Source organism: Micropterus salmoides, unplaced genomic scaffold, assembly GCF_014851395.1.
Source record: "Micropterus salmoides isolate LMB-PRFRI ecotype aquatic unplaced genomic scaffold, ASM1485139v1 Ms_hic_scaffold_6, whole genome shotgun sequence".
In the NCBI taxonomy this organism is placed as follows: Eukaryota; Metazoa; Chordata; class Actinopteri; order Centrarchiformes; family Centrarchidae; genus Micropterus; species Micropterus salmoides.
Window position 1 is genome coordinate 31,259,843 of NW_024044348.1, and position 72,089 is coordinate 31,331,931.

The window sequence follows — 72,089 nt, forward strand, 5'->3', positions numbered from 1 at the left end:
AGTGGAGTATATGACGATGATGTGAAGCCCCAAATTAGTTTTATGCGTGCCCGAATTCTTTCAAAGTGACTTAAGTAAAGGAAAATTGACATTTCAAGTTACTTAATACTACCACAAGCCATTAAGTAAAGCTCCACAAACTCTACATTTGCACATTTGTCGGGAAACGCAAACATTCAATGATACGCTTATATACTGCATCCCTTTTTGTGTGAAGAGCAGATGTGTGGTGTGGATTTAGGTAGACCGTGCAGCCGCTGGCAGTCCTTTAGGGTTTGGGCTATCACACGTCAGTGTTAACAGTTTAGCTTCAGTGCCAGGTAGAGAATGAATGACACGGGGCAGGGTGGCACATCCTTGGAGATGTTTGTCAGGAGATGTCCCTCCCTTCTGCATGTTTACACTCACAGGGGCCACACTTGGCTGTTAGCGGGGGAGAAAACTGCCGTCTTGTGAGAGCCAAGACTCTTACTGTGAATATTAAAGAGAGACAGAAAGCGGGGGGAGAAAACCAGCTATCTGGACAAAACAAAGCTGGGTTTGGAGAGCCCGGAGCACATAATAAGCACGACTCTTTCACTGCACACCCAGGGCTCTCTGGAAAAGTGGGGAGGCCGCTGAATGGGAGAGGAAGTAATAAAAAAAAGCAAACTTCTTTGAAAAGAGTCTGGTGTGTGTGTGTGTGTGTGTGTGTGTGTGTGTGTGTGTGTGTGTGTGTGTGTGTGTGTTTGTGTGTATGTGGGTCCATATGCATGCATGTGAGTATTCTTGTGCAGCTGTCTGCCTTACTGATGAGTATGTATAGCCATACCTGTAGCAGAGCTTTTTCTGGACATGAGCTACAACCTGGATTTTTGACGCTAGGATCACAGAGAGACAGAAATATTAAATACTGTAACATCATCAAAGACAGTGGGTGCATCACTGGGGCCTTGTGAAAAGGTAAGACGATCTATGCCGTGTCCCCTCGCCAGACATTTTGATGGGAGTTTAAAAAGCAGCAAGCGAGCCAGACAAGACGAGCCAGGAGGTAGGAGGCGAAGTAAAAGGGCAGTGGAGTTTGATGAGAGACTGCCATTCTGTCTGACTTGCAGCCTTAATGAACTCAGAGAGAGAGAGACAGTTTGGTTTGACCATGCGCACACACACACAACTTCTCTTATTATGGTTGATGCTATTATCTGTAACTGTTATATATTGATAAATGACTTTTTAAAAGTTAAATAACTGCTCTGATGTCACTGCAATGTGGCAGTAAAAAAGTTGAATTTGGTTAAAAGGTGAGAGGGTGCAAGAGAGGAGGAGATGTAGACAACAGTGGGGAGGGAGGGAGTTGTGAAGAGGAAAGGAGGTAGTAGAGAGACAAGGAACGAAAGAAGCAAATTGGGGAAGTGGTGGCAGTGCTGGAACTTCAGTGAGTTTACCCCCCAAGGTAGTCTTTTCGCTAGCCATCAGGGACCTGACTTCTCTGACGTCCCGTATCCGACTAGACTTCTACAAGTGGGTTAAATAAAGAATGACAAGCCCCACCTCACCCCCCTCCTTTCTCCTCCAGGCAGGTTTCACCCCTCTTCTCCTCTCCAGTGCAGACATGATGTGTGCAGCGACACAGCTTTAACCAAATAACATCCCCTCCACTCTCTTTGCTGAAAGCTCTGCCAAATTTTTGCAGCACTACAGAAATCTTCATCCTCCATGTTTTCTCCCGTGGCCACCGGGGAGCCAAATAACACACTTTACAAAAACAGACACGCACACGGAGACTCCCTCTGACACATACACACTTTTAGCGCTCTCTCTCGTGTGGTCACAGGGAGCTAAAGAACACACATGCAAACACATGAGAGGACCTCACATGAGCCTACAACACTGTTCTTTCCAACAGATTGCTGACTTTTAACCACTGAAACCTCAGTGCAGTCTAATGTGTGTTTGTGCTTGTTTTAAAGAGCAATTAAGTATAGAAAGGCGTAGTTTTTAGCACTGTTGTCTTTGTTGAGAATATAGAGGAGCATAAAGGAAGCAGAGGGAAAACTGAAGTAGCCATTTGATGAATTGCACGCCATCGGCTGGGCCCTAAAATGGCACTATGAACAACACGGTGCGCCAAACTGAATTGCTTTGCTTTCTGATCATCTTCAAATATAGAAATCATTTAAGGAAGAAGAGGATAGGAAAGGAAGAAAGAAAAAGACGAAGAGGTGGAAGTGTGAATTCTTCATGAAGTTACTTACAAAATAAAGAAAACTATATGTTAAAGGGACATGTGTAATATAATTTAATCAATTGAAATACAAAGCAACAACCTAGGGAGTGACAAGTTTCTGAAGCGCAGTCACCACCAGCACAGGTGCCAGACGGTGAGTCTGGGAGTGTCACGGAGGCTCCACCCGGCCTCCACTACCATTCCTTCCCTCCAGCTCCAGGCTGGTCAGGGACAAAGCTGGAGATCGATAGCTTGCGTTTGCCCGTAGCAGCCCCATTTCTCAGCCAGGACACTGATGCTAACTATCAATAGTAATAAGGGGCTGTCTGAGACATGGTTAACTGCTGGCCAACCAACACAGCTGTCTGGCGGCAGTTGATAAACATCTTGTGCCCAGAGTCACTGCAAATAAACCACATGATATGTTTCAACTTTGTGGGTGTATTTACTGTAAGAACATGTGTGTGGGTTTTTTTTTTTCTTTTACATGCCGTATCTACTCACTCGGCGGTTACCTGCACGGTGCTTTTTGTTGTGTAGTTACACTACTCACCCGGCTTGCTTTGTGGCTGAGACACAGACATCACATATGTATATCCTGTATGTTCGGTGTTTACGAGCGAGTGAAGTAATGTAGGGATAATTCAATGTGTAATTTTTTGTTTTGCTTCCAGGTTCTTAAAAATACATAAACACTCAGCTTTCGGGGGGTGATGTCTGTGATTTCTTCAAGATGTTGGGAGTGTTTGGTTCCTCTGTAACCTCCAGTCTTAGTGATGTGTGTCAGTATAATCCAGCGCTATTCTGTGAAACATCTAACGAGCTAAGCATCTCTCTTCATCCAAATATCATTCGTCAATGTCATATGAAAGCAGAATGTGTTTTTCAAGAATACGAAGGAGCTAAAATGGGAGTCTTGGTGGTCGTCCAGTGCCATGGTGTTTCTCGTTAATGCAACTCAAGCGAGCATGTTTAATCAGATACAATCAAGTAAATTTGTATCATAACAATTGGAGGATTTAATGATTGCATCTCTGCAAATGTATCTATTCAGAAAAAAAAGCCAGCTGCAGGATAATGAGAAACAGACATAAAGTCTTGTTAATAGAACGTACATTATAAATATAACATATATACATACATAGAATTTCCTTATTTTACTATTTCAAATTACTGATATATCTATAAAAAATATTTTAGAAATAATTGTCTAGTTTCAGATTTAAGGTATGTAAGTACAGTATGGATTTGTTTTTGTGTTTCACACTAGCAAAAGGCTAATTGATAGTTTTTTTTTTAAATAAATCAGCACAAAAGTGTGCTAGTGTTTGCAAACTATATAAGAGGGTATGACAGAATTTCTGTGTGAGAGCACACCGCCTGTGGTATCTGGTTTCAGGACAGGACACTGCTGGAAGCCTTGCCTCTCTCACTAATAACTATAAGGACGAGACTCCTAGTCAGGTATCCTTTGGCACACATCTCTTAACACTTGTACCTGGGCAACTACAGCTGATACACACACACAGTCTCACAGAGTGTGCGGGAGTGTGAGTGTGTCACGGATGTCTGTACCAGTGGCACATGTAAACTCACACACACTGGGGACTCAGTGTGTGATGGGCCAGTGACCTCTGGCACCTCTGTGATACTCTTGAACGTTTGCTTGTTTTCCCTCAAACAAGACAGGAATGAAAGGGGGGCGCCTGCAACTGCAGCTGAGATAATGTAAAAACAAACACGGCCCATTGATATTGGGTGATGCTGCAGGAAGTTGTCAGGGGGCACAATGGGGGGAGACAATCTGTGGGACAAGTGGTGGCAGGGCTGCTCGAGGACAATAGAAAGGGTTTGATCTCTTAATTAATGGAGGCTGTTCTCTACTGCTGCAGGTACTGAATTTTAATGCAGGCAATTTTTCAAAGTGGTTTCGTTAGTGGCAAAACAGAGCTCTAAATGCTGCATTCTGATCATCTGTAATTTCAGTTCATACCAGAAATATTGAAAGTTTCCATTGCAATCCAAACATTGTTTTACAAACTTAAGTTAATTTGATCATTTAAAAGGTATTCCTATAAAAACATACGTTATAAATATGTATAAAGAGTGGAATAAATTACTAGAAATTTGTTGAAAGTAATTTTGACATTTTAAATAATGTATAAAATATTACTTTTTCCATTTCCTCCATTGTTGCAGTTACACTTTGAACAAAGCTGTGCAGCGCCATTAAGAGCCATACAGTGACAGTGTGTGTGACTTGATACAAGGAAAATGTGGACCTATTTCTTTATTTCTTTGAGCATGAGGCCAGCTTACAACAATCCCTTTAATCAAGCTCCTAATCCTTTTGCAAGACGTCAGCATGCCATGAATAAGGCCATGCACTTCTTGATATTTGTATTGGGAATGATCATGGTCAGAGGCTTTACTGTTAATCAAAAATAAGGCTCAGCATGGCAAGAATATACTTTTAGTCTGCTATGAAAATTATTTTACATGTATTTAATAAGTCCCGAATAAAGGCTGTCTGTATCAGCTGACATAAGTTTTTGTGTATTAACATAGAAGGCCCCTCTTAATTCTATAGCCATAACTTGGAATTAGTACTTTTTAATCAAAGGGCCTTACATATTTAACTGATTGGATGAAAATCAGATCAAATAATTATGGTATAATAATGAAACAACAGTCTTACCAATTAGTCCTCCACTTGTGCTAACATTCTGGAGTCTTGAGACTATGCACCCTTGCAAACCCCAAAACCCTTATAAGTTTTGCCCATTTTCTGGTCTTGCCACTCTCATTTTCGCACGCACATACACACACACGCACACACAGAGACACACAAGCACACACACACGTGCAGCTGACCTAGATGAAGGCCTGATCCAGCTAGTTGTAATTCTTTAGGCATCGCATCGAGCAGGGAGCAGGGCCGTGAATAGAAACCCACCACGTGTTGAATGCGGTGTCACACAGAAGAAGGGGGCTTTCTAGTTAGAAATACACAGGCTGAGGATCACTAACAACTAGGGTTTGGGAGATTCCCCGCCTTAACTATCACATTATGCGGTCAAACGCCCAGTGTTTCTGAGCTATATGATCAATCATGGGATGTCAGTGATAATAGTGAATGATGGCACTGGGCTGGACCTTTTGTGATATGCTGCGCACAGCATTGATCGCGGGTAACAGACAAATGCACACTTTTTATGCGCGGAAGGTTTCTGTCATTTTCCCCTGCAACAAAGTCACTCATTTCATGTTGACAGATTGTAACTGGTATAATATTTGGACTAGATGTGTGGCTATTTTATTATTTTTTGATTAATTATAGACAAAAAATATATATATATGAAATCCTAATGTCCATTTTTAAATATCTATTATTAGTATGATAGCCTCCTTTTATTAAAATCATGTAGTGAGAATATCCCCCCCCCCCCCCCCCCACCACCACTTTCCTCTTTCAAAGCTGTCCAAATGTACAATTAATTATGTGCTGGATATTATAATATTTTATAATCGACAAGTAATCAGACAATTGCAAAAAAAAAAAAAATAATAATAATAATATGAAGTCAAAGTTGAAAACTTTTCCAGGCGCTGACACTGAGATATATCTGGTGGGTCCCCAAACTGTGTCCGTCTGTGTCATTCAGCCCATGATTGTTAACACTGTATCCTCACCGTCCCGAGTGAATCCCATTTAAAATGTCTCCCGCTCGGCTGGGCTGCAAATCACCCTGTTTACAATCTCACACCAACACTCACATCAATTAACTGGCCATTGATTTTCCCGCCCGGGACATTACAATATTGCAGACCCCTTTTTTCCTCTCCCAGCAATTTCAAGTTTGGTGCACATAATTGCATGGGCTTTTTAACGGCACATATACATTTCCCCTATTAATGATCATTTGCTGTTTGAATTTGTTAGTCACAGTCTACATATAGATTTGGTCCCATTGTCTGATAGACAGTTCAGACATCTATCAATACCACAATAATGTGTACAATTTAAAATGATATACATTCTTTAAATATTTGGCATAACGCATTGATAAAGCAGATCACTGGAGCCATCAGAAGTATTTGATTTTCCCCCTTGCTCTTTCCCTTTTTTTTCATGAATAAGTAAATAGTAAGGCTTGTCGAAACTAAAAGATAGCTGACACAAGAGAGGACCAGATCCATCTAGCCTGCAGCCGCTCTTTAAATATTCAGTGAAAAATAATGGCATCCGAGGCATCACCTATAGTAACATTATTATCTTCATTTCTCAAAATCAGCTCGACTGAGAGCTTCGTTTATCTTTTTCACGTAATAAATCTACTCGCCTCAGCATTCACATGAAGCTCCTATGGGACCTCTTGCCCTCTTAAAACATCCCCACTGAAGACGCACTCCTGTTAGTGCATTATTTAGGGCGATAATAATAATAACAAATAATAATAGTAGTTATAATAATCATGTGCAGTGTGTGAGTGGTCCATAACTTATTTACAGGGTTGATTAAGATGTTATTTTCTTGTCAGTTACCAGATGTATTATTTTGCTCAGTTATCGTTTGTAAAAATGAAAAGGCAAAAGTCAAAACGTCCCGCTTTTGAGAGGTCATTCATATTGCTTTTACTGTACAAACAACCCACTGGATGGTGAAGATGCAAAGACAAAAAAAGTTTGTCTCTAAGAGTTAAATGGATGGCGTGAAATGCAGATGAGCCCACATGGCGTGAGTGTGAAACAGACATTCGCTAAAAAAAAATAAAAATAAACAAAGGTTTGGGGCAGAAATTAAAAGCTTTATTTATCCCCATTCAGATGAACAGACTTGTCTCCGATGTCTTTACCACTGATCATCCCGGTGCGCACAAAGCGTTTGGATCTGCTGTGCGCAGAAAGAGAGAGAGAGAGAGAGGGTGAGAAGGAGGGAGGGAGGAGGTGGAGGTGAATGGCAGCATGACTGAATAGCCTGCTGACCAATCAGATCATCGATGGGCCGGGCTCCACATTTGTCCCAGTGCTGCACGGGCCCTCAAAGTTTGTTTATTCGCGGAATGCAGTGTGTGATGAAAACGTGTTACTAAGTAACCCCTCTTTCGACTAATAATAATCAAATGATACTGATTGGGACGTCGGAACACACTGTGGACTTTTGGGAACCCGTACCGGTGCCATTTACGCACGGAACATGCTCGCGCGACACTGCGTTTTAGCGCACCGGGAGCCTCGACTGAAACTCTTCAGAGAGTAGGTGCCCGTGTACAACACAACAAAAGCTGAATTACAGCGATCTTAATGCAAGAGCGGAGGACGGACTACCGGGCTGAAGAGAGAAGAAAGTTAGTAGGAGATCGCGGAGGTTTGAGTTGCAAGCCTCCAACCAGTCCACATCTACAGGAGGGGGGAAAACGCAAAGAAAAACTGTGATCGCTGCTTGATCAATGTGGAAGATTGAAAGATACTGTCGCAGGCATTGACTCGAGACGCTGACATTCCCCTGTAGTAGTCAAGATAAGATTTGACTTGGCTAACAGAAGGGGTTAAACCGTATCTAAAGGGAGTTTGGAAAACCCAGCCTTTCTTCCCCATACGGATCAACTCATTGGGTGGGAGCAGAGAGAGAGACAAGAGTCCCCAGCAAATCAGGAGCTAATTGATTAAAGAGACTTCATTTGAATAGGAGGGGGGCTGGCGAGGTGCCAATCGCCTTTCAAAGAAGCCCCCCCCGTATGATTAATCGCAGAGCATTATTGATAATCATAACGGGGCACATGCGCGGTGGATGGGCTCGATTTACGTAATTTTTGAGAAGGTTTTGTAGTCATTTTTTTATTCTTTGCCTGCTGATGTGCCAGCCAGCATGTCGCGGAGGAAACAAGCGAAGCCGCAACACTTCCAATCCGACCCTCATCTGCCCTTATCGGAGCACAATGGTGAGTCCAAGTATCCTATCGCTCCTTTTATCCAAGCACCATGAGTATGTCACTTTTTTGGTGTGTTTTATCGTGTCTGTGGCCACATCTGACGGTTAAAGTTCATACTTTGAATTGGACTTTATAGCCTACTACTGTTTATTTTTTTTTGTTGGTGTTTATTTCTTTGCAAATCCGGCGTCTTGGTGATGGAGGTCTGTAACACTTTTCAGAAAACTTAATGCTAAGGATTTACATTTACTCATTTAACTTTAATTTACTTTAATTCACTTTATTCCAGTTGAAACGGGAATTTAGAACTGATTTTATTTTATTTTTTAACACCAAATACTCCATTATCGGTCTAACTGTAAACTTGACTATAAAAGATAAATAAGTTCAAGATAATAACGATTTCTCTTCAGGCTTACGCTGCGTCTGTGTGTGTTTAAAAGTTTCACAACTTTGTCCTCCCCACTTCAGCTTTAAATCATGTTTTTAATCCAACGTTGATCCTCTCCTGTAATGAGAAGCCTGCTTAGTTTTCGGTCCTCTCCGAGGCTTCCCTGTGTTCAGCGGTCGGTCTCGCCGCATCGATGGACCACCCTGTCGCTCCTGCCGGGACTCCAACTTTTCCTGGGTCCCGGAATCAGAAATTCCCCCGTTCGTGTGTATCAGTCCTGCGCTGTAGACTCGTGCAGTGTGTTCCCTCTTTAATGAAAATCTGATTCATTTAGTCATTGTTTGTTTTCCACACTAGCCTGCCTTATTGCTAAAAGCTGGATGAAATTTAGCGCAGATGAGCACACATCCCTCCCAGATCCCGAAAATATACTCATCATTTACACTTTTTGTTCAAACAGCAGCACAGAGAACTGAAGTTTTACTGACACACTCGATTTCTTTTCTTGCAAAATCATTTATAGTTTTCTCAACCAAAACATTAATAAATAGGCTTGTTCGTTTTTACTTTTGAGAAGTTAAGGCAGAGGATCTTCGGCCTGCTGTGAAAAATATATAGCCTAACTGTGATGAGTCTTTGTTCGTAAAGTGAAATACACTCTTTTAACGGTTCCGTTGCGCCTTATATGTGAAATCAGTGTTCACGAAGTGGCTCTCAGAACTGGAAATTCAGGACTGTGTGCTGGAGCTCAGAGTTTCAGAGGCCAGCAATACCCAGTCAAGCTGCAATTCATTGTGAATTGTTACATTTTTGTTGAAAAGAGAATATAAAATTGAACTTAAACAAAACGATGGCATAAGATTGAAGGATGTGATTAATAACCGTTGAATTGCGTAACAGGACGTTGCATTGTAACGTGTGTTTTTGTGACCGACATGTTGACTTTTCTATCAAAGGGCTCATTACCAGAAAATATGTTATAGAAAATAACAGTGATTTATATTTTGTCTTGTATTTCTGTAAGCTGAAATTTTCTAAATTTAAATACAAGCTTGTCTTTGGTCTGTCATGCAGCAGAATTTTGCTGCACAACATTTATAATTGTCATTATTTAAATTTGTACTAAAAAAAATAAGGCAGTCCCTTAAAAACCATACCAGTACAATGAGAACGAATTTTTGGCCTTGCCTAGACCTATTGGAAATGGCCTATAAAATTGATTATGTGCAATGTAAATATTCTCAAAGTCACATTGTGTTTAGTACTGCCTGAAAAGCATGTGCAGGTAATTTGAAAGAAACACTTGCTTCTTTCAGGAGAAAGCCATGCATAGTAAAAGGTATTTGCAGCCCATTTCACATGATTTTTAGGAACTTGATGATTAATGCAAAACCTAGTTAATTCCTGAGTCCTGTTTTTTTCCAGCATTTTCCATTAAATCTAATTAACTTAATGAAGAGTTACTTTTGTCACAGACTCTGGCAGGCTGCAGAAAACAACATTTCTCAATTATGTCCAATACTATGCCACATGATAAAAAATGTTGCAAGTGTCTCCTGTGTGTAATTATAAGGGCATGGACATGTTGTCTTTAGGTTTAGGGTATTAAGGTAAGACAGTACGCGTAGCAAGTGTGCTGTGTGTTTTCTGGAGAGTTTCGTAGCCGGAAGTGAAAACAGACAGTCATTGTATTTGAATATCGGTGATGCTGGGGGCCATAGTTACTGGGAGGTCAGAGTGGGAGCCACAGAGGGTGGGATGTTGAGCTGTTTTAACCTTTGCCAGTGTCCCTCTGTATGGAGGTGATGAGAGTTCAGGGCCCAGTGTGTTCCTCTCTACCTCGCCATTGACCCTGCTGATCGGAGCTGCAGGCAGCCCAGCAAGGCCTCAGCTTTTTATTTAAGTGTGTGTGCGTGTGTGAGGCCTTATCAATGTTGTGGCCATCCCCTTTCGCCCTATCAGAGTGGCCCCCCCTAGACGGGAGATTGGCAGGGCAGCCCCCTTTGCACTGTTGTTCCGTGCAAACAGAGAGTGCCGTTGCCTGTCATTTTGCCAGTGTTTATGTGGTGTGAGTCTAGGTGTAGCCTGAAGGACTTGCTTTGCCTTTTTCCCTCCCCCTGAGCTTTAAGCATGTCACCGGGGCAGAGCTTGTTAGATTTGAGTCTTGTCCTGGACCACGGCAGCTTTAGTGGAACCCCATCTAGTGTTCAGTGAGATGAGTCCTGAGGGCTGGAGACGATGAGAGCAGAACCCTCCTGAAGTTACAAGTGTCAAGAGGCTCACAGAGGCCCCCTGCGAAAAAATAATGTAGGACTTCACAAAGCTCGCCGTCAACTTTTTCGACTAATCCTTGCTTTCTTGTCTCTCATATTCAGACTTTTGTCAATCTCTTAGAAGCTCTGTCTTCTGCTCTTTGTCGCTCCTGACGCCCTTTAGCCCTGCGCACTGCTTACATTGTGCTTTTGATAGAGATTCCATGGAAGTTTTTCAGACTCCATCTTTATATTAGGTTGACTTTATCTTAATTTTAATTCTAAGTTAATCCATGCTATTTTGAGAATTAAGCCTAATGCCAGCATCTGCGCTGTTTGCTATACTAGTCTCATGTGGACAGTGGATTTGTAGTCATGCATTGATTCAGTTTTGATTTGATCTTTCTCTGTTGTCAAGTAAAGTAAAACATACTAGTACTGCACAGTCTAAAGAGAAAATCTGTAGCGGCGTTAAAAATTGAAGTTACTGATGAAAAATGATTCTTATGTTTTGCAGTTTTAAGGACATTATTATTGTTTTCTTCTCTCACATTAAACTTCAGATAAGAGTTAGAGAAGAGGAGACTGACCACTGCAGCATTTCACAATGTTGATGAAAATATTTTGCTCCAGTGCCTTAATTAGTAAAATACAAATGCACAAATAATTTTGGGACTAAATGTCATCTCTTTCTGTTTTTTTTCTTGTTTGTTTTTTTTTGCAATTATGTATTTTAGTGATAGTTTTATTATTGTATTTTTTGCATTTGCATGTTAAAAATGAAGTAAAAATTGAAAATCGTTTGATTTGTAGGATATTTTTAAAAATGTGCGTTACTTAAAATATTATCATATTTGCTTTGGGATTGTTTTAAAGAAACACTCTGAAGTACGTGTATGAGTGAAATACTTAATTTAATTTCAGTGTACAACATTGTTTCTGAAATAGTAAATGCATCGTTTGTAGCGCATTATTTTTCTTATGTGAGCATGCACACACATGTACATGCACAACACACACACACACACACACACACACACACACACACACACACATATTTTAGTTATTTATTAGGCATATTCCAGAAGTTGTTTTTCTTTTGTATGGATCTTTTCATCCCACTCAGTGTCATATGATTAGATATTTTTTGCAATAATATGTGTACAGTCAGCCTTGAGAACAGAGAAAAGGTTCATTTAATCCTCACTTTTCTCACACTATGAATGAAACACATTTTTTCAAAATTAGCGCTTGGAGTGTAGGTAGGCGGGTGGGTGGAAGGGGGGATTTAACATGAAAAGTTATCATTAAAGTTGAGTCTTCCCTGTTTGCATGGTTTGGTGGTGTGAGGGCCAGGGTTTACTGTCATGGCAACTTTGCGTTATCTGATGTCTCTGAGCAGAGAAACATTGAGGGAGATAATCCCTGAATTAAACAGGATCTGCTTTGAGTCGACTGAGATGAGCAGGGCCAGGCTGTGCCGACGATCCCCGCCGCTCCCATGCTGCGCGAACAATGGGAAGGCATCCTGTCTCTCTGTGGGGCAGAGCTGCACTTCTCTGGGTTTCATTTGCAAATGAATTCTTGGGCCTGATGAAAGTGTTGAGGGGCCAGAGCCACAGTGAAAGGGATTCATAGAGAAATGCAATTTGTAAATCAACTTGTATGTTAAACAGCAAGATTTTAGTGTGACAAAGAGGGAAAAGAATAAGGAAAGTCTGGAGCACAGCAGTGGCTCTGGGGGCAGGGTGTCGTCTTGCCTTTTCACTCCCTGACTTGTCCTGTTTATCAAAATAGAAAATAAACAACTTGTTTGTGTGCGCATTTGAAAGGTGGTCATTACTTTTGAAGTTTCATCTCAGTGACAACAGAAGTTGCTGTGTTTGAATTGCATTTCTGTGAGCTGGTATGTCCAGTTTCTCAGTTTTGGCAAGTTTGTGATGCATGCATTCTTATGTACTGCCCTGCTATTAAGTTTCGACCAAGTCATTTATTTAAACAAAACAAACAAAGGTTTTTCCATTGCTTTTTTTTCCAGAAGAATTTACAGTGCCTGTAGTGCCTTTTCTGTGGTTGCTAATGTGTGGGGTCAACGTTTATTCACGATTATGGAACAAAAGTCTGGTGACTTTTTAAAATGTAATGTATTGAATGGCAGACATTTTAGCCATGACAAATAATTTCATATCATACATATTAAATAAGTCACTATTTACTTTCTAATTCTTTTCTCTTTTGTTTTGCTTTGAGCTTGTATGTGCACGCATCAGCCTGGATGTCACAGGTTCTGTTGTTCATGTCTCTCTGTGACTGCAGCCTGAGTGGATACAAATTAGTTTAGTGACATAGATAACCTGTCTAAGATGTCCATAGTTGGCTGAAAATGAGCAAAGTTGACAGCAAATTGAAAGTCTAATAAGTCCTTCAAATGCTTGATTTGCAGCAAGTGGACAAGTAGACTTTGAAGGGCATGGAATATAGGAAATCAATGCCTTTCTATGAAATTTCATTAAGACCCAATGTCCTCACTTCACTCTATTCTATATTTTGATGGATTATCTGGAGAAAATGATTACCTTTGTTTGGGTTGATGAAACCCAGATGTACATCTTCAAAGATCACTTTTAAGCAATATTTGAGTAGTTCCCATTGATTTTGTATCCCCTCTTATCATGTTTCAGAGGCCACTGCATTGAATAAGGCCTTTTCTCATTTCTGTTGGCTTATTGTTGCCTTTCGATCGTTGTTTTTGTGAACACATCAAGGGGATAAGTGTAAAACTGATTAACTTAAGATTAACAACAATGGAATTTGAGGAGATAAAGCTGCTTCTTCAGCTGCAAAACATTTCTAATCACTAATCCTCTGTTTCCTCTTTTTCAGGGGACACAGAACTTTGCTCAGAGGACCCCCCCTGCAAGGAGTCAGACGCCCATGTCTGTAGCAGATGTTGCGCAGAGTTCTTTGAACTATCAAATCTTGAGGAGCACCAGAAGAATTGCACTAAGAATCAGTTAGTTCTGATAGTGAATGAAAATCCTGCCTCCCCCACCGGAACTTTCTCCCCTGGGTCTCCTCCCAATAATCTCGATGACCAGATGAATGACACAGCTATTAACACTGATCAAACAGAGTGCAGTGACCTTTTGGAGCCTAACACTCTTGAAAAAGACGAATCCATGGACGTGGATGTTTCCGGAATGAGCAGTGGTCATGAAGAAGAAGGCAGTCATACAGAGAGTGGGAGCCCTATCAACACAATCAGCAGTCATGGCAGCAGGGGAACTTCTGGACCTGCAGTAGGTACTTCTGCCATCTCTGCCCCCTGCCACAGCTCAGTAACCTGACTGAACTGGGGAACTTCTCCATGATCAACAGCAATGTCATAATTGAAAATCTGCAGAGCACCAAAGTGGCTGTAGCCCAATTCTCCCAAGAGGCCCGTTCATCCGGGGGTCCCAGGGTGGCAGTGCCAGCCCTAATGGAGCAGCTCCTAGCCCTACAACAGCAACAGATCCACCAGCTGCAGCTTATCGAGCAGATCCGTCATCAGATACTGCTTCTGGCCTCACAGTCCCCAGAAATGCAGGTGCCCCCAACTCCTGCTCCAGGCACAATGGGGCCTGCTGCCAGCCCACTGACCACACTCAGCTCACATCTCTCCCAACAGCTGGCTGCAGCCGCAGGCCTAGCGCAGAACCTGGCTAGTCAGTCAGCCAGTATTAGCAGCCTAAAGCAGCTGGCTGCAGCGGCACAGCTACCTCAGTCCAACCCAAGCAGCAGTGAGACATCTCAGAGCATTAGCACACTGGGGCCATCAACAGCCAATGCCCAGTCCTCTGACAAGAGGCAGAGTCATATGAGTAGCCTCCACTCTCAGCTCAGCAACTCCTCAGTAGCTAAGTCATCCACGCCAGCATTTGGAATGCGTAGCTTGTTAAACTCTGCAGTGAATCCCCTTCTACCTCAGCCCCCACCTGGAAATCCCATGTTCTCCAGCTCTCTGCCCAGTGTTGGCACCACCGTAGAGGACCTCAACTCCTTAGCAGCTTTGGCCCAGCGGACGAAAGGCAAGCCACCAAATGTCACTTCATTTGAACACAAGAGCAGCTCTGACGAAGCTTTCTTCAAGCATAAGTGTAGATTTTGTGGCAAGGTGTTTGGGAGTGACAGTGCCTTGCAAATCCACCTGCGCTCTCACACTGGTGAGAGACCATACAAGTGTAATATCTGTGGCAACCGCTTCTCCACCCGTGGTAACCTGAAGGTGCATTTCCAGCGCCACAAAGAAAAATACCCACACATTCAGATGAACCCCTACCCTGTTCCTGAGCATTTAGATAACATACCAACAAGCACTGGCATTCCATATGGCATGTCTATGCCCCCTGAGAAACCTGTCACCAGCTGGTTAGACAGCAAACCAGTTTTGCCCACTCTGACTTCCTCAGTCGGCATGCTGCTGCCACCAACCATGCCGAGCCTGCCACATTTCATCAAAAAGGAAGATCATTCGATAGCCATAACTAGCCCTTCTGTTACTGCAAAGGGTGACTCGGGTGCTGCTGAGCCTTTAGCTAAAAGTAATGATGGAGTGTCTGAAGAGGGTGAAGGTGCAACTCTTCCTACCTCAAATGGGAAAACTGAAGATGGCAGCCACTCGTCAGGCTTCATGACAAATGTGAGCTCTGCTTCAGAGAGCACTGCCGACTACACAACGTCTAACAGCCCACCCATGATGACCAACCCACTCATGCCTCTTATGTCTGATCAGTTCAAGGCTAAGTTTCCCTTTGGAGGCATCCTGGATCCTCTCCAGGGGTCAGAGACATCCAAGCTACAGCAGCTTGTGGAGAACATTGACAGGAAGGTGACAGACCCAAACGAATGTGTCATCTGCCACCGGGTGCTGAGCTGCCAAAGTGCTCTGAAAATGCACTATCGCACTCACACTGGGGAAAGGCCCTTTAAGTGTAAAGTTTGTGGTAGGGCATTTACTACCAAGGGAAATCTTAAGACCCACTACAGTGTCCATAGGGCCATGCCTCCTCTTAGAGTCCAACACTCCTGCCCTATTTGTCAGAAGAAGTTCACAAATGCTGTGGTTCTACAGCAACACATTCGAATGCACATGGGTGGGCAGATCCCCAACACCCCTCTGCCAGAGAGTTACCCAGAGTCCATGGCCTCTGACACTGGCTCATTTGAGGAGAGAAATGTTGATGATCTGGACAATTTCTCTGATGACAACATTGAAGGAATGGAGGAGGGCCCAGATAGCAGTGTGCCAGACACACCCAGGTCAGCTGATGCTTCCCATGACAGTTTTTGTAACTCCCCAGCTCCCCCTGAAATGGCTTGCCAGGAGGGGCAAGAGAAAAATGGAAGAGAGAATGCCCACAATAATGAAACAGAGCTACAAGCCAGTCACATGAAGGCTATGGCAAATGGCTTATTTGAGGGGGATTGCCTCACCAATGACTCCTCGTCTCTGGAAGGGGATGTTGAAAGCCAAAGCGCCGGGAGTCCAGCTGTGTCAGAATCTACCTCCTCCATGCAGGCGCCATCTCCCACTAGCATGCAGCCACAACCACACAAATCCCCCAGCCTCGAAGAAAGGCACCATAGGGCCTTATCCTTGGAGCACACCAGTGCAAGCCTCTTGCACTCTCACCCCTCCAACATTGGAGCCCTGGACCTGACATCTGTCAATCCCTCAAAAGATCCCTTGGGCATGATATTCCCCTTCCGTGAGCGTAACATCATCAAGAACACATCCTGTGACATCTGTGGGAAGACTTTTGCTTGTCAGAGTGCCTTGGACATTCACTATCGAAGCCATACCAAAGAACGACCATTTATTTGCACGGCCTGTAACAGGGGTTTCTCCACCAAGGGCAACCTCAAGCAACACATGCTTACCCATCAAATGAGAGACCTGCCCTCACAGCTCTTTGAGCCATCAAACACAAGCCTGTCCTCCAGCCCAACCCCTTCCCTCATCTCTGTAGGCTCTCTTAACAAACCAGAGTCAATGGCTTCCTCCATGCCCTCCACCAAGAGAACAAGGACATGCCCACTGGCTTGGTCACATCATCTGCCTCCACTTCTCCAGTACTTTCTGCTGCTCCACCACGCAGGACACCCAAACAACACTTCTGCAACACCTGTGGGAAGTGTTTCTCGTCCTCCAGTGCTCTACAGATCCATGAGAGAACCCACACAGGGGAGAAACCCTTTGCCTGCAGTATCTGTGGTCGAGCTTTCACCACCAAAGGAAACCTCAAGGTAAATGTTGAAACATCCAGACAACTGTTGTTCTCCTAAAAGATTGTGCGTGAGAATGTTTGTGAAAAATGAGTCTCAGAGCAGCTATTTACTTTTATACGGCGTGTCAGAGAACTAGGCATCAAGAGGTGGTAATGTTGTATAATTAATTAAAGCTCTCTGAGAACAAATTACCTTAGTGGAAAGGCTGAATCACACAACTAATATGATTATTGGGTAGAAATTCCAGAATGTAATCAGCTAAGAATGATTCAGTGCACAGAATTAATTACCAGAGGCAATCATTGTGTGCTAGGTCAGCCTGTAGTTTTCCATAACAGATTCTGTGAAAACTGTCACAGGTTTAAATCACTAAGAAAACGATCCTGCTCAATGATCTACAGAAACTTGGGAGAATTATGTGAAGTTAATATGAAATTATGTCAATTATTTTTGAGTGTGTCCTAGAGAGGAATTTAGGATACATGTTAATTTTTAATTTTCTAAGGTTGTAGTAAATCAAGCTTTGGCTTTTGGTTGTAACTGGTTTCATACAGAGATATCTGTGTTTTTAGTTAAAGCTACTCCACTATAGGAAACACAGAAAAGTCTCTGAATGGTTTTGTAGTATTTTGTACATAAAATAGTGCAAAATATAATAATTTGAATGTGTCTTTCAAGACTTAGGAAGCAGGGGAAAAATTTGTCCTGGAAAGGCTATTGGCAGAGGTGAAATGTCACATGCAATTGTGGCTAGACCAATGAAACTGGACACCGTAATTTTACCCCAAGCCCTGTGATCCCCTTGTGAGATGAGCAAATTAAGGTTTAGATTAAAGAGCATGTATCAGTCATGCCAAAACAAGATGTTTACACCATGCTGGTACCTCTCAAAGCATAGGCAACTAACTGGTCTGCTGCACACAGGGTGTGAAGCTATTTTAATTTGGATTTAAGCATTATTATTATTTTTTCCATTGCATCATCTCATGTGCAGCTCTTGTGGCCAAGTTTGTAAACATCACTAATTTTCATCCCTCTCATTGCTCTGTCTCTCTCCTCCCTCCCTTTTATTCCATTTCTCACTCCTCCCCCTCTCTCTGTATAGGTTCACATGGGCACACACATGTGGAACAGTGCTCCTGCCAGACGTGGCCGTAGGCTCTCTGTGGATGGGCCAATGGCCTTCCTGGGTACCAACCCAGTCAAGTTTCCTGAGATCTTCCCGAAGGACATGGCATCAAGGGCAAGCAACGGGGACCCGGCCAGTTTCTGGAACCAGTATGCTGCAGCTTTTTCCAACGGCCTGGCAATGAAGACAAATGAAATTTCTGTCATCCAGAATGGAGGCATCCCACCCATGTCAGGTGGTGTGGGAAATGGGGGCAGCTCTCCCATTGGTGGCCTGACCGGCAGCCTAGACAAGCTACACAGCATGGAGCCCAACGCTGCTCTTGCTGGTTTGGAGAAAATGGCCAACACAGAGAACGGGGCCCACTTCCGATTCACACGCTTCATTGAGGACAATAAAGAAATTGTCACCAATTAGAGTGTATGTCCTCTGTTGCACACAGACACATGAAGGTGCCTGAAGGCATATTGTACACATATGTAGACACACAGAAGAAGAGAAAGAAAGAGAACAAGACAGGGACAAACTCAACTGAACTGCTTTGCTCGCCATTGAATCTTTACGAACACGAGTGTGAAGACAAGTTGCTTTTTTTGTACAATGTACATGTTATAGTTTTAAGGAGCTTATTTATTAGTGATTATAACCTTGCTTGAAACCAAGTGGAAGCATTAACAGTTAGGTTTTTGTTTGTTTTAAAGCCAGAATGGGTATGTATGGGTGCTTACAAATGTGCTTTTGAAACTTAGAATATCTGGGTAGATAACCTTACCTTGGCATTAAGTTATTTTCTGTCTGTAGTAGCTATAACCGAACTGTTGATGTCCATGTGATGCATTAGCCCTGTAATAAGCAAACAGACTTGCTGTAAATAATGTACACTGATCTTCTGTAGATGGTCTAACATCTGTGTGTCCATGCCTCCCTCCCCTCATCAAAACAAATGAATTCAGGCAAGGGACTAAATGATGTTGTAGTTCCTTTCTTTTTGATTGCTATTTACCTTTATTTTATTTAAGGAAGACAAAACATTGAAGTTTGCTACATTTCAAGGGTTTCTTTAGTGTTAACTTGTTTTGTTGTTACCGTTTCTGTGTATTGTACTTTCTACTGTTTGTTTACTTCCATATTTTTTCCCTGAATCTCTTTTTCTTTTTTTTTTTGTTGCTTGTATTTTGGTGTTGTTGAAAGCAAGACAGAAGGGAACGTTCGGTCTGGCCTACTTCCTGGTTTTTGGAACTGAGACAGCCAATCAAATGAGCAGGATTCTCCTTTAGTTTCTCAGCTGGATTTCCATGTTGCTGCTATGTCCCAGCATCCTCACTGACATCAAGTGCAAAATTTTGTGTTGAAGCTTCTGTAAATACGTTCAGATGTGGAAATACAAACTCCATCGCAAGAAAATGTACATATAGCTCACACGAGAAGTCCATCATGGCCAGGGGACAAAATGATAGTGTTTTTATAAATATAAATATATATTGGGTTTGACAACCTTCGGACTGTTACATGCACTTTCTTGGAAAGTTGGAAGATCTTTATGGGTCCAGTTTCTCTACACTTTAATACCTACTAACAACTAAGATACTGTAATTCTTTACTCTAATAATCAAATACATCAGTTTTCCAAAAGAAATATTGTGTGTTTGTGTGCTTTTATTCCCTCTTTACTTATCATACCATTGAAAATATACTGACAGTATTTTTTCACTTATCATTGACAATCATTTAAAAGAATAAAAAAAACTTTTGGATAATTTGTGACCAGGGCCATTGTGCAGCCTGTGCGACTCTTTTCAGTTTTTCTATGCAGTGACAAACAGCAGAAGCTTCCCTGCTCTTTAATTTAAAAAGATCGCAGTTTTCACCTTGTTCTCACCTGCATTGCCAAACCTTGGAATCACAAATTAATCACTAATCCTCTGAATCAAGTAAATTCAAGACTGGTTCCCTCCTGCCATTTATTTATCAAAAAATGTCTCAGCGGGGAAACACGTTATTTTGCAAGGACACGAAACTTAAGGAGGCACAATTCAGCATTAGCACTATTAATGTGTGGGGGATGCGGTTGGCTTTTTTAGACGTCTTTTGACGAAATGTACGTTTCATTAAGAATGCGACGATCTAATCATTTGACACAAAGCCCCAAAAGAAGTTGTCAAAACGATCACACGGTTATTCGGATAAAGCCTCTGACGGCTTTGAAAGAATTTTCCCTGCATTTTTTTTTTAATTCAAGCTGAAAAATTTCCCCTTTTGTATTTCAACAGCTGCATTTAATTTAACACATCGTTGCACATCCTGCAATACAGGATCTGCTCATTTCTGTCCAGCATCCTCGACGCTCTTCCCTCCTCTTCACAAAGCCGAAATCCCCAATATTTACGTTTTATATTTCAAGACGTCGAAGCTAAATGATCCTTGCCCACAGTGCCTGCTTTCTTTTTAACAGTCACATCTGTTCCCCTGAGCTCTGTTTGTTCAGTACATCGGCCTCTTGAGAGATTCCTTCAAAGGATCAGAAGGACTGAAAATGCTCCACATTCTCACTGCTCTGCTAATTGAAGAATATATATAAAGTTTATATATATATATATATATATATATATATATATATATATATATATGTATATACTTTTAATTTTGTAAAAAGGAAAAAAAAGTCAGCATTTCTTCTTTTTATTGTATTATTATTTATGTTATTGATTCTGTCACTGATGCTATTATTATTACATTTAAGGGGTAATTTATGATTTTTTAAATTATAAATAATATTTGAAATAAGAGGAGAAAAAAATAATTCCAACACATTGAGGATTCACAAAAATAAGGTCAAACTTGTCTGAAAAAAATAAAAATAATAAATATATATGTATATATATATATATATTTAATGGTTGTTTAGATAAAAGCATGATGACTAATTTTTTATGTTTACTATTAACAGGTGGGAAACATAAATATATAAATATACAGAAGTAAATACACGCTTTATCTCTTTGAGTAGTCCCACAACTAAACATGGACTGGGCTTTTCTCTCTTGCTTCCTCGCTTAAGTATCGATTGAGCTGTGCAGTATTACAGAAACACTTGAATCTCAGGTGGCAGGAATGTGTACAATTGATCTCTTCCACTGCGGCTCCCAGCAGTGGCTTTTTGCTCCACAACACAGAGCACCACAGGAAGAGCTGGGAGAACACACTGAAACACAATCGCTACAGACTAAGAGGGGCTGTCCCAGTCTGCCCTGTTCACTGTCACAATTTATTGTAGTGCTGTGAGTCTCATCCGCCGCTCTGCAGCTACCCTGAGAATGTGCTTTCAGCGTACAATAAACACACTCATAGGAGAGATTCATATGTGCTGCATCTTCTGAGCTCAACACAAACACACTCCTACATATTTTGATTTATTCTTAACATTTTATCTAATGTTTTTATTTCAGTGTTGGTTGTTTTCCCCAGCGTCTGAGCTAAATGGCTGAATGGCCTTTTGCTGCAGGGTCTGGAGAGGATGGGAACCATCAGCAAAGAAACATTACTCTCTCTAGCTGTAAGTCACTCCTGTCCACTTACTGTACACTTGAAGGTTCATTAAAGGGTTGGCTTTAAGTAAGGGCTGTATGCACAGCTGCCACACTGCAACAATAAGATCATTTGTTTCCAGTCAAAGATAACTTGTGTCAAGCATTATTTTGTACATTTGTACAATTTTTTTTTATTTTATAAAACTAGTTGAGATGATTTACTTAATTCTTGCATGCTTTGTTTATTTTTTAAATGATTTTAAAGGGTGTCTGTCTATATTTATATGACTGAATGAAACTTAATTGCTTTATAGAAATAAAAATAAATAAATTAGGGGAAATTTTTAAAAAGCTTATGCCATCTATGTAAGGAAAAGGTGGGGAACAATTTATGATCTCTACAGCTGCTAGCAAGTTTAGATGTGCCGTGTGTGTGTGTGTGTGCGCGCGCGCGTGTGTGTGTGTGTGTGTGTGCATTCTAGTCTGTCAGGAGAAAAAGCAAAAAGAAAGAAAGTAAAAATGAAGGTAAACTGCTTCTTAACTCAGAGACAGTAGCATCAGTGATGTTTCATAACATCTGTTTAATATCTCTTGTTTCTGCCCTCCACAGTCCTTCAGTGAGCAGGTCAGGTTGAGATGAAGCTGCATGGAGGCGATCACAGGAAGCTGGAGTCCCCTCCTACATCTTCTGCCATGTGCTGTCAGCCCCCCTGAGTCGATACAAACCGTAGCCTGGGGCCCGGCCTGGACTCCCCACTGAGGTTCTGGCCCACCGCTGAGAGATCAAAGACTCGCGGAGAACAATAGTGAGCCCCACTTAGCTGGCCGCAGTTCACTTTCCCCCGGACGCACAGCCACACCTGCCCACACTGTCAATCACACTCCGTTGATGGACCTGCTCAAAGGCCTGGCCACTTCCTGCAAGAACATATTTCTGTGGTGCTTTTACACATATTTATATAATTATGCACATTTATTGTCTAAATCACAACTGCAACTTTGGTCAGCAAAGTGCATCCACCTCTGACTTATAAGATAAGCATCCATTCTCCATGCAGGTGAAGTCCACAACAAAGGGGCTTCAAGATTTGTTTCCTCCATCTAGACCTCAAGCAGACAAGTTTGGCAGTTTGGTGATGATACATTATGAGATTAATACTTTCAGATTTTAAGAAACAAACAAACAAAAGAAATGAAACACTGATTTTTTTTAAACCCTAAAGGTTGAAAATGTATTTTTTGTGTGAGTTGCCAATCAGCTCTGCCTTTCATTTCCTTAATATTGCCTGTAATTGTATTTCATTGTAAGAAAAAAAGTGATTCTTGGTTTTATATTTATATAAACCTTACCCTAATTTGCGTTGTCACTTTCCTCCAGCCATTTCATGCTGGTTTTATCTTCCTGTGGTTCTCATCGTACTTCCTGTGGAAAACGGAGCCTGTCTGCTGCGTGTACACAGCTGGTTGGAAGACAAGACCTCCAGATTGTAAGTACAAACATCGAGCAGGATTTTTCAGGCCTGTACACTCTCACAGTTATCACAGACGAGCAATCAAAGTCTTCTAGGAAATATCTATCCTGCCCAAAACCAGACACCTTTTTTCTCTTATTGCTGCTCCTGTTTGTTCTCCATTGAAGTTGTGCTTTGCTCTTATGAGGTTTTGGAGATTGTCTTTGCATAGTTTATTTTTATGGCACAGCGATCTGGAGACTATCCAAATGTCAAGGTCATTTATCTTGCAGTTCATCCGCTCCTTGGCTTTTGTGTGGTGAGAAAGGGAGGCACAGGCCCATATTGCATTTCATGACCTATTGTGTCAAATGAGTACCCAGACAAACAGGTGGGAGCCCTAATGTGAGCTCCTCGTGGACCAGACTTTCCAAACTTGAGGCTCCCTGGCCCATCCTTTAATAAGGCACTCATGCTTGCAGAACGGCCTCAGTGCTCTGTTTCGCTCATCGTTAGATGGGAACCTTCAGGGATGCTAATGAACATACAGTGAGGGTTTGTCTCATGCACAGTGCTCCCGCTATCTGCGTCTTGCAGTTTATCATCACCACTGAAATTGCAAGGCCATTTTACTGGGCTTTTACTACAAGGGGGACATTAAGCCCATTGTGATGCTAATTCTTTAAAATTTGATGTCTAGGGTTTGTTCTTTCAGGTCAGAGTAGGTTTATGAGACTGGGTCTTTTGACAGAGTACAAGCACCTTTTTTGTTATCGCAGAAAAACCTGCAGTCAAGGGTTGTCCTCATTGCCTCTAAAGGCAAATTTAATTTAATGTGCATTTCCATTTTACAATGAATCACATGTTTCCTTGTTTTGTACAGTAGAATGGAGACAGATCGTCTTTCTTTGGTTTTAAAGAACAGCTTCAAGATTAAGTAGGCTGATTGTGGCCCTTTCACCATCAGAAATACGGTTTGGTAACCCTAGCCAGGCCTGTCTGCTCTGGGGCTGAAACACACACAGAGTTGGGGACACTCTCTGTTAATGTCATCTCACAGATTCAATTTCCTCATTGCAATCTTACCACAAGTCCCACAACCTCTGACACATATTCTTATTCCTTCTCACAGTGTCAAAGCATGCTAGTGAGATGGAAAGATATTCTGCAGCCGCAGAGATATTGATATCGAGCGTCAAGATGGGATGTCTGAGGGACTAGGAAGAAGCCCTTCAGCCGCTTGTCAGGTGTGTTTGATTCCATAGGTGCACCGGAGAGATGTCTCGAGTTTATTGAATTTGTCATTTTACCCTGGGAGTGAAAAGGGCACCTGTGTGCTGCCGTAAGCCCCAGCGCCAAGACCGCCACCCACATCACATGATGACAGCTGATGTGCAGGGACAACCCTGAAGCTGTTGATTTATTTTTTTTTTTTTTTGAAAGCAGTCCATCAGTCTCTGCGTACATTATTCATCAGGGAAACAGCTGAAAGGATATTTACTTTGTCAATTTTCTCATAAAAGCCTCCTCAGGCACAAAAAAGTCACCCGTGGTTACAGCAAGAAAAATGTAGCTATTTCAGTGGCAGGTTCAGTGCTCTGTCAGGCTCAAATTGAAGACTGTTGTAGTTGTGGATACTGGCCACCCACATCAGTGCTAGATCAAAGCAATGGCCTGCTACAGTGCCTGAATATTCAGTGACGTTACTGGAGTGTGATAGGTTCTTCTACTCAGTCACTGACTGTGGGAAAATGAGGAAGGTCTGATAGAGATTTTGCTCTGTTCTGTCTTTTATGGGATTTTGGGTTGCTGTACAGTGTATCTCACAGGTCAAGATCACAGGTCTGCCACCCACTCCTTTAAAAACGATTCACTTCTTTAGTCAAGGTTGGTTTTCTCATTGGACATCTTGTTGTAACCAAGAGGAAAATGGTTTCCTCCGTGAAATGTGTAATCAAATGTAAGATAAGAAATGCATTAGGTCATGGCAATTCCCACAATGTGCTGTTTGATATGGAGATGTCTGTGTGTCTGTGTGTGTGTCTGCGTATATAACCCAATTGCACCACGAGAATTAGATGTTTGACTCCCACTGGTTCCACCGGCACTAAAACTGCATCACTCATCAGATTAAAGCTCACACTAAATGGCATATGTTATGATTACGTGATTTCATGGACGTGTAAGTGTGCGTGTGTTTTGTGTGTGGGGGTCTTTTTGTACATGCCTTTCTCATGCTCAGTTAAGTCTGTGCCACCTGTGATTAATAAAAAATATCCCAGATCCAGCAGGTTAATGTTTAATCAATCAACTGGGAGAGAAGCCTCTAAATGGCCTAGTTTATTTTTAACCACAGCATCACATTAAATCCACGAGGTTTTTCACAGCCAGAACTCATTATTTTTGCTTTCAGCTAATGTTTATCAATCTGTGGTGAGAATATTTAATAGGAAATAATGTTTTCCTATCAGGGAAAAGTATGAAAGGTTTCAGCTATCAAGAACATAATGTTTTGAAATGAAGAATGAAGGGCTAAAATGTCACAGAGCAAGCTCAACATGTACAGTAACTGACAGTGTAAAAATCCAGCTTGTATCAAGTGATAGTGGTGATATTTAGTTTCTTTCCCTCAATCCTTATGTTAGTAATATTTGTAGCACTTCTTCTGCCATTGTGTGTTTCCTTTCCACTGTGAGCTGCCACTGTGTGACTTGGCTGAAGCACTTGCGCTATGAAATCAACACCCCACTCTCTAGCAATAATACTCTCTGAGGCTTGGCCAGTTTACTAAATAATCGATCCAAATAAAAGCAGCAGATAAAATTGACTGACCCTCATATACTTAATTATTGCAGCTATTTGACCAAATAGCATTTTTCAGGATGCTCTGTGTCACAGGCCATCAATATTCCTTTAATCGCTGTTAGTTATTGCCCTACTTTGTTACTGCTGTGGATGGCCAGTCTCCAGTGGTCAGTTTGGCCCAGGGCCGTGAGGGAATGAGATGCTAAATGGTTGCGCAAACAATTTGATTATGCTGTTTAATTCCCGTCATATAGATCTGCCGGGCCTGCTGATGCAGTCATTTCTGTGAGGCTGTACAGCAGAGTGCTGACCTGCCTGCCTCACACCACCGGCCTTGAAAGAGCTGTTTTTTCCTCCATGACCTCAGCATCAATAGTGGCTGCTCCCTAGGTATGGACCGGTGTCTTGCAGGTTTCACCTCTTACCACTAACCTTTCAGCGCTTGTATGATGGAGCTCTGTTCAACATCCAGTCAAGTTCAAATGTTGAAAGCTCTGGCATGCTGCGTTTGGCCCTCAGTCCTTACCTAGCTGAACCAAGGTGCTGCAACACATGGTGAGTTTAGGGTTAACGCTCCCCACCGAAACAGACCGCCTCAGCCAAGTGAAAAATGAGAAATGAGCAGGGCAAACTCTCAGGCCCAGTTGCCCAGTTCCCAAAATTAACATTTCAATTCAAAACCAATAATAACGCATTGTGTCTGGTATGAATGAGGGCTGCTGCAAAGGGAAGGCGATACCTCCTGTTCCTGTGTCAATGAAAAAGCTCCTTCATCTTCTGCTAAAGGGCCCACACAGTCTGAGGTCAGCCAGTCAGCCTTGGTTACACTGCACAGGCATGCCTGGGTGGACGGCTCGAGCTTCCCGGTGCCTTTACAAAAGCCAGGAACTACAAACACACACATGCACACACGCACATACACACACCTACACAGGCATACACAGAAACACTCATGTCATGCTCTGCATGCGGTTGATGGCTCTCACGTTTTTCCAAGGACTACTTAGCATGTTGAAAGAAAAGTACACTGTGTTCTTTGAAATTAGTTGCTAATAGCAATATCGTATGACCATTTAAGCTTTGGCCAGATATTGTCATTCAAAACATAAGAATTGAAGGAGGGTAAATAATCTCTACATGTGCATTCCTCTTACTTCTCCCTCTACTGTTAGGCCTACATTCATACAGTGGTAACACCTTATCTACTAGAAATTTGGTCTAAAACGTGCTGTATCTTGAGTGTGAATACTGTATGTCTCTGTTCACATAAACCCTCTGATATGCTGATTGACAGGATATCTCAGGCAGTTAGAAGGGGCCACAAACGAACACACTGTGTCAGGGGTTTTGGGCATCTTGGCTTTTGAGAATGGGATTGGGAGCCAGCCTCTGCGGCTCTGCCAAGAAGGTGTCAGAGCCGACCTCTGCTACATGCTCTCCTCCATCAGAGAGCAGATTACCAGTCTGGGAGGTGAGAGAGAAGGATACAGGGCAATTTCAAGAGAGCATTGTGGCTATTTCGTCCGAGACTGAAGGGGTGCAAGAGCCTATCTGCAGGCTGTCTGTTCTAAGCGATGCAAGCTGTGTTAGTGTGAGTGATTCCTTACATGTACTGCACTGTCTACAGGCAGGTGGCTTGTCCTGGTGGGTTAATCTTCCACAGCTGATGTTTCATTTTTATATTCTAGTGTTTAAGGTATTTTACACTAAAACATTGGTTTGGGACAGTACCATCAATAAAATCTCAAAAGATCAAGTACTACACAGAAAGTCACTGTTGATAAAAGTCATTAAAACCCCAAGTGCTGTATTAAACATTTAACAAACCTCACCTGCTCATCTGAGGCATTTTGAAAAAGGATGTACCATTTTAATTAGTGAGCTTTAGACATGCTGGTAGGCAAATTTTGTTATCTTTGGACAGAGCCAGTCTTTATGCCAAGCAAAACTAACCAGCTGCTGGCTGTAGCTGAAACTCTCTGCAAGAAGGCAAATAAGTGCATTTCCCAAAATATCGAATACTGGAGTTTATATGATCAACATGATTTTTCATTGTCCACAAACATAATGCTGTACTACATTTATCATAAATTTGCTTTAAAATGGTATTTGAATATACACTGAACAAAATTATAAATGCACTTGGGCCTTCCAGTCAGTATCTGGTGTGACCACCATTTGCCTCACGCAGTGCAACACATCTCCTTCGCATAGAGTAGACCAGGTTGTTGATTGTGGCCTGTTGGTCCACTCCTCTTCATTGGCTGTGCGAAGTTGCTGGATATTGGCAGGACCTGGAACACGCTGTTGTATACGCCGAACCAGAACATCCCAAACAGGCTCAATGGGTGACATGTCCGGCGAGTATGCTGGCCATGCAAGAACTGGGATGTTTTCAGCTTCCAGGAATTGTGTACAGATCCTTGCAACATGGGGCCATGCATTATCATGCTGCAACATGAGGTGATGGTCGTGGATAAATGGCACAACAATGGGCCTCAGGATCTCATCACAGTATCTCTGTGCATTCAAAATGCCATCAATAAAATTCTCTGAAACGCCTTTGGAGAAGGCTTATGGTAGAGAAATGATGTTTCAATTTATGGGCAACAGCTTTTATGGACATTCCTGCAGTCAGCATGCCAAGTGCACACTCCCTCAAAACTTGCGACATCTGTGGCATTGTGCTATGTGATAGTACTGCACATTTTCGAGTGGCCTTTTATTGTGGCCAGCCTAAGGCACACCTGTGCAATACCCATGCTGTCCGATCAGCATCTTGATATGCCACACCTGAGAGGTGGATGGATTATCTTGGCAAAGGAGAAGTGCTCACTAACACAGATTTTGACAGATTTGTGAACAATATTTGAGAGAAATAGGCCTTTTGTGTACATAGAGAAAGTCTTAGATCTTTGAGTTCAGCTCATGATGAATGGGGGCAAAATCAAAAGTTTTGCGTTTAGAATTTTGTTCAGTGAAGTTGACTGTGCATCTTTTCCAGCATTCGTTCCACTCCTGACTCTTATGAACAGCAGAAAAAAAATCCAGGGTTCAGACAGGTTTAACTAATGATAACAAGATCCACGTCATAACCATTAACCCACCATTTTCTCTTGATATACAGTCACTTTTGGGTGATTTATTAGTTTATGATTCATTTTTTTAAGGAATAAGACAGAGGCATGCCATCCAATGAAGTCATAAATTGGTGTTCACACAGCAAGTGTAATTTCAATGTATATGTTTCTACTTTATATGATTGACCTTATATTAGGCATAAAAGTTATACCAAGATGGAGTAACGTAAAATAAAATTGGAAGGTAAAGAGCACTCATGATTTTTATGTATGAAAACGTTACCATTGCATATCTATACTGAGATAGAAATACTGGTCCAGTAAACGAGTGCCAAACCTGCTCTCTCCCTGTAGTTTCCAGGTATGAATGTGTGTTAGTGCAGGACAAAATATATACGTAAAAAAATAGATCAAATAGATAGAAACAGCCCACATAACATATCCATGATACAAAACCCACCATCATTATGCTTTTTTGTGAAATACCTTGCATGGCCAAGGCAGTGTCTTTTGGCTGGCAGTGATGACATCAGTGTTCCCAGCGAAGAGACCAGCTCCACTAATAAGGCGCTGCTGGGATTGCCGCCCGCTTAGGTTGTCAATGAGTCTGTCTTGATCTGAGGATTAGGCCAGTCGTTCCAATTACAGCCTGGTGTCTTGAGGTTTGTCAGGCATTGACACAGACTCCTGTCGATGGCCCTGGTGCATATTCCAGGACCCCGCTGAGTGACAGGCGCCAGCGCGCCAAGAGACGATCACACACCGTTGAGTGTTTGTGCTTGTGTGGCATGTGTGGGGTGTGTGTATGTGTCTATTCCAAAGCATTAGTTTCTTATCCATGTAAGAGCTATCAGCTGAAAATGAACCTGTCCTACTGTACAGTACATAAACTATGAAGGACGAGGTAGAGTGGTGTGTCTCATTTCATGCTGCAGACTCTTAATGACAGTCTATCACTGGCATAAGAATGGTGATGTATCAGATCGCTGTCAACTGTGGATATGAGAAAGTCATCAGTTGTGGCTGCCAGTCTGTTAGAAAGAGTCTTGATAATTTATTGCAATACAGAAAAGAAAGAGTCACACTCTTGGATCACTCCACAAGTCTTTGGCGAGCAGCTGGACCTCCAGCTACCTCATGGTAGCACAACAGCAAGAAATGAAAGGGGACCTCCACACCGACCATCGGATATTCTAGAAATTGCTATCCTGAGTCTATAATGTTCAAGGAATTAGTGGGGGTTTTTTGTTGTTTGTGTGTTTCCTTCAACCTGCCTCAGTTATACTTGCTTAGGTCTGTAATCTCCTGCATTAGAATGTATTGTATAGAGGTTAGTTTTTGTGGAAATAAACAGATTCAGAATGTGATCAAAATATGGGAGAAAATCTGTCACCATGAAGAAAAGTGTGAGGGCGACTGACAATCTTCCCTGGAAAATAAGGAGGGCAATTTGTATCTGTTTCTCTCTATGATGGACTCCACCTGTGTGATTGCAAAACACCAGTGCAAATGGCAGGTTGCACTGATGATATCGACACCAAAACCTAATATTTACTGTCGATGTTTTAGATTTAATACACTGGTTCACTCCATAACTGCATTGGAAATATGGTGTAACACGGTCTTTGAAAAAAATATAGCTTCTGTATACAGAGACATTACAAGTATGTAGCAGGTATGGGTGTTCCCTCTAAGCACAAATATGGCTTCTGGTGTGTATGCACAGCTCAACTGTTGTGTGAGTAGCACTCAGTAACTTGACATGGCTTGGCTGGACTCAGCCAACTCTCATCTGGTCATCTCTTCTAACTCAAACCCCCCTCCCTCCACACTCACACACACACACACAAAAGCTTGTCGCCTGGGAGGCCAGCAGTGACTTTACACCCACAGAGGTGGGTCATGTGACACAGACTGCTGTGTCCCAAGTTTGATACTTAATATTCACCACCTGGTGTTATTTACATGCCATTAAAAGAGAGATAGGTGCTGCCCTCACTGCCTCTTTGTGCGTTCTAAATGAGAAATCCTAATTGCATTATGTCAGCCACTCAAAAAATAACATCTCTGCTATGTTTTTTAATTTCATAACAGTTCTTCCCTCCATTTTTGCCGGGTGTAATACTATCTGCGAGCGATGTTAGCAGGCTGTAATTAAATATGAATGAAGTGTTGTTGGTTGCATGGCCAGTGTGTGTGGTTGAGTGCTGGCCTGGGGAAGAAAGCTCATCAAATCAGTTGTGTTGGTGTCACTCTATAACACTCCATGACAGGGAATCTCGGTGGTCCTGTGTATAAAGGGGCTGGGAATCACCTGTATTTAGAGTTAATGGATTCAAAGTAACTCACAAGCTCGCTCTTTAATGAACGCTGGATTGATAAAAAAGGGCCCCCTGCTCCCCCTTGTCCCCTCATTGCATGAAAAACATTTTTAAATTGCATGCTGGCACAGATAATTCACTTATTCTGTGTAATTGGATACTGACCAGGGTTAATATGTAGGGTGTCATTAAATGGAAATGTAGAGTTGTAAAGGGGGACTGTATGATACAGGGAGTCTTTTATATAGAGCTGCCCCTATGGAGCTGATTGTGAGCTCCTTCTTCTAGCTTGCAGGGACCTTCTTTATTTGAGGCAACTCAGGCATGAATTCTGCGAGGGAAAGATTGGGGACAGTTATATTCACTTCTGTTTGTTGCCCAGTTGAATGAAATGACCTTTAAGATAAAGCGAATCTCTTGAGCAAGTCAGGTGAATAAAAGGCCGCACAAATAGGGCAGATGTGGTGAAAGGAACGTTTTAAATTTGTCAGTGAAGGAGGCCTGATCGTCCATGGATAGTTAAAAGACTGTTGTTTGCTGGTAACCCTGTTCTGCCACCACAACAATGCCACATGGGAGGAGGCACTCACTGTCTCTCCTTATTTTGATTCAAACAAGATTGAACACCAGGGAATTACTTTTCTTTATTTTTAAAATAATTGTTCAGGAAAAATCCTGTGATCCCCAGAAAATTATTTTTGGTTGGGGGAATGCAGCAGTGGAATAATGTAGGGTAATCTAGAGACTGGTTAATTAAGTTTCTCCCTCAACCTCCATTCATCGAAAGCCCTGTAATTAGCCTTCCGAAAGCAAAGGTATTTTCTTCGGATGGGTCAGTTTGAATTCCTCCTGAATCCAATAGAGAATGCAGAGCTTCTGTGGCTTCAGGAGAGGCCTATAACCTGCATTCTCCCAGTGACAGCAACACTGTAAAACTTAACCAAACGGTTAAACATGTTCTAAAGAAGGCCCATTAAAAGCTAAAGAATGTGGAAGTATAGTCAGTAATAAAAACAACAAAATGAAGCCTTTTAGTCGCAGCCCAATTTTTGTTTTGCTCGGTAGTCTGGTGTCATATGTGGTTTGCCACGACTCACCAGCTTTGCCACCTACAGAGTGGGCAGACTCCCGGCTGCCAGGGTACTTTCAGTAAGGAAGTTAATCATATACCTTAGAGTAGCGCGACACAAGAAAAGCGGTGTTTGTAAACCTGCCCCCACGGCTCTGCCAATAATTGGCTCTACAAGTGACTGCCTCGGCTTCCTGTCAGCATTATATCTGTGTTCACACCAGCCCAGCTGGTAAGACATTTGTTCCTTGAAAACATGGCTGCAGTTTTGATCTTTGGACTGTGAAAGCAAAGTAGCTCTCACAATGGTTGTAATGTGGGGAGGATTTTCCAGGCTGTGGAGGAAGCCAGGCAAAAATGTCCTGCTGTCTCAGCCTCACAGTGAATTTTGTTGGTGCTCACTTTGCTCTTTTGTTACATCTGTTTTAGGATGTTTAATGAGTGATTGTTGTTCATTGAATACTCAGTGTGAAACACAATACACCTGTACATCACTTCATGCACTTTGGTTGGCCTATTTCTTCTTCTTCTGTCTGCTTCTTGTAAAATCCCCTCCATTCTTGAAATACATGTTACCAAATGTGGTGGAAGAAGTACTCACATCACACATTTATTTAAGCAAAATGTTTTTTGTGTCAAAGTACTCGTTATGCTGGATAGCCTCTTTCAGAGTGTTAACATGATTTTGTTATCTATTGCATATTTTTGGATTATTAGCTTATTCTCAATATGTGAATGACAAAATAACATTTGAATGTTTTAGAAGTGGAGCTAATTTGACTACTTTGCTGGGTAGTTTAATCTATAACAGTGCATCTTTATTTTATAAATGATCATATGTTTTAGATTTGGAGTAATTTAGTAAAAACAATATTTTCCTCTGAATTGTAGCTGTGTAGAAATATAAAGTAGTATAAATACCACTATTCCACTATAATATCACTTTATCAAGCAGATTTCATTCATACCTAATGAAGCATATGATCAAATGGTACATTTACCAAGCCATGTGTTTTATATCCTGTGCTTTAACTCATGTTGCGTATATATTTAAAACATTCTTCCAACACAGCTTTGTAAGCGAATTTTGAGAACAATTAAAACAAAGAGCAGAACAAAGAAACTGAGTGGAGCCAGGCATGTTTGTTGCACCTCATGGCAGTGTACAGATTGTTATTAGGATGCAGGAGCGGAACTTTATTTTGAAGTTGACACATGGCAGGAATCTGTGATTAAAATTGGAAATGTTAAATTACTGCTGGTGACACCTCGACGTGTGGAGGGATGTAACTTCCTGTGCATCTGTCAAGAAATACTTCCAAGCACCTCCCAAGCTGCTGCTGCTGTGCTCGTATCTGCACCTCAGCTCTGCTAATAGACCATGCAGGGAAAATTGGGGAATGGGAAACACTTGGAATATGCCCATAATGAATCATAGTAACCCTAAAATCAGAGGGTAATGATAAATTTGTAATAGTAACCACTTGTATGGCACAATTCAGAACACACACACAGACATCTCTTTGATTTCAAAGCAGACTTTAATTTTGTTTGTTTCTTTTGCTAAAAAAAGACATACATTAAGATATGTTCATGTGACAGATGTTGAATATATTTTCTCTTTTTTCTTGATTAATACAGGATGCATGAACCTTTGAATGTTGCATCATGTGTTTGTTGTTCTTTTGAAGGGTGCGTGAGTTTCTGACAGATATCTTAGCCAGGTACCAGGAGGAATAGCTCAAGTTGCAGCCACTCGGCCACATGTGTTTATAGCAGTCACCCTTGTGTAATGAAGAATCGCTCCTCTTCACTTCTCACCGGATACATGTATGGCTGAATATGACTTTCTCTGGCTGCTATTCCCATTTATAGACAGGCTAGATTTGTTTGGGATTTTTCTGGAAAACCACACTCTGATGAACATCCTGCCCAAGACATTTAATTGTGGCTGCTCCATTTTGTGCACAAGCAGTGCTCTGCCTTTTTAAGACTTGTTTATTCAAAAGCATCCACAAGTTGATTGTAACCTTATTTTTTCCTTCCTTTGGCAGTCACATTTTTCAGGAGTTTATGAACTTTGTTGGATAGTGAAGGGAAAGGACAAGTATTCTTGTATATAATTCATATATTTATTATACAATCAATTTTTTCATAAATTGTAAATTGACTTGTGTTTATTGAACATTTTGGCCAGTTTTTTATTTTATTTATTATAAAACATCTTGTATCAGTATTTGCAGTAATTTTAACAAACCTCTCCTTGATCCTCTCACAAATTGTTTTTATTTTCTTACTGTTGCTTACCTTGGGGTAGAGGCAGTAATAACGAAATATGAGCACAAACAATACTTTGAATGCATGAAGAGAAACCTCAGTCATAAATAGCAGTGGGCGCAAAGCTAAATATTGACTGTGTGACTCCATACTGATGTCTCCTGTGACTATGGGCCTTTGTCTTTTTCACCGCCAGCCTGTGGTAATTGAATTGTAAACAACACCCACCATGTTATTATTTACTGGGCTATGCTACTCAAACTATTCGACCAGCCACCGCCTCTGCCACCGGAGCAGAGCTCTGAGTCACTTTGACGTGTTACCTAAAAGGCAGTGAAAACAATATATGGCCAGCTCATCCATAAGTCATGGCATTTGCCGCAGCACCGGTGCATCCAACAGAATGGGGCTTTATGAATGGCACAAAGTCTGTGAATGATAACGGTCATTAATATGTCCATTGAGGGTCACCACATTCATGCCACATATCAAATCCCCTTTGAATGAGATCAGTTCCCTCCTGTCAGAGCCCATTAGATCCGTCCCACAGCCCCAGTGGCCAGCTGACAAGGGAGAAACCCTAGCCCCAGCCTAGCACCATTAGCATTAGAAAATGAGCAATCAGCTGGAATGAAGCGCAAGAGGAGGGGGGACTCATCCAAACTTTAGTAGTGATACCCGGCAGATAAAACGTAAAATGTTAGACCGTGTCAGAAAGGCATTGTTCTCTACATTGATATTTGTGCTACCATTTTTCTTGTAGAACATTTTTAATTCAAATATCTGAGTTCAATACATTTCTAAGTTTAGTGCATGCCTTGTGGTTGGTTGTGTGTCTTTTAAAGGCTGCACAATTCAACTACTTCCCCTCCACTGAAAATGTTCCGGCTGCTCATAGAAAATTGCGTTGAACCTCTTTGACTTTGCGAAATAATTGAGTTAAAACACTCGATAAAACATTAATTAGCTTAGCGGTCTGGAGCAGATAACATAGATAAAACCCTATGTAATTCATATTGATTAGAATATGCACATTGAGCGTAACCTCTTAAGACAAGTTTTCCTTATTAAATGGACACAAAGCCGAGGTCATTATTCGTACAAAGAAAGATCGCTTTAGATTTTATCTTTTCACATAAAAAGGTTTGATTGGATTTCTTTCTGAGGAAGCTGCACAATCTATTTTATTCTGGTTTGATTGTATTACCTCTTAATTAGTTTGTATATTGAGTAGAACAGGCCTTATTGATTTGAGGTGCATTCATTTGCAATGCAAAAATCCTCTTTAATCCAATATAATCTCATCCTTACTCAAACACAGCAGACTGCATCTTTGAGTCACTCTTTTCCTGCTTGTTTTCCATTTCCTGCTCTTTGCCTGTCTTAGGGTTAATAGAACCCTGTGGTATGAATTAGAGATTGCTTTCTGTGTATGCAAAATAATTTTCCTAAATTTGGCTGTTATACTCAATTTCTGTGTATTTCATGTGGAGAACTGCATGTTGTGTGTGGTAATTTATACATCGAGCATAATAACAAGCTGTAGTATTTTCATGTGCCTGTGTTGTGGGGTTTAATTTCGAGCTGTTTCAGTGAATGATTGGCGCTTGTAGGTGTTGTGTGTAAATCTTCTGCTGAACACCATGGAGCTGGCGGGGCCATGTCACACAGAAATCAGCATTGGAGGCGTCAAATCCCTCCCACCCGTCCAGCGCACAGCAGCAGGCTTAACAATTCTCTGTAATTAACCTCACCTGAACTTTAATGGCCCACCTCCGGGACCGAGGGCCCCGACTGTGTAAAATTACTGTCACACATGGAGCCGAGGGGGAGCCCCACCGCAGCGGGTGTGTTCTACTCAGACAACTGAGAGGGAAATGCACCCCTGTGTAACACCTAATACCACCAACACGATGTCAGAGCGCTCACAGACATTTTGGGGGTGGAGAGAGGTGGGGGCTGATGGTTTGGAGATGCTCGAGCACATAAAAGCCATTTGAACCTCTGAAAATATCTGGGAGATGTGCTTCATTTTATTTTGTATTCATCTCTGTGCTGCTAAGTCATCTTTGTGTTGTTTCATTGTTTCATTGATGATGATTCATGCTAATGCTAACTATCCTTCTAACTATCTTCCATTTATGTAATAAATGCAATTGCTGCTGCAGGCAGAAACATAATACAAATCACTTCATTTGTGCCTAAAGACACTTTTAGAACAGCAAATAAAGGTTTTCAGAAACTGTTTTTTGTTGAATCACAGTTTTGTCAATCAGCTCATGAAACAAGCAAAATGGATGATAGTAGCTATATATATATTATATATATAGTTTATATTATATAAATAGCCAACATGTCGTCCTACCTAAACAACAAAGGTTATTCATCAGTGCCTTCCAAAACAAACCATGTGACTGTTCTAATAATGACTCACATGCCACCTCTATCATTAAGGGTGTCGTTATGTTTAGGCAACTAAACATCTTGGTTCCAGTGAGGGAAAGATCTACTTCATGGTTAACAATTGACTATTTGTAGGAGAGACAGGATGCAAATCGCCAAAAACACTTTCTAACGTAGTTTTGGAGAGGAAACTCATCATTCATGCCACTGCAAAGGTACCTGTCAGAAGAATGATGCCAATATTCTGTTGGTCATCAATAAATGCTGTTATTTTTCTGCTGTTTACTCAGGTGTGGGTTACAGTCACTCAAGGCCTCTGCTTAAACACACATGGACTTAATTTCCAAATATAGCAAACTTTTACTCAGTTTCCATTAAGATGTCACGAATTCCCATCAAAATGCTTTAAAATGAAATGAAGTTGATGTTTAAAATATTTCAAAGTAATTTAAAGTTTTAAGCTGGTTTACTAACTCGCATGCTTGTGTGCCCTCTGTTGGTCAGCTACCACTGGCGAATGCATTTTGGATTTATCAACGTACAGTTCATTGTTAATACCCCTCCAACCCCTCCAACATAATGATCAAAGTTTGTCTAAAACTATCACAGCTACACCAAGTGGAGCACGGCTGTTCATGGGTGTGAGGGGAAAAGAAGTGGGATTTAGGCACACATTATCTGACTGGTCTTGAATGACAGGAAGCGGTCCAGCTTTGAGTTTCAAGGCAGACGAGCTGTTGTCATAAAGCGCGATGTGATGATATTAATGTCATACTTAATCACATTGTATCAGACAATCTGTGTTGGTGCAGTTTTAACGACTGAACACAAAGTGTCTTGTTCAAAATCATGCGGTTGAAGGCCTGCTGCTCTTTCACTTCAGTAGTCCTCATACAACAGCTGCATGCAGCTACTGAGACATGTGCTTGTTGAACACTGATCTGAATCCTGTGTGTGGTAAGTCTGAGCCTTGGGCTTTGGTGGAGCAGACGGGTGGGGCGCAGGGTAGATTTCTGATGGATACAGTGAGTCTGAAGTCATCCAGTTGCCCTGTGGTACACTGAAGTGAGGTTTCCGGTAGGGATGTTCTCACCATGCATGTGTGTGTGTGTGTGTGTGCGTGCATGTGCGTTCATATGCCCAGTAGCTGAAACACACACAGAGGGGTGAGTCACAGCCACTATCCCAGGATCAAACACTTCAAGTGGGCTCTGGGTTTACCATCAGTCCTTATGTTTTATCAGCACTGTGGCTGTGGTCCTCTGCCCTGGCTCGGTGATACATTGATATGGACAGAGAGAAGGCCCCAGACCTCTACATCACTGAGTCCTAAACGTTTACTTCATAGTGATGTCGTACATGTTAGAGTTGTGCCAGATGGCGGTGCAGCATTTTATATGGGTGTGTTTCCTGCACTTTGTTTAGTTTATTCTCTTATTCAAACAAGGCTGTTTTGATTTTTGATTCGAAAGTTGTTTACAACATAATACTGTAATTCAGCAAAAAATAGAATATATGTTTATCTGGTAAGATTACAACAAAAAATGATAATAGAAAATTACAAAATCAGAACACAATATATATAAATAGAGGGTGACTCAATCATTACAATCATTCAAAGTGGATTTTAAACTTCTATTAAAGTACAATAAAGTTTGAAAGCTGTATGAACTTGTTTTTACGTCTCCTTCTGTGTGGTACTTTAAAGTACTTAAAGCCTACAGATTAACATAAATTGATTAGCTGGGTGGGCAGCAGCAGAGGCAGTTCCGTCATACACATCAGCAGTATATGCAAAGTGACAGGCTGACAGGTCGGCACACACACACACACACACTGAGCCCCTCTCACCCACTGGCTGCTGCAATATCCCCCGAGCCGCTATCTGTCTGCCACTTGTATGAAGGATAAAGAGACAGGATGTGGAGTGGGGGGGCTCGGGCCTATGACTGAATGCACCATCAATGGGCTTATTTTCATTACAGCCAAACAAATGTGTCACCCCAATCATCACACGGCTGATTTTATCCTTCTGTTACTGTAGCTCCACAAGCATTTCCTTTTGTGAGCGCTCGCTCCTGATAATCCCGCTCTGACAAAGGGGCCATGTGCCGCCACAGAGTTCCATGACCAAAAATGTAAAACTAGTCGTTTCCACTTACATACTTTCTCAGTGATATCATACATAATGAAAGAGTGTTTGTAAGCACTTTTGCTTGTTAAGTAATTCCTGTAATCCCATATGTTGCAATAACAGGTATTTAGGGGTAAACACTTACTGGAATTCGACTTGTTTATGCAGATTGTTTGAGTTAAAATAAAGTCATTATTGAAAGAAACATGATTTATTCCTGAAATATTCTTTATTATACTAGTGTGTGATCTTCCACCCTAAATCAAGTGCTTTATGGCAAGAGTTAAGGGATACATTTTTGGAGCTTAATTGAGCAGTGTGAGTAAAATTTACAGAGGCACAGCTCTCGGTGGGATGGGGCCTCGGTGCTTTTAGCCGGGCCTCCTAAACCAGAGAAACTCCTTTATTCCACCCTTCACTTGCAGACTGACTCCAGCTTTACTGGGCTGGTCCATCGTAAATGGGACTGGGTATCTTTTTTCTCAGTGGCTGCCTCAGCCCTGCCAGACTTGGTGTGGGCTAGAGGGTGACCTTACCAGGTGAAAACAGTGTAAAATACACACAGCGAAAGGCCTGCTGCATGCTGGTTTCTGTTGTTAATTTCTGAAATCTGGGGAGCAGGTTTCCAGAAAGAGATATTCATTAAAGAAAAAAACATCACCATACAAGTCATTTTTAAGTGAATTATTTTCAAATAACAGCTCTTTTTCCATCTTATCTGACATGTATCAGTTGACAAACTGCCCTGTTGCCTTATTTGGTTGTACTGCACCAGTACTATTATATATTATATAGTATAATTTCAGTTACTCGTATTTTTATTATTGAGCATGTATTGTGTATGTATTGAGGCAGACTGTGAAGGTCTCATTCAAGCAATGACAAGCAAGTAATATTAAAACTGAAATGAAAATAACTAGTATTATTGTTGTTGCTGCTGTGATTCTAATAATTGTTGTGAATATTGTAATAAAAGTAAATCCTGCCAAGCTGCTGTTCAACTGAACAGCACCAGTTGAACAGCAGCTACTGATCATCAGCAGCAGCGTTGGCATTTTCCATCAATAATTAAGTTGAGGAGGAACTTCACTCTCTCAGAGTTTAGGTTGCTTTTACCACTATCATGTTTTATTTATAACTTATATATTATTTACTCAGCAGTTTTTATTATATCTTCAGACCTGAGAACAGTGGAGGAAATAAGAACAGAGATAAGACAAACAGACACATATGTATACAATACAGTGATTAGAAGCAACATCTCAAAACGAAGTTCAAAATGAAAAGTTTAAATTCATTCAATTGGATGACATGTTTTTTAAGGTCCTTTCCATTTATATAGTGCCAAAGTACTGGAAGGCTTCTTCCCTAATTCCAGTATTATTTAATGGGTATCAAGAGGTAGCTAGTCCTTGGATCTGTTTTGATGAGTAGCAGTATTAAATTTGAGAAGAGATGTCACATACAGAGGAAGCTTTAGGAGGAGACGTTATAAACAGAAATGATTGGTAGAATATGAATAGTGTGTAGTTCTCTTCTTGTTGCTGGTGAGGATCAGCCTACTCTTTCATATAGTACGCAGTGACAAGTACCATATTTATCTTCATATTTAATTCCAAACCTTCATCTGAGTTCCTAGTTCCTAGTAGGCATATTAAATTACGTTTAACAATAACGTAAGTGGACAATATTATAGTATGAAGAGTTCTATATTTTGTCCATGTGACTTTGGATCAGCTTTTCTTCCAGGTATAGTTAAAGGGCATGAATGTTTGTGTATGCGCATGAAGGGAGAATTATATTATTCATAACAATTGTATGCGGCAAGTAAGCTTATCATTTTTCGCATAGTTTTTTGTTTTGCTATGTGAAATGTGAACATTTGTAGAATGTGTATTTTACCAACTCACATCTGAAGCCAAGTGGATGATTACATAAATGGGACACGTGTCTGCCAGGACGATCAGCTAATTGGCATTTTGCGGTAACAACAATTAACCACTGTATCTTTTCAAAGTAATTCAGAAATACTTGCCAGCAAGCTAAAAGTAAAGCAGTTTTTTTACAGGTTTTTCACCTCAGAGCTGCAATGACAAACTGGTTATGTGCTTGTTGCTTCCACAATGCGTACTAGACTGACTTTCAGTTGGGTCAAGAGTCATTGATCCAAGGTGGGGTTGGTGAAGGTGACTGAGGAAATGCTCGGGGAAACAAATTGACCCTCGACACCAGCTGTAGAAATTCAGTGTCATGACCCCAGTGGCTTCTGTCACATCAGGTGCTTCTCCTCAGAGGTGTAATTGAGCCAGAGGATCCGCAGAGATATGATACTGTTATGCGTCAATAATTTGACACAGGTGTGTTTGTGTTATTGATAGTTTCATCGGCGCTTAAAGCAACATTATGTAGTCATTTTATCTTAACAGCTTCAAAATCATTTGAGCTTACACTGACTGGTAAAAGGGACAATGTCATTACCACTCTGGGTCCGGAGCACCTGGTATTGGCACTATGTAACATGTAGGCAACCTTTCGACAGGGGTGTAATACTTTACGGCATCACGTCACACACCAACAAACCTTTTCAGCAAGCTAGCTACAAGAAGAAGCTAGCTCAGTATTCTCAGTATGATATCATGGCTGCAAAGAGACTGAAGAAGATGTTGTCGAAGGAAGCAAGGAAGAGAATTAGAGAGAGTGACTGAGCAAGAGACCGGACAAGAGTAAATATTGGACTAGCTTCACTCGTTGGCGAGAGCTTCATAAAATAAAAGGCTGGGCTTGGACAAGTAAGTAATATTAGCAGGTTTGCTTTATCTTGTGTTTATCCACTTGATATTTGGCTGTGTTAGCAAAGTTGCTGACTTGCTAGTTTTTGATCATAAATGATGTAATCCTAACAAATGCACGTGAACAACTGTCCTTACGTAGGACAGCAGTGTATAAGTGAAATGCACTGTAGTGGTGGCAAATTGCAAAATCTAGTTGTCTGTGTAAGGATACAAAACCCAGTTGAAATGTTTGAGATCATCCATCACCCCCATGCGTTACGCGTGCCGCAGGTCTGCCACGCTATCCTTTTGAAGAGGGTATCAAGTGAACACTTACTTGCAACTATGAGGAATGTGGCACTGTTGTGTCCAGCAGACTGCAGCGTCTGGAGGAATGTGCCAGACTACAATCTGTTCCCTCCTTTAGAAGAAAAAGTTCCCCTTCTAAGGAACCAGCCTTTTTACCAGCTTATTACATAGACATCTCTTTACCTTCCGTTTGAGCTCTGCACTGTTAAATTAAGTTGCAGTAATGGAAAATAATAACAAGACAACAGACAAGAGGCTGAGATGCAATGAGCAGAAACAAAGCCATTAGTGTGTGAGTAACGCTGCAGTGATACTGCAATAAAAGCTGCAGAATAAACAGCCACAAGAAGGTGTTTCTGTTAGCAGGGAGAAAACACATGTGTTATACAGTGAAATACTTTCTTAATTCACCCTTTATATCAACTGTTGTGGGAACCTAACCATCATATGTACAGTGCAATATCATCAATGGGCATGCTTGTGCTTTTGTGTGTAAATTATGTAGCCAGATGCTCCTTTTTCTTATTAATGCATTAAATACAAAGTTGACAAAAACAAGAGGGACTTTCAGAAGTCAGGTTAGAGCTTATTTATAGAGAAAAGTGAGAGGTTATTGATGACATTTTACATGACCTATTGATCTATATTAGTTGTATTTAGGTGTATTGATGTAGATATTTATTTCATTTGGTTTAGTTTGCACTGGTGTAGTTGCTTTTGTTCCATGTTTTAGACCAGTCTTTTGACACCTAAGGACCATGTTTGAATTACGTTGTCTCACTTTAAAATGTCCTCCATTGTGTTGGTGTTTTTGTTGTAGATTCATAAATAAATTAAATGAAATTACAGAAGTAGTAAGTGAATATGTGTTTATCCATATATCCCTTTTTGTTTATAGACAAGAAAGACATTTTTACAAATTGTGGAACTTTGTGGCATTTCACACACACAGACATATACTTCACAAAGTTTCAAACACTTTAATATATTTTTATATTGCTTCACCTATGACTTGATGCTGACATGGGTCCACATGCTCTGAACAATACCTGTATTTTTATGCCTGACACCTTGCAGCCTTTTCCTCTGTGCCCAAACACAAGCCTGGATTTGAATGTAATTATTTGAACAGATAATTTGTATTTGTTGTCTCTGACTTAAAGTATCCAAGTCTCTGGTTACAACTAAGCCTCCTGTCACTACTTGTCTCTTGAGGGACGCTGTGATTTATCGACGAGGTAAACAGCTTATGAATGAGGCCTAAGCTTTAGTTATACAGTTTACAACATTTGAGTAACCACAGGAGGTTTATGTACACACTCTTTCTCAAGGCTACTGTTAGGGGAGAGAATAAGGTTGCCAGCCTCATCTTATGTCAAGGGAAATTCCTCAATGTCTTAATTGTAAGCCTGTAAGATTAATTCTGCGTGCACAATTGCTTGTGTAAACGTTTCAGGGTGACGCTGAGACATTTTTAAACAAGTTTCATGCAGCGTGAAGAGTGACCGGCATTACTTACACCCGTACCTGCAGCTTTTTCGGCGTCGCGGTCTCGTCTCTGAAGCTGAACCTCCTGAGGCTAAGTTGATTCATTGGGGGAGACAAAACAAAGTACAGATGGAAAATTATCACATTTTTATGAGTATTTAACAGCTATTTGTACTATTTCCTCTTATGAACTGCTGAGTGGGTGATAGATATACCTTTAATAATTTGTACAACAAATATAATGTTATGCTTCGACCAATAAATAACCTTCTTTTTCTCCTGTACATTGGTCACTTTCAACAGAAATTATAAGCTTTTTGGAATATTAAATCGCCAAAACCATCTTATTTGGTTTCCAAGGTCCTCATATTTAATGCATCACCTTTGTGAAAGAAAGAATTTGGTGCAAAGGTGAAATGCAGTATTTGTAGTTTTCTTTTTCCGCCATGGCTCAGTGGGCAAACAGGGGAGCAACCTGCATGTGTTTAAGTGCCTAAGGTAAGACGGAGGCTGCTATTGGCTAATGATTGACTAGTTAGTGCTCTTTCCATGTCCGCATGGGAAATAGACTCACAGACATGTGGTAGAGAAAAAGCAGAAAAAGACAATGTACTGCTGAAAGACAAAACGCAATTTAAGTCTTGGTGTTGTAGGCATGTGTTAGATGAAAATTTATATAAATTCAATAGAAGATCAACTGTTAAAATGTAGTGCAGTTAATTCTTCAGCGATTATGCAGAATTAATATTCTATAAATGATAAGAAAATACTTACACTTTGTGTTCCTCTGACTTGAGTATTTAAGTAAATGGGCTGCTACTTTGCACCAGTCCCTGCTGACACTGTATCTATCTGCACACAGGCGTCACCAAATTCTTGCACATATTTAAACACAGCTATTGTAAAAATGGCCCTCTTCCTGTTGTTGTTTTGTGGAGACTTGATTTTATTCAAGCCTCAGGAAGTGGAATAATTTCAATGCAGATGTTTTTCACTGTAAACAGCCGTAGTGATCTGGGGGGAGTCTGAGGATGAAAGTGAGCATCGGGGAGAGTAAGGAGTGTTTTCCAGAGGTGGAAAGCGTACTGAAATATTTTGCTCGAGCGGCAGTGATGGTGCTTCATTTAAATTCTAATTAAAACAAAGTGAGGTTTGTATGTTTTTTTTGGAGAATGGCTCAAGTAAAGGAGAATTATCTTAATTAAGATCTTTGACAAGAACTCAAAAACACTGTGGATTAACATTACACCCAACAAACTTGCACAATACAGAAACTTTTCTGCAAAATGATATGGCCTAGGGTCTACAGTGTTTTTTTAACATTGGATTCATTGCTCTAGTACAGATCTACAACTTACTTAAGCAAAGGTAATTAGTTAAACACATTACTCAAACTGTAAAGAAGTTTAAGCTCAGTCATTTAGATTCAAACACAAATCGATAATTTTATTTAAACAGAATCAGTCATTTCAAAACTTGAAAGATGTGCTAGCTTGTCAACTTCTGAGCTTATGTTATTGATACTGATGCATGAAAATACAGCTATTCATTTATTTGAGTGCACTTGTTTGAAATAATCTTTATTGTCACTGATGACCAGGACAAGTTCAACTGGACAAGCTGATCAACATATTTCAAAAGCAGTATATAGCTGAGTATAGAGAGCCCAAATGCAATAACTTTGCAATGCCCTATATTAATAATAAGAAAAGAAAGTTCATGGATGCCAGTCAAGGACAGTAGCTGATTAACATGTTGGTGGCTGCTAATAAAATGAAAAATGATACCGTCTTGTTGAAGATTAAACTCAAATCCAAAGCCATTTTTATGTGCTGAGGTGTTATGGGTAAATCAACAAGCACTAACCAATACGTTCTGGTGTAGTGCAAACAGAGCAGCAGACTCATTTGATTAATGAGCTGGCATGATGTAACCACAGGGGGAAATAGGTTAGTGCACCTGGTCGTTTACACAGTTTTTCATTCATTTGGGAAAATGCTGTGTTCAGGAAGCCAATGGTCAAAGAAACCGTTTCAAACCAGCCACTACTTGGAATTGTAAATTTTTTTTAATAGCTGAATGATTGAGTTTCTGCTAATCTTGGCACCGCCTTCCCAATGAATGTCAATCTTTTTGACAGAAATATAGCTTATAGGTCATGACCTACTAGTTTTCCGTGTAGCACTAGCACACACACACATACACAATGTTTGGTTTTAGTTGTCTGCAAACACGTGTGAATAGTTGTAGTAGACATGAATGGCCCTGTGTCCCTTGACATGTTGCCCCTTGTGGTGAAGGTACATGGTGTTCAACCAGCGGCTAACATTGCGTTGTCATATATTGCTCTTGTTTTGTCTTCGTCAGTGGTCATCAAAAGGTCAGGGAGGTGACGTGAAGTTGTAAAATGGCCTGAGAGAGGGTGACCTATGGCTGTCTTAGCATTCCTAATGCAATAGCGAAGCCCCCGGGCCTGGCCTGCCAATACCAGGCTGATTATAACGAATCAGGTCCCTCTTAACACAATAATGTGATCAATTTCTCATTCCACTGAATAAATAACATGGCAGATAGGGAGCTCTGTGTGACCTGCTGTTAACCCCTTGCCTCATTATTCATATCAGTGCCTGAAAAGAGAGGGAAGGAGGCAAGGAGAGGAAGGGAGAAACAGGTGAATTTGAGCTAATTATTGGTTAGACAGTGTTGCTTTGCTAAATGCTACTGATTGGATAAATGTCCTGGGACTTTCTTTATGACATCTGCTGTGAGTAAGGCCAGTGGAACTCTGGACCTGCTTTTCTTTCCTTTGAGGATTAAAAAAGGGTGGCAGATGCTTTACTGTTCCCCAGCTAGTAGTAGCAGTAGCCCACATGTACCTCCACAGCAGCCCAGCCAGGTCAGGCCAGGCAGAGTAACACAATAGGCTCACCCTGACTGCTATCTCCCTGCTGGGTGCTTGTTCTGTCCAGCCACTGGTTAACACGAGGACACCCGGTAAAATACCCAGTTCACCAGGTTCAGCAAGAAGTATAGACAACAGCACTGCTAAGGGGATCATAATTAGCCCTGTCAGTCCTGCATCATACATAAGAGAGCTCCTCTCTGACACATTTGAGCCCCATAAATCTGTACGCTTCTACATTTACTTCAGGTAGGCAGTTACCCTTCAATCTTTGTTCCGGCCTCAGTAATAGAGCCTGGTCTGAGCAGGCAGGATTTCTCTGCACTGTAACCAGAGGCCCTGCGCATCTGTGGCGGGGCCCATGTGGGAGCATACGACACTGTGAGGCGAAGCTCTGAGCTTTACACGATACCCAGTCGAGCTCGACCGGGAGGATGTGACATGGTCATTGCTCTTCATTTATTTACCTGTGGGTTCTTTTTTATTTTTGTCACGGTCCCACTCTGAGTCTGTGTCACTTCACCTGACACCCAATATCTAGACCTATTGCTTTCATCTGCTTGAGTATTGGTCTTCACTTATCTCACTCTCATCATCTAACTTTAATCAGGTAAATGGATGCATTTAAATGTTGCTAATTTCACTTTGGTAATTGCCTGTGTTTAATTGGGTTTGATCAAAAGAAGGATCTTAAGTAATTTGAAGTTACCAGTGCAAAGTTCCCCAAAGTCAGTGCACATCTATAAAAACCTTGACATGAAAAATAACCTAAAACCCAGTGTGTTGCATTTTACTGCAAGGAGACGGAGTGGCTATCGCCCAGATTAGCCGTCAGGTTTTATTTTAGCCAGTGTATTATTTATTATCAAAGTGCCTTTATGCAAAATACTAAACACCAAGTTGCAAATTCAAGAATATCATGTTAACTCAACGATAATATACATTTTGGTTATAATTTTTAACTTCTGTATTCATGCTTTTTTCCTTTCATATTTGACCTCACAGTACAAAATCACGCCAGATGTCTGTATGCTGCTACTTTATATCCAGCTATTTACAGTAGATCCCTCTTTTCCTCAGTTCACACATAGACCTGATGGCCTTAGCATCTGGCCACATGGTTTAATCTCTCTATATGTCCCTCGCACGCCACCCCACCACCCTCTTAACCCCCTTCTTTCTTTTTCCTCTCCATGTCTGTCTGCATAATTCTGGAGCATGTAAACGACTGAATGACGTTGCCGAGGCCCCGTACAATTTTATTTCAGCCATTAGTTCCAGGGAGTGTATGGTGGGGGGTGGGGGGGGGGGGTCAGTTCCACATGAGAGGACTTCCTCCTCACCAGGCAGTGTTTAAAGAAGAGCAACAGGTGGCTGCTGGCAGAGAGAACCTGAGGCTAAGTGGATGTCAAAGTGGAATTGCGGCTGAATCGCGGCTATTTATTTGACCCTCCTCACATCTGCACTCTTCCCCTCTGAGAAGGAAGAGACGAGCAGAGGGGGCGTTTTGTTCGGCTCCTCTCCACAAGTTAATGCGGGGCTGGGGGATGTGTGGGGGAGTAGGGGGATAGGGAAAATTGTACATGGTATTAATTACAGCCCTGTGTTCACATCGCCGCTCCTGCTATGTGTTTATGTATGGAAGTAACATCATGTGTGCACAACATGAAGGGGGTCAGCGGGACGGAGGTGTTTTTCCATGTGGCAAGTGAACACATCCTATTAATTCACTGACGTTCACATCAAGCTGCTTGAACCCCAGTGAGATAAATCTGAGTCATGTTTTTTTATCAGGAGAAGGGCGGATGTGGGAAGAAGAGTCTTTCCACAAACAGATCTCTGCTATTTAAAAAAACGTCTAAATAAACAAAATAAATTATTAATAAAAATCATCTAAAATCATCTAAAACGTCTAAAAATAGTAATAATAATTTTGTAATTTAGTATGTTATACTTTTATACATAATAATTTTATTTATAATTTATAAATTATATGTGCTATCTACTTTTCAATTCTCAATTTAAAACCTTTACTCCTACTAAATTGAATTTAGTTATTTTGTTGTTACCTATTTGAATGAAGGAACTAATCATGTGTCTTTCATCCTTTCATTTTTACTTTCACATTTGCCCTCTCCTTAAACCTGCAATTATGGATTTTTGGATTAAGTAGTTACTGAGCAACAGATTCATTCATTTGTTTTGGCAACCTGGGGAATGAAAATGCAATATCCACTCTCTTTAAGCACTGATTTTGGTCTCTACCAAGGAAAATATCTGGCTTGTTAGCTGCTAAATGCTTCACAGTGTTCACCAGCTAGTTGCTAACTTTGTCTGTTTGCTGTTTTGTGCTAAGCAGGCAGTGTGTTTTTTGTGAAAACAGCTGCCTGCTACAGCCTAAAGCTAAGAGCAGTGAGAGGGAAGCAGAACAGAAAAGTTGTGGCCAGACACCTAACAAACAATGAGCTGGAACTGTAGGTTCATCTCTATGAGCAACCCCTTTGACATTGTAACTTTGTTTTGATATATTGTTAGTGTAAAATAGAGGTTATAGCCTTTAACCTGCCTTCACGGAGCACTTTCTAAGCTAACAGCCTGGCAAGAGACTTCTACCAGCAGCATCAAGGGTTGTTGGCAGTGAGAAGAGAACAGTGGCCAGGTCTGGGAAGAATCCCTACGTGTCTTTCCTGTTGGCCTCAGTTTTTCCATGCTGTTATCAACCCAGCTGATAATGCTCAGCTCCAGGCTCTTTTTCTCAGGACCCACAGCACACTGCCACACATTCTGATGGCGTGACACAGACCTCCACCACAGAGCCCCCTCTGTCTGAAGCAGAGCACAATGCCAGGCTGAGACCCGCAGCTGGTTCGCATATTGGTGAAGGACTCTGCCAGTCTGACTACTATTACTGATATCTTGGGATGTGTGTGCCACCCTGGTTGCAGGTTTCAAGCATTTCTAAAAAAAAAATGTACTTTTAGATAAACAGAGAGAAAAGTGGAGGGATGCAGCTCAGGTGCTGATAATGTTGTAGGAATTAAAAATCCGAGTAAACTGTAAACTGTGACCAAGCATAGTTACGCATACAAGGAATTTAACTCGGTTTCAATGGCTCTCAGTTTACTTACCCACGCTTCCAAGAACCACAATGGAAACATCATACACCAAAATAAACTAAAAACTCACATCTGTTTTTTTCTCTTTACCCTCCCGATATTATTTGTGAAATAAAATATTTTTATAAGTAATGAGTGGAATTGTATTCTACAAATACAGGGTAAGCTATTCATATTTACATCTTTAATGGGTAGAATTAGTTAAATTCAGATTACAATGCAAAATTTTAATGCTTTGCAGATGCGTTTTGACAGTCAATGAGAAAATTCTGTACCAGTGTTTTGGTAAAATGGAGCAATGTTTTGCTTTGTTGGTGAAAACAATGGTGATTGCTATATTTTCCTGTTTACCACATGGGTTGAGATGGCAACCAATACATAACTTCACACAACACATCTTGGACCAATCAGACTGCTCGGTTGAATCAGATTACTTTGTTGAAAACAGTCCTTGTAAAATATGTGTGGCATTACAGAACAGCACAGAGATATAAGCACATTAATAAGTGTGTTATTAAAGGCTTTGATCTGAATATTGGTCACTGCAATTTATTTTAGCAAAATGAATAAAAGAAAGTCTCAGGTGAATTCTTAAGGGGGCAGCTGTACAGATAATAGCAAATTTAGTAACTGAGTTCATATTTAAATGTATTTGATTATGATTTAATTTAAAATGTACTACCCTTGTATACCATTTTCTCATATGATTATAATTAAAGAGCATTTGTTGTAATATAATATTATTTTGTATTGTGTTTATGATATCAGAAAATGCAATAAATGTTACATTTTAACAGTGTTAATGAATCATTCTCCACTGCTATGGCCCACCACCTTCTTCCGTGTCTGTAACTAAGTGGGAGGTAGCTCCCAGACTGAGGCACAGTAAAGTTTATTAAACACATCAGCTGGTTTGCAGCAGACCATTACTGTAATGCTATATTCCAGCAATGAGAGATCAACAAATAGGCCTGGAAAATAACAAGCGAGGGGACTTTGGTCTTTTAAACCAGAGAGTATTATGCAAACTTTGAAGGAGGAATTTATTAAATTTCTTACAACAACTGAGGGGCTCTATTTAAGTTTGCCAGAGCACTTCGGACAAGTATTGGCTGTGGTTTACAGTTGGCTCTGAGAGCAGTCTGGTGGCTGCGAGGCAAACTTCTGGAGTCCCCGGTCCCTAAAATGAAACAGCTGCACAGTGTGACACACTGAGAGAGAGCAGTGGGGCGTAGGGAGGAGGAGTTTTCATGAATGAAGTCAGTGGGAGGAGGAGGAGAGAGGAAGCTTGCACAGGGCTGAACACTACTACGTAGGTGTGTCATTAAAAGGGTTTGGGGGGTGTACAAAGTATGGGTGTGGTCTCAGACATGGGTCATATAAGTTAATTTTGATTCATAGTATAAGAAGGGAAATGGTGTTGTTGTTTACACTGGCTCAGGGTGCAGCAACCCACTGTGTAATTTGTAGTGTAGTTTGCACAGATCTGCCCCCAGGGAGCCATGAGAGGCTGTCCTACATCGGCTGTTCCCCCTCTGCCAGAGCCCTGCGTCTCCCCGGCACTGCACAGCCGACAGAGACAGAACAGAGCACCACTTGGACCACGCGAAGGGATATTAAAATCCGATGAAAACTTCAGAGTCTCACTTTAGATGAACTTCCAAAGCTATCTAGCAGCCCTCTTGCACTCTGTTCCAGAACAATATCTATATAATTAATAACCACAGGAAGAAAGAGAGAGAAATACACTTTGCCAAGCCAAACCAGAGCCATGTGTATGATGGTATGGAGCGCACACATTGTTTGGGTTGGTGAGACAAAAAAAAAAACTCTATAAAATACTTTCTGCTGAATCTGTGGAAAATTGCGGAGAGAAGCAACACGCTCTTTGTGTCTACCTGTCCAATCAGTATTGGGAAGCTGGGCAGGGATGGCATCCAGCTGGTGTTGGAGTATGAGTCAGAATCCCAACACAATGTGGTGTGGCAAACTGGTGGTTACCCAATATAATTATTCGCTATTATTAGATATCACCATCTTTCAGGCAAAAGCTCAATTTTGGTAGAATTTGGTAGAAATTGAAAGTTCACTTAATGTGAAAACAGATAACTATATGACATGTGCAGCACTTTTCATCCTCCATTAGACTTACATTTACACAACAGAACCAAATTATTACATTTTAACACAAATCTTTTGAGCAAGCAGGAAGCTGGCAAGTCATTTTTTGCACCTTCTGATTCCTGTAAATACACAGCTTCTCTCTGAGATGAAGCCAAAATTCAACTTTAGTCCTATAACGCAGGTCTTCAGTGATGGTTACATCTGCATAACATATGCCAACGGTATTTTACAGTGGCGTGAGTGCATAGCTTACATTTTTAGGATGGGTGGTCTCAGTGGTATTTTAAACCATTATTTTTATTAACACCGGCATTCTTTGCACCCGGCTTGATCCCTTTTTTCCTCCTTAATTTTTTTAAGCATCTTGTTATTTAACACACTTGCATACCTCTTTTTTTGTCTTGCTGCTTTTAATGATTTTTATACGTAAAAAAATAATAACACATCCTAAATTATACCCTTCACGTGCACTGAGCCACACATGAACTTTCTCACCCCAGCTGTGTTTTACTCTGTGCAGAGATGCTTGTGCTGTTCTTGTTGGTGTGTGGCTATCTATCTCACACCCCTCCTCAAGCTCTCCTGATCAATATGGTGAGCCAGTGGTCATCATCACTCATTGGGAACTGACACACACAAGTGCTTGTACATGTATGTAATCCTTCGCATGCACACACACATGGCATGGCCTTTTAAACCTTTGTATCTTCTAGAGTAAGCAATGGGACATAACCCATAGAGCACATAATCCATCTGGCTTTGATTAATGGATTTAACATCCATTTTCAGACCCATACAATGCCCCTGTATGAATTTTATCAGCGTACAGTGACAAATAGCAGTTCTGTTCTCTGCTAAGAGCCCTCATTGTTCCTCAGACGAAGAGTCATGCAGATGTCACCGCCTCGGCCAGGCTGCCCAGTGACTTGTTTAAAAAATATAAATGTAACGGGCTGTAGGCTGACATCATTGTCTCAACAATATAGATGCCTATTTTGTCAGCACATAATCGGTATAAATGTATTACTTGATACTGTTTTGCCACAGAATAATATCCTGGCTGTGTTCGGGGTGGGGGAGCGATTGTGCATGTGTTTTCTCATTAAATAAAATGCCAGTATTTTATTTAAATAAAAGACATCCAGAATATGTCCATCTTACATGCAGACTTTTTACAGCTCCCCAAAGATTCAAACTAAATGCATGCGTGCATTTAGTTGGCCTCATCTCTGCATTCATTTAGAAAGTTGCAGAGCTAAGCATGGCACCATCTTTACTGTTACCATACCCAGAGTCTGTTGACTGTAATATCAGTAGGCTATGAAGAACTGATCAGGATGGCATGGCTGGCTCCCAGATCTGGGTGTCCTGGCACTGAATAATGCAGCTTTTTCCTCTGAGGCCCTGTATCCTTTGGGCCATGTCACTGAAGATGCCCTCCCATCTCATCTCTCACTGAGACATGGAAATGTTCTTCTAGTAAGACTTTACATCACTCTGAGAGGCTCAGTGATGAGGTTTTTACAATGGTAAATGGACTGGCCTAAGTGGCATGCATCTCCCTCTGAGTATGTCTCCTGACTGTCCTCCTAATGACTCAGAAAATATGCATGCCGCTCCATTTATGGGCAGTAAAAACAGTCATCCAGCCGCACGCTAACAGACTGTGAAGAGCGCCATAAAAACTGTCTCCGTCATATTCACTTAAAGCATAGTGCAGACTGGCAGCTCAACTGGCTATCATAACATCCAGAAGGACTGTCACTGAGCTCCGCTGTACCTCTCTGCCCGTTGCGAGCAGCCAAACATGAAGTAAAACAGCAGGCGTGCCCTCCCCTGCTACAGAGGGTGACATGAAGTAGCAGCCCCGCACATAGGAAGTGACATAAACAAGCAGGCCCCAGAGAGGAGGGCCATCAGTGGCGATGATGAGCGACTCTCTGGATGCTCCTTGACATGTGTGGCTGCAGCAGTGAGCGGGTGAAGGGAGCAGAGGAGGGAGGCAATGGGTGTGTATGTGCGTGTGTATGGGGAGGGGGGGTGACGCCGGGTGTTGCAGGGGCATGCGGTAGAAGTGTGCGTACGCCTGCATTATCCGGCTGATTTAGTTATGACAGCTGGTGCCCAAGAGGAACGCAGCAGTAGGGGATAGGATCGCCCAGGCTGCAGACAAATGATGATGAAGAGATCACTTTAAAGAACAATCTCCATAATATTTCATGCTCGCTCGGCAGCTCCCAGGCAGCCCGGGCTGCAAGGCTAACTGCTCTATCAATTGATTTGATTCACTGCCGGAGCTACTCCTCGCACATAGTATTTCAAATAAATGACACAGCAGATAGGAATGATATCTACATCAATATTAACCCTGAAAAGAACTAATGGATGCCGGCTGCAATTTGCGCTATATCCTGAGTAATGCATGGGAGGCAGAAGGCAGGTGATAGAAGAGTTATAACTCAGGCTTTTCCTGTCTCCCCCCAAGGCACAAGAGGATACAATTTGACCTACACCCACCCCGCCCAACACAAATATACAAGCTACATCTTTCCCCCTCCCTAGGCAACCATTTGTTTTTGTATTTATAAAGCACATTATGGCAGACTAGGCTGAACTAAACCATCTCTCAGGCTTGTGGAACACAAAAGCAGTTTATCAGATAAATCACCCTTGACCAGTTAGCTATTAGAGCAGCCAGGAAGTGGAGCACGGGCACGTATGGTGCTTATAATGAAAGCATAGTTGCCTTTTATTAATGCGTGGACATGATGCATGCTCCTGTGTTGCAGTGGTTTAACATGGCTCAGCACTCTTTAACCTGATCCCATTTACTAACCTGTTGTATTATGAATTCAGATCAGGTACCAGGATAGACATACAGATTGTACCTGATAAAAAGACCACAGTGGCGTTCTACACAGGGGCCATGACTTTTAGACAGAGGCAGGCATTCAACGTTCATCCTTATATATTTGTTCATTCTATATAAAAATATGTACCGTGCTAACTACTTTATTGGATTTCTTTTTCACTCATTTTTTAATTTACTATAGATAAATTGTATTTTACGTAGCACACAGACAACACAGTAAGTTACGTCTTTAAATACTTAATGGTCAGGTCAGGTATTTTATTTGTTGCTGTGAGATGCATTTATGTGGTAACATTTCCGTAAAGGTGATACCAGAACATTCATTAGCCTGGATGATGTTCACTGAGTAGCTACTGATCAGTCCTGTCCCTGATATCTGACCCCTGCCCCAGTAAGAAGAGACCTCAACCACATACACACACACACACACACACACACACACACACACACACACACACAGATAGTAAGAGGTTTGTGGCTTGTCAATAAGGTGGTGATTAATCACAGTGCTGATGAGAGTGTGTAGGGTTCAGTAATGCTTAATGAATGTCATAATAATACAAGCATCTCCTATTGGTCAGGTCAGTGAGTGGTGTATGTGTGTGTGTTTGTTGGGGGGGAGGTATGTAGGGAAGGTGAGGTTTATGTGTGTGCATTGTGGGTTGCGCCTTATCCGAGACCCCCACCGCTGAGCAGTCTGCTAATGAGTCCACTAGAGACCCACCCAATACCTTTGATTGTGATGCCATGGAAGAGAGGGGAGCAGTGCAATCTTTAGCTGGATTAAGTATCTCTTAAGGAGATCTACTTTCAGCCACAATGTTATCAACCCTTGAGTGTGTATTAATTAGGCCTATTGCAGAGGCGAAGCGGCCGAATTTGCAGTATTCCCTTTACTCTCCTGCAGACACACATGCGCACACGAGCGCGCATGCAGAGCCAAAATTAATTTGTCTGATAGCCTCTTGCAGAAATTCACTCACTCCTACACAAGCACAAGCCTCCTGTGCTGTGAAACTGTGCAGCTTTTCTGAAGGGGCAAAATCATACATGTTTAAAGTGAAGTCTACACCTACATGTTCCAGCATGTTGTTGCACGCTTTAATTTGACACCCCATTACATCTCCGTTTACATGTTACAACCACACATCTGTATGCATGTTTTGGTATTGTATACATCATACTGTTCTCATTAGCAGGGCTTTTGATATGAAGTGATGCATTATCTACGCACGGGGCAACAGTTGATTGACTGTGGGCCGGTAATACTGTTTAGCCCCACTTAGAGCAGACTGGCTTTGATGTAAGTACATATTTCCTGGTGAAGGGGTTGTTATAATTTCAAACATTCACTGACTCATCATATGGGGGGCTGACATTGTTGCGGTTCACTTGTTTTTTTTTATCTCTTACATGTGTTTCCTGGACGTGAAATCCCCTTTCCTCTTCCCTGCAAGTCATCAAGAAACCGTCTGTTAACTGGCCTGCAGGTACATTGTTTACCTTGTGATTCTGTATGGCGAAAACCCTTCAGTGTGTGTTAGCAGAAGGTATTGCACAAAGCATTGATATTCAATCCAGTTGCACCCCCCCCCCCCCCATCATAACCCGGATGTTTAAGAAGCATGTCCAACTGGTATGTTTTGACTTGGTTTAAGTGGTGTTTAATGACAGTGGACTGGCTGTTCTGTTCCGGAGCTGTGTTAAGAGTTTCTAATCAAACGTTCTGCTCCATCAATAATGCAGCGCCTTGGATCCCATGGAGGACTTAATTGTGGGTGTAGCGCTGATAGGGAGAGCCTTGGCTAGGGGTGTCTTGTTGCACTCTTTAATTAGAGACCCCCGTCATGTCAAGAGCAGGAGCCCTGGGTGTTTACTATGCAGCAATGTGCCCAGCACTACTTTGGCAAGAAACCTACTGTAACCCTGCCATCAGCTACCGCTCATAGCTGGCTCTGCCTGAAACAGTGGACGAGGAGAGAGAGAGAGAGAGAGTGAAAGAGAGAGAGATTTTTTAATATACACCTGGAACAGTAACTAATTATTATTTCACAGCAGGTTTGCAACTAAAACCTTCCAAACATGCCTGTCTTCTTCTGTGCAAAGGTGGCTCACATTTTCTACAGTCTAAAATTAAAGTATTATACAAAGGCAGCATTAGAGATGTTTACCTACAGCTAGTTGGGGGCTTTATTGGTGGGGCTATGGAGTTTGTAGTACAAAATTATAGACAAGATTATTTAATGATGAAATCATCTATTTTTATCTCTCTGCAAGCCTGAATAACAGTTTACTTAAGTAAATATATGCATCATGACATGAGCAATGTGAAATCACCAAAGTGATTCCATTGCATAAAAGGCAATTGGGTGCACTACTCCCATTGGGAGTTCAATCAGACAGGCTTTTTCTATGTCATGTCAAACATTTTGTCATTTCTTGTTAGGGCTATAGACTAATTTAGGCCCACCCTAAAGCCACCTATGGTATTCTGCCTGTTCTACCATTTGTCCCACAGAAGAAATAAGGTGAACTTTATCTTTTTTACAGTTTACAATTGATGTGATGTCATCTGATGGAACGTCAGTTGGGGCTGAAGTTTGGATATTAAAAAAATCTGGGAGTGTAGAGTAAAAAGAAGTGAGCTTACCAGACCTCTGTAGCCCACTCCTCATCTCTGCTTGAGGCCAGAGGCTCGAGGCTATATTAGCCACTAGTAACATAACACACCCAAATCTCTGACAAAACTGTTGGTAGTCAGGTTGCATTGTGGGGGATGTAGGCACCAGGTTTTGACAAGAAATAAGAATGGATGGAATGAAAAAGATGATATCTCTGCGTCTGTTGCATCGATTTGATCCCTTTTTTAAAAATTGTCCATTGTAAGTCCGACAATGTTATAGGAGTGCAATGCTAAATCAGTGGTGCTTTTTAATGCTAGGATGAGTGCTAATACTGTAATGCGTACCAAGTATTAAACTGGAGAAACAACTTATTGCATACTCACTCATTCAAACCCTTCACTTCCTTATCTATTTACCCTTTCTTCTGTTACATGTGGCCGTGCTGTAATGTAACACTACTATTAAAAGTCCATCAAAATATTTACATAAAAATACAAGTAAATGTATTTGTTATACAATGTCATTCAATATCAAAGGTTAATACAGTATATTCATTCAAATATTTTCAGTTTAGATAGTTTAATTATTGATGCATGTACTATTTAAAAGGAAGGTTGGTCCAACTTATTCCATATTGTTAGGTAACAAATCAGAGACAGTTGTTTCTGCATGCCCGCGACCCGATCCCAGATAAGCGGATGAAGATGGATGGATGGATGGATGGATGTTTCTGCATGCATAGAGACCTGAAACTATGGAAACAACATTTCTCTCTAAAATGCTGGGGAGTACAGATTAAAGAGTTACTTCTACTGTTCATTGGAGTGACTATCATGTTTGGCCATTGTGTATTTTTGTAGCTTGTAGCTTTTTTGAACATTATTAAACATGACATTGATAAACTGAGAAAATCAAATGATACAAGTACGTATTAGTATTAAAACAAGAATGTTCCACTGAGCCATTCTCAGATATCGGTCCCTCTGAGGGTGTCAGGCCCAGATGTGTGTTTCTTTTTTCCCTTTTCTTTTCTTCCCTGTCTATCATGGTTATTAGACCAATTATCGATAACAGGCAAACATCCCACTTCTGGAGTCTCTGCTTCATGTTTTTTATAAAATCAATATGGCCCCCTGGCCCTTATCCTCTATCCAAAAGAAAAATGACAGAACAAATTTCGTGTATTATGGATGATGGTGCCTTAATGTGGCTCATGTAATGAAGCTGATGATAAGGAGCTGGGTGGACTTCCAATTAGGAAGCTCCTCCTTTAGTGATATGGATTAGTGTGTTATTTGAAATGTTGACTTTGCTTCATTGAATTGGTGATCTGACTGATGCTAAAATGAGTGACAGAAAAATTGGGAGCAAAATAAGGGCAGCAGGATGACCACATCCTGCACTGAAACTTGACCTGATTGTAGCTGACCTGGTGTTCTAGTGAAATGCAGAGATGTATGTATTTCCCAGTGAGAAAATGCAAAACACCAAATTATATAATTTGTGTGTTGTAAGGCAGCCCAAATCCTTTCGCATTTGACCTGGTGACTGTAGATGCTGTGATCCATCTTAATGTTCGCTAGCAGTAAAGTGGTCAGGATGAAGAGCTGCAGAAGAAGATATCATTCAGTGTCTAATCGCTCTATCAAGCCATGACGTGCCTTGTGTTTGTGGGGTGTGGGGTGAGATGGAGGGATACCCCGGCCAAACATCAGGTGTCACACTCAGCGCCAATGAATGGACAATAGCTATCCATCAATCTTCCATGCTAGCTTGTCTAGTGTCTTGAAACCAACTACAATGTCCATCTCAAAGCAATTTGATCCCTTCAGCTAACACATTCATCAGCCTGACCTCATTTGCAATCCAGGCTGGTTTCCTGAAGAGAGGAGAGTTGGATTCAGAGGAAAGGATGGGTGCAAAATATTGAATTTGAGGGAACCAATGACCAGTAGTCCAAAATATTGCTTGGAGCACAGTAAGTGAGCGATGGTCTTTATCTCAGTACCATGGTGGCTCATTTATTTAGTTGATGGATTGTTTATCAGTCAGTCCGAGCAGCCATGTATTTGAGTAGCTGGAGGGAAGTTTAGAGGGCTTTTATTCAGCGGCGCTGTAGCACCACCATGTACATCCCCTTCAGCCAACTGACCCCGTCGGGTCATCAGGACTTAAGTAAGAGTGAAAGTCGCTTTAAATGGAGCAAGGCTCCCAGGGACCTAGCCTTGGCTGAGCAGCTGCTGCTGGCCGTTGACTATTACTTTTCCAGGGGCTGACTTTGATGTTTTAACAATCCATACATATTGATTCAGACTGATAATAAACAATTTGATTAGCCTCTTTCTATAGGCTGTCATTTCAATCACTTTCAGAGCTCCGATGGAGTGGAAGTGAGGGGCTGTGGACGGAGGGAGGGATAAGGGGAGGGCAACAGAGACTGAGAGACAGAGAGAGAAGCCAAAGCTGAAAGAGAGGGTGGAGGGCTAGAGCCCCCTCCTCAGACAGAAAAAGGAATCCAGCCCTGATTAGGCCTCTGCCTTTGGTGAATTGGACAAGACAGCTGAGCTGCCAGGTTATTAACTCCCTCAGAAAATTCTCAGCCCTCTCTCAGGCCAGCCTGAATACTGCGATCTGGATCGATAAGCAATCTCCGGTGTGTACCAAATGCCTGCTGGATTCATTTGTCTCCCAGCACCCTCTCCCTCCGCTGGACAATACACCTGCACAACTGAGCCCCCCCCCCCCTCTTTCCTGAGTGCCGTCCTCACTCTCTCTCTTCTCCCTCTTTCCTCCTCACCTCTCTCACGTTCACTCACTGGAGTCTCTGTCACTTTTTAAATAATGACCCTGGGGCTGAAGGAACAACTGCCTACCTCTATTTCATCACGGTGAGGCCCTCTCCTGCAGGCCTGGGTGACCAAGCTGTCTAGGGGAGAGAGTGCAGGGGAGAGCGACAGAGAGACTGAAAGAGAGAGAGGAGCAGTAGAGGGGGGTTTGCCCACGGCGATGGGGAAGGTGGGGGCCGCAGCCACATCATGACTGACAGAAGCACAGATGTCACCATCAGAGCTCAATCTAAGCATATAAATGACCAGCCCATGGCAACTTTGTAGTAAACATGAAAACATACAAAGTAGCTGTTGTGGTGGTTGATATCATACAGATAAAATAAACATCTGAAGGCATGCCAGATACTTATTATGTTATGCCATGCATTGCTTACTGTCTATTTGTCTTGATTATTGAGCTGTTTTGTGCTGCCAGTGTGGAAGTTTGTTGATTCTAGTGAGAATATGTGGCTCCTCTGAGAAAACTCTCAGCACTGTGCTGAGTGCTGTGTTCTGAACCATATACTTTAATGTGCTGAGGTTCAGCAGCCAGCAGAGTTGCCAATATTGTCCATTTCTATCGCACATTTAGTTCTCAGAGAAAGCAGCTTCACACATACTCAGAGCTCCCTTACACTCAAAGCAAGCCTGTCTTTGTGGAGGAGAAGTAGAGATGGATTTACATAATGATTGTGTTTGCTGATTTGGCAGGGCTTCAGCTGATAACTTTTAGTGATCCGCGGCGGCATTGATCTCCCAGATGGATTTATTGATGGGAGTGGGGGTTGAGTTGGTGGGAGAGGGGGCGAGGGGGTGCTGCTGAGGTGATATGAGGAGAAAACAGTAGATAGCCACTCAAGCGAGGTGGACAGTGGATGAGCTTGATGTTACCTGCCTTTACTTGTTGGTGGGGTTATTCCCCCAAAGGAGTTAAAAGCCATGCTGTTTCTCATAGCTCATTTCTGTGGTTTGTCTTTTCTATTGTCTTACTATTGTCTTTGTGTGGCCGCAGAGTTGCGACCCCAGAGGGAATTGTCTGTCAGCATACAATAAAGACGAGACCTGCGACAGAGGACTCCATTTCTCAGGGCTAATTGTCAGAGACAATAGACGCCATTGAAAACACAGTCTATGAAGGATAAACCTGGCGGATGTTTACATTTTCTTATCACTGTAATCTCCCATGGACCAAAATCAAACTGGAGTTGCAACGATGTTTATAAGGGAGACAGAAAAAAAACGGTGAGGGAAATGCAGTTATTAAAAGGAGCTCTGTAAATATTTGAGAGGACTTTAATGTAGCAACGAGAAAAACACTCAACACACAGGGTGCTGTTCGTAAGCAGGGATGTGAGACAGACCAAACAGGAAGTCCCTCAAAAATGTATGTTGGAGTTTTTAATCAGTCAAAGATGGCTTACTCATCAGGGGTTGATTGCAAAGGAACTGTTTTGGTTCATAATGTTTTTTTTTCCCTTTGAAAGATCACCGGCTGCGATATCATCAAAGAAAATTTGTAATAATGTAACTCGTTTGATAACATGATACAGAAAACGGATCTTTTTGATTGGTGTAATTACAGTCCTGTGTAACCACAAAATTATCCCTCCCACTTAATGATGAGTCTGATTCCCAAGTAAACACTTTTCACCTTGTAATGCTCACCACAATCTGGTGCTGTATGAGCCAGCTCTGTACCTTTATCAACCACTTGAAACCATTTTAACCTCCTCTGTAACTCTATCCCAGCAAGCACTTTTTCATTACCATCTCCCCCCCCCCCCTTTCTTTTCAAGGTCATTTGTAATATGGAATCTATAAAATTCTCAATGAAGAAAGTTATTTGAATTCTTAGGTTTTAATGGCTGAGCTTAAAAATTCCCATTTCAGACCTGCAGTTTTAAAATGATCCTACAATGTGTATGTCAGCAGATGAAATTACTGAGCGTAATTGCTCTCACGCCATGCCTCTATATCTCTCTCTTACACACACCTCCTCTCACATGTACATTTTCTTCATATTTTTTGCACACTCATATCAAATTCTGTAAAAAGGTCACATCTCTGGCAGAGGTTGCATATACAAAAATATTACCTGATGTACACGTCTTTCATGTAACAGTAACCTTAAAAACAGCTATGGATGAAAAGCTCCAAACTATCATACCCTAGCAGTTGTATTTAGCGGGGAAATAAACCTTTGTGATTGAAAAATATACTTATTGCCAATAATCTTCAATGTCTCTGCTTTTTTCTATTCTTTGAAAGTTTGTTTGACTCTTCTGAGTAGTTTCTCATTTAATATCACAAACAGGCTGTAAAAAGTATTCATTTTTTCAATGACAGATTTATATTACCAATAAAAATGCTGGATATTGTCATGAAAATGTGTTACTTGAGATGTCAGATTGAAGTACAAGTAAATGCTGCACTTGGTTTATGTCTTGTTCCCCCCACCACCCACCCAAACATGTCCTATCATCAGGACAACATCATTTCGCTGTGCTTTGCAAACAATTTGTAGGGGAAAATCATGGGAAAATCATCAAAATAACTCTTTCATTATGGTAAGTAAGTGATCATGATCATGGTTTATAAGGAAACAAATCTCATTTTGGGGTATTTGGGGTATTTGTTTTTCTAGGGAAGACGATCTTGGTGTTATGAATGATTTAAAAGCATTTTTTTAATCACTAACTAAGAGTAGCAAAGTAAAATGTTGTAGATATTTGAAGATCATTCCTTTAATGTGACACAAAATGTTAGAAAAGTAATTTCCAGGTGCTGAGAGTCCTTGAGGTTAGTCTGGATGAAGGAAACTCTCCTTCTCTCTCTCCCTCCATCTCTCTCTCTCTCTCTCATTGTCCCCTCCTGACAGTGATGGTAATGTGTGAGTAGGTGAGCCGCCCCCAGGGCTCTGTACATCCACGTCCACCTCAATATAAATCAGCACTTGTCATCACAGACTCATATCACACGCACTGATCCCACGTCCCCTCCACAAACGTTCAGATTCCTCCTTGTTGTTCGATACCATCCGAGACGCCAGTGGCCAGAGCATTAAACCTGCAGTGTCTCCCTCTCTCTGTGTCGCTTTGTTTTCTCCCTCCTAGACCTGTAGGTGCTCCCGCATGGTGAAGTTAAACAGATGTGACTGCATTAGATTCAGCCTGGACAGCAGCACACCTCTGCTGCCCTGAATGCATTCTATAATTATCCGCCACACCTTCTATCAGGAAGTCAGCTCATGTCAAAAGTGCAAGTGAAAGCTAGGGTCACTGTCAGGAAAATGAGTCTGATGCTGACAGCCAAAGCAGCTGCAGAGGAGTGAAATAAGATTTAGATAGTGTTGTTGGAAACATGCAGTGGCTTGTTGCAGCTGAATGTTGAGTTTTTACTGTAAATGTATGTCTGGCATTGTGTCTTGTGCCCCGTACTGTTGACACTGTATAAAGACGGTCATTCTGCTTCTGACATCATCCATGTTGTTCCTTATCATCAAGATGAGACACTAACTTGCAACATTTAGACATTACTTAATAAGAAGACTTAAGGTAGGGTCATATTACACTTCCATCCAACAGATATTCGCTCAGATTACCCTTGGTGATACTGAAACTAGTACAACAGATTAATTCAAGTGTGCGTTTCCCGTTTTTGTGCAAACTCCAGCCTGGTTCTGTGGATTTGCATGTCAGAGTTCACCTTTTTCAAATTTGACTAATTGGATGTGCTCAGTTGGATAAATATTATTATTGGCCAACTATTATTTAACCATGTTTCTTCTTGTGATCACTCTGAACTAATTATTTATTAGCCACATCAGAAACATGAAATCATGAGCTTTTCGGGTTTGTGGCAATTTCACAGTACGGAAATGTATTGTGACACTACTGTATGATTTGACAGCCATGCCAGCTCTTTGACACAGTGGCACTAAATTAGCTAAATGCAAACATCACATTGGCAACGCTAACATGTTTATGTGAAGGGGGTACTATGTTCACCATCTTAGTTTAATATGTTAGCATTTTTAATGGCAATCCATACTACAGTTGTTGAGATATTTAATTCAAAATCCCAAATGTCAAGAGGGTCCTCAAAATCTTCTGAGAACCATAAATAAATACAAAATTTCATGAAATATTTCAGTCTGGACAAAGTGGTAGACCAACCAACTGACACACAGACATTGCTATCACTGTCAAGGTCCTCCAGTGAGACAAATGCATTATGTATGTTTGTATTTTGTATCCATTCTATATGGATTGAATTTATTTGAATACAATTAATTTCAAAACAAGAACCCAATACATTCAATATATTCTAGTTTACTGTATGGGAGATAAGTGCTGAAATTTAAAAACATCATCAAGAATTAGAATTCATATGATGCCTCAGAGATTATTTGATGGAGGAGGAGCAGCTGCCTTGGCCTGGATTCATCCAGCCACTCTGATTGTGGCCACTGATTGATTTTTAAGTTAGGAAAAGGCAATCAGTAAATACCACCCAATCAGGGGCCAAGAACATAGAAAAGATTAGACAATTTGAGGTAATCAATGAAAATATTCTCTGATTTGTAGGCACTCAATTGCTTCCATAAATCAGGCATCATAGCACGCAAGTTAGTTCGTAATAAAACAAAGGACAGTGACAGGCAAACTATAAGAGATGAATTAAAGGTCTAGGGGAGGAAGTGCCGACTGGCGTGGTAATGAGACAGAATTACAGGCCACAGATTCCGGCTTGCTTCCCTTGCAGAAGCTGTCAACAACTAATGGGCTGCAGCGAGAGCTGCTATCCGTCATCCTGCTTCCTGGCCACATATTTACTCACTTATTTATCGCCTTGATGCAATATCATCATTTTTAATGTTAAGCACTCTCCACTCCCAACAAACACAGACTCCTTTTTCAGAGGACAGGATATAGAAATGGACTGGATATTGTCCATGCTAAGTCAACACTAATTTACATTTGAGAAGCAGCCTCAGATTCAGAAACTGTGTGTTGATAAAAGGTGATACTGTATCAAATTGGATGACTTATAGTTTTGTTTCCAGGTTTCTGCATCATGATCCAAGTAGCATTGGAAAATTAGAACTCTGGATATGGCAGCCTTGTGGTTTGAAGGGTCATCACATAACCAGCGGATCACATATCAGCTACAGAATGGCCCATACATTAGAGGATACCAACTCCAAATTCACTCCATCATTGTAAGATACTCCGGTTGAACTGTGGACATTAAACTCTTTCTTTTTCTGTGCCACATTGTCATCATGCGGAATGTTCCCTTTAAGGACGGTAGAGCTTCATGCTGTCTTGGCAGGGAGTTGAAACCCCCGCGTTCAGCCTTAATGGACTGACGAGACAGATGATCCTGACAGCGACCTGCGCGAGTGCTTTTGATTCTATCATCCGCCATGGGGTCGGGCTGCTTTATCAGAGGAATTACCTAAAGTGCCTCTTATTTCATCGTCCAGAATCAACAAGATGGCATTCTTTTAATATATACACAGTCCAAACAATCACTGCATCATACATCACACAACTAACTCTGAAAAATCATTGTTGGGAGCCCAGGCCAGGTGCAGAGTCATTAACCTATGCTGTGGTTTTGAGAGCAAGGTCATTATAGAGCACTCCTGCAACATTTGTCCAAGAATGGCTTTTGTTTCTTGACCTCTCCTTGATAAGGAGCACAGAAGCATGCATCGATAAACTCAGTTCCTCCTCCCATAGGCAGCTACGAAGGGTGAACAAATGTATTTTTCAATTATGACCCACCTCCTTCCATTCCAGTTCCATACCTATTTCATAGTTAACTGCAATTATAGACTCCTCGAGATTTATTTCCTGAAGTGCAGTTGCTTTTGATATCTCCATCCTTTATCATGTGGAAGACGTTTCTGAGGATATTAAGAGGATACAGTATAAGACAGGAAGTATATAACCTGCAAACAATTTTTTGCTGAAGCCTACTTGAAGTAGCACGTTGGGTTTACAATAGCTGAGTTTGTAACAGGTTTCCAGAGATGTAGGTATAAAAAATCTGTCACTACAAAGAAAAATTACTGTTCCAACAAATTCAAACTAACACATAATTAAGTGAATTCATTAAAATGCCACCTTCATAGTCTATCCTAAATTACATTGTGGTTGCAGTCATAACCCATTTCAAAACGTCTCGTCCCGAGAAGGGGAACTAGACACTGCGTCGGTGACGACACTATGGGAACGCCTCTGGGCGTGGCAGGGCTGAAATCATGAATGAAACTACTCAAATCCTATTGGCGTTGCTAGAACGGTAGCGTGTGACAGCGTAACTGGAGGCGTATATAAGCACGCCGGCGTCATTAGCTCTTTGCTATGAAGCAAGGCACTCCAGAGGTGTGGCAGACCGACGCAGTGTCTCGTTCCCCTTCTCAGGAAACAAGGGTTACATACGTAACCCGAGACGTTCCCCTTTGAGGGAACTCGAACTGCGTCAGTGACAACACTATGGGAACGAGAATACCCACCATGCCACGCCAAAGCCTCCTTCTGCCCCCCCAGCGTGCAGTAACCGGGAGGACCTCAGGGTATGAAATACTCAGCGCTTTGACAGGGCAGAGCAGATGAAGTCTCCCGTCCTCCGCCGTCACATGAGGTGGGGGATGAAACGCCTGCAGCACCGTAGACCCTGCCAGGACAGGGGTGCAGGATGGCTCTGACCCTCCCCGGGGCCAACTCCAGGCATTGAGGAGAAACCGAAAGTGCCTGGAGATCCCCCACCCTCCTCAGAGAGGTGATAGCGAGGAGAAAGGCTCTTAAGGGTCAGGTGCTTGGCCTCAGCCGACTCCAGGGGTTCGAAGGGGGCCTCAGCCAGCGCTTCGAGAAACACTGCCAGGTCCCAAGTGGGAACCCTGGAACGAGTCACGGGTCTCATCCTCCGGGCTCCACGGAGGAAGCGCACGACCAGTGGAAGCCTCCCCAGAGGCCCATCCCTCAGTGGGGCGTGGAACGCTGCTATGGCAGCCACATACACCTTGAGTGTGGATGAGGAAAGGCCAGCAGAGAAACAGTCCTGGAGGAACTCCAGTACCATAGTCACCGGGAAGGTAACTGGGTCCACCGCCCGTTCTCTACACCAGGTGGCAAACACATTCCACTTCAGGCCATACGTCCTTCTCGTGGACGGGGCTCTGGAGCTGAGCAGCGTCTCGACGGAACTGCCATGGCGGGCCCTCCCAAGTCCATGTCCGAGAACCACACTCGGGCCAGCCAAAACGGGGCTACTCGCAGTAGGCTGACACCGTCCTGACGGACCCACTCCAGACTCCAGAAAAGCATACAGACGCAACCTCGGCCACATCTGCACCATGGCATCCAGCCCTAGCGGGGCTGGGGGCGAGAGGGAGAACCACAGTGGACAGTGCGTAAACAGGTCCACATCTATAGGGCCGAACCTTTCGTACAATAACTCCACCACCTCGGGGTGGAGTCTCCATTCCCGCTCTTTAAGGGACGACGCAAGACCGGGCGAGAGATAGCTGGTCAAAGCATCCTCAACCCGGGGCATCGTCCCATAGCCGAAACCCTTAACCCCCGCGACGTTGCTGTAAACTCGGAGCGGGGGAGTAGTCAGACGTGCTGAGAAGGGCTTGCCCCAGGATTTGCACAACTCGTCATGCAAATCCGTGAAAAAAGGCAGAGACCGGTGTGGAGGCGGCGCATGGCGCCGCAGGAAGCACTCATCCAGCTTACTCGCAGCATGTGTGTCTGGCACAGCCTGCGGCCAATCGAGCTGGAGCTTGCCCACTGCCCGTGTCACCACCTCCAAGAGCTCGTCATAGCTGGGCGCTGACTGATGACGTTGATCCGGCTCCCGGAAGTCTTCCTCCTCCATAATGCTGAGCACATCCAGCTCCTCAGAACCGGACAGTCTTGGCCTCTCCGGGCTCACACCTCGAGCGGGAGAAGCCGAAAAGCGGGCTCCCGAACGGGGAAGAGGGGAGTCGGAGCCAGCAGACGAGGAACGGGAAAAAGCCTCGGCAGTCCCGCCAGGCCCGAGCCACATGGAGAGCAGCACGGGACCTCAGTACCCTCAGGGGCAGGGCCTCGCAATGGCCACAAGCAGCCCCCTCGAGAGCTGCCTGGGCATGCGGCATCCCCAGACAGGGAACACACAGGGCATGAGTGTCTCCAGCCGAGATGTAGTGCGGGCATGAAAAAACACACTGCTGCCTGAACTGCTGACCAGCCATCTCCTCTGCTTCTCCTTCCAGGTATCAAGAAAACTTCCTCTCATGGTTGCTTTTCTTCTAAGTAGTCTCGAACATGCCAGAGTGCCTGCTGAATAGAAAAAAGCTAATGTGTCCGGTGTGCCGGCGTGCTTATATACGCCTCCAGTTATGCCATCACACGCTACCATTCTAGCAACGCCAATAGGATTGGAGTAGTTTCGTTCATGATTTCAGCCCTGCCACGCCCAGAGGCGTTCCCTTAGTGTCGTCACCGACGCAGTTCGAGTTCCCTCGAAGGGGAACACTGTATAACGGTGAACTTGTTGAACGTTCTTCTTAGCCCAATTTACTGTGTGATTGTTTGATTATGCACGTAACCTTCTCCACACCTTTCCCCTGTTCCATTTGCTTTTTGCCCCAGCTTGCAAGTAACTTCTTACAGGCAAAATCCAGTTCCTTTCAAGCTAATGTTACAAGGCAGATGCATTTTACAAAGTCAGCAAACAGACATTACATTTTAGTAACCCACCTCACTGGAGTACAAGGTGTGGCCTGTAGTGCTTTTCGAAAATTTTGAATTTGAACAAATGATTACAGGTGGAATATTAAATATATTATATTAAACTATTCCCATAGTGGAATGGTTATTCAAATTTTAAATAAATAAATACAGAACCCCTGTATTTATAGAAAGTCAATAATTGCACAGTTGCATCTTTTGAGTTAGTTCTACTGTACCTTAACATAGAGTTGGTTAATGGCCAATCATAGAAGACTGTTCAGGTATGATCCTATTTGTGAAATTGTAAATCAATCTGAAGAGGAGCATTGCTTGAAAGATCATCTAACTTGAACTAAAATGTTTTTAAAAGTCAGAATCTATTCACTTATCTAATTCACTAACCCTAACCCAAACCCAATTAATACATGTGGAGACATTTGCAAAGTTACACTGAAGAGGCAATATGACATACAAATATACAAGTATGTAAAACTAAACAATGAACAAAGATAGCAGGACCTCACATATAGTGCTGACAGACAGTAGGAGAAAACACCATGACATGTGAATTAATCATGTATAGGCATGTGCTGGTACAGTACTGACTCCTCTGACTTTGCTTACCCTTGGAAAGCTTTCTGCGCCCTATGATCCAACATCTGAAGAGCTGATAAAAACCCCTCAGTTGCCTCAAAGCAGCTGCGAGGCTTAACATTGTCAAAAAGGGGTTTTTATTTCCCTACCGTTTCGACCTCCTGTGTATATTTTATTGAGCTGTTCTCATCCCACAGCGGTGCGTGGCAGCCATAAGCTACCGAAAATGTATTTCAAAGCTCATTAACACAGGACATGCATGCTTGGAACATGTAGCATCCTTTTTCAGAGACACTTGTGAAAGAGTGAGAAGGCAATGACGAGGATCTCAGAAATCGTTGTTTTTGATATTCAGCGAGCTTTTCATCTTTTTTTTTTTCTGCTGCAACACCACATGAGAGGATTAGGGAAGTTAATGAATTATCCTCACAGGGTCCAAGACAGTATGTGCAAGCTGCACTATCCCACGTCTCATAACATGGAGCTGTTTGAATTTATTGAACTGAGTGCTGAATTTTCCCACACTGATCCGACCCAGTTCAAGATTATACCCAGTCCCCTTTCTCTGTAATCAAGATGACAATGTGAAAGTCTTCTTAATCTTTGTAAGTCAAAAGTATCATTAAACTTAACCAAACGTGAAAGTTGACTGCAAAGGGTAATGTTCACAGTGGCCTCATACTTACTCTACAAGTTTCTAGATATCTACAGTTTCTGTGATCAAATCAAGGCCCTAAAATGTGTGGCTGTGTGTGTGTGTTGGTGGGGGCTGGAGTCTGTGGATCCCCAGGGCAGCTAATGTTGGAGATTGTATGCTCCTGAACTTCTGTTAAGTGAAAACAGTCCACAAAAGTGAAATATCTCTTTAAGATGTCGCCTTTCGCCATTGCCGTCTGTTTGCTCAACCCCCAGAGGCAGCTCAGTATCAAATGCACCAGCACAAATGATAATAACACAGCAAGACCTTTCTATTTTTCCAAATTAGGTTGAGCCTCAGATCAGTGCCCTTGAGGCCGGCACAAACGACCCACAGCCCAATTCTTCCCCGAAGATTTTTCTCTTCAGTTTTCTATCATATAAAGCAAATATCAAAAATGTGATTTGAATCCTGGAAAAAATTAAAGCTGAAGGGCGCCAGAAGGAGGAACTGTGTAGTGCACTGGTTAACAACACACCTCCTCACTCGCCTCTGTTCTATAGGCATCGATTGAGTCTGTTTAGCTCGCTCTCAGGTGGTTACACTGCTAGGCAAACCCTGGAGAAGCTGTGCCCAGAGTCACAGAGCTGTAGACCAAAGTGCCCCAGGGGTTAATTAAAGTCCCTCAAGTGACTCAAGTGCCCTCTTTTTAATGGGTCAACCCATAAAATGATGGATTTCTCAACAGCAATGGGAAAAAATGTATCCTCTTAGAGGCTTCTTTTCTTTTCTGTCCTTGAGAAGGGGACTCGGATGTGGCTGGATTTAAAAACACTTAACTTCCTGAACTTGATTAACAAAAGAAACATCTTGAACAGGGTTAGTCTGATAATAATATGGCTGTCTCTTGTTTCCTGTGACTTTTTTCTTTTGCTGTCACCACAAGTATTTATTTAATAAGGCCAAGTAGATGGTTCTCACTTAAAGGTTAGAGCACTAGCTTGTGAGAACGGCTAATACCTGGGCAGCATGGGAAAATCATGGTGAAACTTGACCAAGACTCTTTTTTTCAGTGAAGGAATAGTTTGACCATTTAGGTATGCTCATTTGCTTACTTTTGAGAGTTGAATAATTAGTTTTAATACCACCCTTGTGTCTGTGCGTACAGCAAAGTCAGAATGTGAATTACCCTAGCTTAGAGTAAAGACTGGAAGTAGTCCTTAAGCTACCCTGCCTCTTTCCACAGGTACTCTACCAGCAGTCTACCAGTGCCCCTAAAGCTCACTAATTAACACACTGTATTTCATTTGTTTAATACACATACACAAACAGACATGTAAAAACAACAGTTTGTGGTTTCAGGTTTTTTCCATTTCCAGTTTTGTCTCTTAACTTCCAGATGCTATTGCTGGCTATAGTAAATACAAGTAATGTGTTGTATGACACCACATACATCGAAGATATTAGATTGAAAACACGATCTTTGGCTCAAAGTTACCCATGGCATTAACTACCTAAACCAGCTAGCTCAACATGCTCAACTAAGTAAGCTTTATGTTCCTGCAGTACTGTTGCTTAACTTCCACTGCTGCAAGTTACCAACCATTTGCAATTAATACAAAAAACACAAACAAATACTGAACAAGCTGATTTTCAGGATTTGTTGGGCTGATTTATAAAGATGAATGCACGTTCAACTTTTCACCCAACTATGTAATGTATGTGTTTTATATTTATTAATAAAATCATTTGGAATAAGCAGCTTGTTACATAATAATAATAATAATAATCCCATATAAAACTGGACTGATGTTGTTTGTATCAGATTTATTTAACTTCATACA

The 72,089-nt window shown here is 41.8% G+C and overlaps 1 protein-coding gene and 1 long non-coding RNA gene across 2 annotated transcripts; both read left to right on the plus strand.

Moving 5' to 3' along the window:
• Positions 1–7,248: 7,248 nt before the first annotated feature.
• Positions 7,249–19,817, plus strand: sall1a (spalt-like transcription factor 1a). Its single transcript, XM_038700788.1, is given in 5 exon segments — positions 7,249–8,148; positions 13,666–14,103; positions 14,106–16,799; positions 16,802–17,070; positions 18,158–19,817. Coding segments are annotated over 5 exon segments (3,915 nt in total). The 5' UTR covers positions 7,249–8,075; the 3' UTR covers positions 18,599–19,817.
• Positions 19,818–20,859: 1,042 nt separating this feature from the next.
• Positions 20,860–27,726, plus strand: LOC119889761. Its single transcript, XR_005442153.1, has 2 exons — positions 20,860–21,734; positions 22,319–27,726. It is a non-coding gene; the product is annotated as an uncharacterized LOC119889761 (long non-coding RNA).
• Positions 27,727–72,089: the final 44,363 nt, after the last annotated feature.